General features: G+C 38.6%; 2 protein-coding genes across 4 annotated transcripts; one reads left to right on the forward strand and one right to left on the reverse strand.

Moving 5' to 3' along the window:
* Positions 1-4,812: 4,812 nt before the first annotated feature.
* Positions 4,813-28,499, reverse strand: LOC127411650 (sodium-dependent lysophosphatidylcholine symporter 1-A-like). The gene is made up of 14 exons (XM_051647363.1): positions 28,176-28,499; positions 23,523-23,648; positions 22,167-22,291; positions 12,335-12,458; positions 11,927-12,005; positions 11,475-11,647; positions 11,271-11,361; positions 10,359-10,483; positions 9,599-9,682; positions 9,180-9,263; positions 8,978-9,090; positions 7,522-7,665; positions 6,449-6,628; positions 4,813-6,223 (listed from the first exon to the last, which is right to left on the reverse strand). The coding sequence occupies exons 1-14, from the start codon at positions 28,263-28,265 to the stop codon at positions 6,166-6,168; spliced, it is 1,596 nt and encodes a 531-aa protein (XP_051503323.1). The 5' UTR covers positions 28,266-28,499; the 3' UTR covers positions 4,813-6,165.
* A 9,658-nt stretch (positions 28,500-38,157) lies between these two features.
* Positions 38,158-54,581, forward strand: LOC127412330 (protein L-Myc-1a-like). Of its 3 annotated transcripts, XM_051648592.1 has the most exons (5): positions 38,158-38,345; positions 38,825-38,890; positions 39,048-39,140; positions 51,603-52,192; positions 53,472-54,581. In XM_051648592.1, exons 4-5 carry the CDS (start codon positions 51,625-51,627, stop codon positions 54,026-54,028), a joined length of 1,125 nt encoding a protein of 374 aa, XP_051504552.1. In that variant the 5' UTR covers positions 38,158-38,345; positions 38,825-38,890; positions 39,048-39,140; positions 51,603-51,624; the 3' UTR covers positions 54,029-54,581. The 3 variants fall into 3 exon arrangements, with proteins under 3 accessions (XP_051504552.1, XP_051504553.1, XP_051504551.1); XM_051648593.1 differs by lacking the exon at positions 38,825-38,890; XM_051648591.1 differs by lacking the exons at positions 38,158-38,345; positions 38,825-38,890; positions 39,048-39,140 and adding an exon at positions 50,830-51,165.
* Positions 54,582-67,119: the final 12,538 nt, after the last annotated feature.

The following is a 67,119-nucleotide window of genomic DNA, read 5'->3' on the forward strand; positions in this document are numbered from 1 at the left end:
CACTCCAAATTACAATGTGCCAGAAGCTGTGAGGCGTGTCAAGGCATATTGTAATCGGGCTTTTTTGTGGCACTGGCGCAGTAAAGGCTTCTTTCTGGCAACTCGACCATGCAGCTAATTTTTGTTCAAGTATCATCATATTGTGCTCCTTGAAACAACCACACCGTCTTTTTCCAGAGCAGCCTGTATTTCTCCTGAAGTTACCTGTGGGTTTTTCTTTGTATCCCGAACAATTCTTCTGGCATTTGTGGCTGAAATCTTTCTTGGTCTACCTGACCTTGGCTTGGTATCAAGAGATCCCCGAATTTTCCACTTCTTAATAAGTGATTGAACAGTACTGACTGGCATTTTCAAGGCTTTGGATATCTTTTTATATCCTTTTCCATCTTTATAAAGTTCCATTACCTTGTTACGCAGGTCTTTTGACTGTTCTTTTCTGCTCCCCATGGCTCAGTATCTAGCCTGAATCAGTGCATCCACGTGAGAGCTAACAAACTCATTGACTATACACAGACACTAATTGCAATTTAAAAAGCCACAGGTGTGGGAAATTAACCTTTAATTGCCATTTAAACCTGTGTGTATCACATTGTGTGTCTGTAACATGGCCAAACATTCAAGGGTATGTAAACTTTTGATCAGGGCCATTTGGGTGATTTGTGTTATCATTATGATTTAAAAAGGAGCCAAACAACTATGTGATAATAAATGGCTTCATATGATCACTATCCTTAAATAAAAGACAGTTTTTTTGCATGATCAGTCATATTTTCAAAATCAATACCAAAATTTCACAATTTCTGCCAGGGTATGCAAACTTTTGAGCACAACTGTATCTCTGTAAAATATGGAGCAAAAGTGATTTGTGCATCTGTAGAGGCAGCGGCGGACTCTGTTCAGAGATCAGAGAATTTTGGCCAATCAGAAGAGCTAGTTATACCAATAAAGGTATGTTTTTTTCTTTCTTTTTCTGAAATCACTCACCATTATACATTTGTTTATAGTTTAAATATGTGGTCAGCTATGTTGGTAATCAGTGTTTCTTAGTTAGATTGGCCTTTCTTGTTTCACGAAAGGTAAGCTAACGCTAGAATACCTGCACTGTTAAGTTTGCTATTCAGTCGTCTCATATTAAATGATACCCTCATATTAAACAATTTATTCCTTATATCCTCTTATGCTTTACCTTCTAGAAAAATGACTGAACAGGGTGGTCTTCGCAGGTGAGTATCATATCATAAGTATGCGCCTAACGTAAGATTAACCTTATGAGAAATTACCATGGTCAGAAAACCATGGGTACCATGTTTTTTTTTTTTTTTTTTTTTTTTTTTTTTGGATAGTAATTTTTATAGGAATACCATAGTAAAGGGATGTCAGAGTTTGCACTACAGTAGGCAATTTGCCCAGTAATTATTACTCCCATAGGGAAGCAGTCCCGAAATTAGAAGCTATAAATAACATAATATTGATCCCATAGGTATCCAGGAACTGAGCGAAACTAACCAAGTAAACTAAGGGGGATGGAAGCATCTGTTTTCAAGTGATTAAGCTTCTGTTGCAGGTCAGCAGACGTGATTTATTGGGACACTGCAGGGCACATGGGAGTGAGATAACTTACTATTTTTAGACTATGTAAATATTGATTTTATATTATATATACTCACGGCAGCTTCCAATTTCGGGACTGCTTCCCTATGGGAGTAATAATTACTGGGTCCGCTAGAGGCTGCTGCCTCTACAGATGCACAAATCAGTTTTGCTCCATATTTTACAGAGATATGTGGTGCAAAAGGGAGAGCGCGCGAAACTTGTCATTTGCAAGCGAAAAAGTGTTTGAGACTCGTAGCAGCAGATTCAAGCAGTTGTAGTTATGTACTTGTGTTTAATGTCCAAGAAAAAAAATTATTTGTGAGAAAATATTCTACAAGTGTGCAACTCGCATGGGATGAATTCACATACTGATTTGCGCATGAGCAAAATTTGTCCGTGACTTCACGTTTTTTGATGCGGGTGTGTAAATAGGATTTGTGCACCTGCAATGAAGAATTTGAGAAGGTGTAACTGTTGTGTTTGTGGGAGAGAAAACAAAATCTACAAGTTTGCAACTCTTAAAACATTTTTCTCTGTGACTTCAAATTTACTGGTACATGTGTGGCTAATCTCTACAACTACAGATTCCACTGTCACAGGCGTCAGTTGATTTGCTTCAAAAATACCTTCATAGTAATTTAGTGGTTTTGGACCAGCATGTCTGGTTAACGCTCACGGAGATGCTTGACGCTGAAAAAGCCGCACTACTACTTCAGAGTTTCAGATGCGTTCTTGTCCTTCAGAAAATTCTGAAGAAATGGTGTGTGTGAGCGCCCGCTTATATAGAGCAAATGCACGCCTAAAAGAGCGGGGGCTTAAACACCACTGCCAATCATAAGACTGGCGTTATGATACAAAGGCTTCAACTAGGTCGTGGAAAAATAATTTCCCCAAAGCTTTCAGCAATGTCTCGTTGACTTCATCTCAGGAACCGAGTTTACAAGAGTAATCAGAGACTATATATCACTTTTGTTTTTGAACACATCTCTTGCGTATGTGATGTTGAACACTCATGGTATTTGTTAGTTGACAATCACAGTGACAACAGAACTGATCTACTGTATATCAGAAAATTGAACTGTTACACCCCATATGTTTAAATAATTACTAAAAGTTATAGTTGATCCACAAATGAAAATTCTCTATTTCCAGACGTGTATGACTTTATTTCTTCTGCAAATGAACACAAATGAAGATATTTAGAAGAATATCTCAGCTCTGTTGGTCCATACAATGCAAGTGAATGGTGGCCAGAACTTTGAAGCTCCAAAAATCACATAAAGGCAGCATAAAAGTAATCCATATGACTCCAGTGATTTAATCCATATCTTCAGAAGTGATATAATAGATGTGGGTGAAAAACAGATCAATATTTAAGACCTTTTTACAATATATCTCCACTTTCACTGACAGTTGGAGATATATAGTAAAAAAGCCAAGGACTTACAAATTGATCTGGCTCTCATCCACTGAGCTGAGATATTTTTTTCTAAATAATCATCATTTGTCTCCAGCAGAAGAAAGTCATACACATCTGGGATGGCATTAAGGTGAGTAAATGATGAGGAAATTCTTAGGTGAACTATCCCGTTAACTAACATTCCAACATTCTTACTATAAAATGTTTTACTTGTGTGTGTGTATATATATATATATATATATATATATATATATATATATATATATATATATATATATATATAAAATAAGAGTGCGTCCCTTGAGGGTACAGGGATCCAGCTTTGCGGGCCCCTGACCTTTCCAAATTTGAGTAGCCCTGCTTTAGAGAGTTGACAATTACCATTTTTTAACAGTGCCTCAGTAACTTTTGTGTTTGTTTCATCTTAGATTTACACTGACACCTACAATAAAGGCTTGGATGCAGCATAATTTAAAATCAATAGTTTCAGGTATGTGATCAACCAAGGACTAAAAAGAAGGAAGGAAGCCCAAACCCCAGCCGTAACAATAGCATTATCTGTGGGTGCTATCTCAATGCGCATGTTTTGCTGTTGGATTCTCCATTTTTTTTTAAATGTTTTTTGGATGCTCCATATGTTTCCGCAGTGCAGTCTTACCATTTGCTCTATAATTAATAGGTTGGTTACATATGTTGCAAATTGCCTTGCCTGGTTCACTGATTTTACTGAAACAATTCAGTGAAAGGGTGCACCCTGGACACTCTCCTGCAACCAACTCCATTTAAAACGATTTTTTACCCCTTCATCAATTGTCTTTACTTCAGGGCTGTTCACATCTATCCTAGCCATGAGTTTATGGTATGCTGGAAACAAAGAATAATAGAAATAAATGACATGTAGACTTGTAATTCAATTATCTGACAGTAAAATGACAAATACAACACAACAAATAGCCTCTAATGTTAATAATAAAACGTTAAATCAATTATAAGTCATAAGTCAACATCAGGAAGGAGGCTAAATCCTATAAGCAACTATTTTTCTGAAATAAATATTTCACATTTGGCCACACAAAATACGAACCATTGTAATTACTCAGTTAATTATTATTTTTTTTTCAGTTTAATAGTCAACTAACAATGGTTAATCAAATAGGTTGATACTTTGTGCAAAGCTGTCTTATGCTGATGTTAAATATGATTAACAAATGGCATTCCTTCACTATGCATCAGCAATAATTCGCACACGTAAAAACAACACTGTGGGCTCAGGAGAGCTCCACACGCAGCCGCTAGATGGCGCCTCTAACCCATGCAGTGCTGTCGGCATTAATCCGCATGTAATAATAGTATTTAAAAACGCAGCATTTTGCAGTTTTAGTACATTTAAGTAGACCCTTTATTCCAGTTTGACTTAGAAACGGAGTAAGTCAAGCATTTGTATTGTTGTAAGCCATTAAATCGTGGAATAGGCCATTTCGCGATTTCAGTCTATATATAGTCTATAATGTTGCTTTAATGGATATCACACAGACAAGCAAGAATTCCAAAATGTTAAGGTTTTACGGCATTTTGTAACTTACACTGTCATGTCCGTTGCAGTTTCCCACCGAATTGAAAATGACTGTTTCCGCTCGCACTGTGCGCAGTTGGTCGTTAGAGGGCGCCACAAGGCTTCAAAAACAGCTGCTGTATATTCCCTTTAAAATTTCAAAAGTCTTTTGTAATGCATTTTGAAAAGTATACAGAAAACATAAAAAGTATTCAATAATATGAAAACAGCTACCACACCACACGGATTCCTCACACTTGGTTTTTATGCATGAATTTTAAGAGGTATCAACCAGTACAATTACATTCAATAAAGCAGTTTTTGAAGGTGTCAGTATTTACAATGCACATATTTAATAAGTCCAACTACATGTTTATAATGCCTGTAAAAGTATGTATAAACACATATTGTACATGTTTTTGTAGTTGTGTAAGTTCTTTGTTTTTGTGGCTTTGAGAGAAACAATTTAGGTTTCTTGATTAACCCTTGAATTTTCCAACCTTCTTTTGCTGGACAAAAGACAATTTCTTCAGACAAAACTGTAGAGACCATTTTCAGCTGCATTTTCATCTCTTCCGTTTACAGGGATAACACATTACAGACAACTATGTACTACATAATGCCCATAGCTTCTTTTTTTATATAAAGCACTCAGCACATAGGAGAACTCACAGTATTCTCTTTAGAATTCATAATCATTATTCACAGTCTTAACAGTCAGGGAAACCGCTAAAATTGCTTCACTATGCACACAGTCACTTTTATTACTCTCTCAAACGCACACAAACATAAAAAAAACTGCACAAATAAACATTAAAGCCTTTCATCTCAATGTTGCTGTAGTCTGTTAGTTATCCTCATTGTCTTCCTTGGCACAGCTGCATACATGCAGAGAACTGATGTCCCAAGAGCTGTGACTAAATAAATTAATGTTTTATGTTCAATTTGATCTGGTTTTGGCAAATCACCATTTTCTTGCACAGTTTAAGGCACTATAATTAAATACAGAACCATAAAAAATGGACTCAAACAATAGTGTCATCTTCCTTAGTCTAATAAATTGGCCCACACCAAGCACAAGGGTTTCAAATATTTAAAGAAGTGGAAAGTTATTTATTTTTTTGTTCAATTATAAATATATTACCGCTAAATCCCATTAGTGCAAAAACATTTCTTCACAATATTAAAGAACTACATTTTCTTCAGATAACTGCAACTCCTTACATTAATTAATGTGAATCCATCATCTCAAGAAACGAGAAAATAGAGTTGCCAAAAATTATCTATTAGTATATGGTCATTCCAAATTTGAACCTTATATGCATCTCACTTTATAAGCCTCCCTTTGTTCACCAGGAAAAGCTGTAGTTGTTAGAAAGCAGCAACAAGTGCCTTGTTGTTAAGGTTGTACAAATATGCAGATGTCAGGATAGTAGTGCAGATATATAAGGGTTTATTTCTATCCTCCATTGGTCGAGTTAACCAGCTGAGCAAGGAAAGTACTCTGAAATTTCAGCTGATAGATTGCCTCTTTGCAGTGGTTAAGATGTATTTTGGCGCTCTCTGTAGGCCACAGCAAGGAACAGCCATGCCTGGTATTTTATGCTTTGCTTTCAGGTCGCAAGGCCTCCATTTCTGAGACATGACTGTCACTTTGCCTGCAGAAGGAGAAAAAAATACAACACTTATTTTCAGCAAAAATTACTAGTGTTGCTAACATGAGTAAACTGGCATTTTCTGAACATAGGCTGGCCAACTGTCCCGAATTAGCTCGGACATTCCATATTTTGGCCGATTTAAAGAAGTCCCGTAAGGGACACATATGTACCGTATTTTAGCGACAAGTGTGGGGGGGCTTTCTTACATAAGTGTGTATGTCTTACCGCAGTAGCAGCTGCAGTTGTTTGTTGTTGTACTGCCTGCGTTTTTCATCGATGGGATATGTTTTAAAGATGAGCAGCCCCAAAGCTATGAGTGATACAGGAGCAGCCGACACCAAAATCTTTAACGTCATATTCACAGAATCAGGCTGAACACAACCTCCCGTCACATAACCTGCAAAACTGAAGAGACAGAAAGCAAAGGAACATGAAGGCAAGTGTGCAAGTCTGATCGTGTCCGTCACTGGTTATTTTTGTGGGCAGTAGGTATGCTGGTTACACATACCAAAATAGTCAGAGCAATTTAAATCTTAAGTTATTACTTTATAATTCGTGTTAATAATTACTGATATACTCTCACAAGCACACAAATGGGCCTTTTACTACACACCAGGGTTCCTACACCTTCTGACCAATGAATTTCCTTTTATATGGATTGCACTCAAAAAGCTATTTCTTGCCAATAAAATATTATAGAGCGGCACATAACTACAAAAATCAATATTCAGTATCGAAATTTCCATGCCTTTTTTGGGGGGGGGGGGTTTTCCCCTTTTTCCCCTTTTTCTCCCAATTTGGAATGCCCAATTCCCAATGCGCGCTAAGTCCTCGTGGTCGCATAGTGATTCGCCTCAGTCCGGGTGGCGGAGGACGAATCCCAGTTGCCTCCGCGTCTGAGACAGTCAACCCGCGCATCTTATCACGTGGCAACCACGCTCAATTCACCATGCGCCCCACCGAGAACAAACCACATTATAGCGACCACGAGGAGGTTACCCCATGTGACTCTACCCTCCCTAGCAACCGGGCCAATTTGGTTGCTTAGGAGACCTGGCTGGAGTCACTCAGCACGCCCTGGGATTCGAACTAGCGAACTCCAGGGGTGGTAGCCAGCGTATTTTACCACTGAGCTACCCAGGCCCCCTAATTTCCATGACGTTTAGGATTTTATCAATTTGGAAATTTGTCCAGGCCTGAAAATCTAAATGTTATAATTCCCTTTTATTTCCAGGTTTTCCAAAGGTTTTTTATTTGTTTGGTAACTCAGAAAAAGGAAGAAAGAGAGAAAGAGTTACCTTAATGCCAGCGTTGATATTCCAAGTGACACTCCAGAGGCGAATTTGGTGAAGAAAACATAGAAGGAGTAGAAAATAGCCTCATGGCCGTGGTAGTCAGGATTCTGGACTTTAAAATCATCTACCACATCAGGAAGCATAGACCTGGAACAGAAGCACATCCACTTTCACATCTTAAAATGCTGAGTGTTGGAGACAGGGTCTCCATGTATTCATTCAGACTCAGCCAAAAGCAGTGGCTATTGGTGTAGGGAAGAGTGTGGTAAGGTAAGTCAGGAAGCTGTATCACCCTCTTAATCAAGAAGACTGTGTACAGTTTTCAAATTACACTTTTTTGAGGAAGAGGCCATCATTTACAGCTACCTGTGTTTGAGAAAATCATATTAGAAAAGCTATGAAATTCACTTGTTTGCGTAATCTTAACCTTGGCATGACAGAGCCTTCCCCTAACTTTGGGCAATTTGTGTTACTGGATCATCGGGCATATTAGTTTTAACTCTCTCATTTCTCCTTCCTTAGAGGAAAACTTAAAGGGATAGTTCACCCATAAATGAACTCTCATCATTTACTCACCCTAATGCCATCCCAGATGTGTATGACTTCCTTTCTTCTGCACAACACAAATGGAAATTATTATCCGTTTTTAACTTTTTCTCCCAATTTGGAATGCCCAATTCCCAATGTGCTTTTAAGTCCTCGTGGTCACGTAGTGATTCGCCTCAGTCCGGGTGGCAGAGGACGAATCTCAGTTGCCTCTGCGTGTGAGATCGTCAACCCGCGCATCTTATCACGTGGCTTGAAGAAAATCTCAGCTCTGTAGGTCCATACAATGCACGTGAATGGTGGCCAGAACTTTGAAGCTCCAAAAAGAAGTCAGCATAAAAATAATCCACTCGACTCCAGTGGTTAAATGAATGTCTTCTAAAGCGATATGATAGATGTGGGTAAGAAACAGATCAACATTTAAATCCTTTTTTACTATAAATCTCTACTTTCACATTCTAAAAGTGGAAGTAAAGATTTATAGTGAAAAATAAGTTATATTTTCATCTGTTCTCACCCAAAACCAGCTGGATTGCTTCAGAAAACATTGATTAACCACTGGAGTCTGATGGATTACTTATGCCGACTTTATCTGCTTTTTGGAACTTCAAATGCCTGATCACCATTCACTTGCATTGTATGGATCTACAGAGCTAAGATATTCTTCTAAAAATCTCCTGTGTTCTGCACATGAAAAAAAGTCGTAGACATCTGTGATAGCATGAGGGTGAGTAAATGATGAGAGAATTGTCATTTTGGGGTGAACTATCCCTTTAATTTTGTTGATTACTCTATAATTTGTAAAAAAATATATATGAAAAATGTTTTTGGAAATCTGAAAATCTGTTATGACACCTAATAGTGTTATTTATTTATTTTATTTTTTGTACGGGAGCCACGGCCAAACACTCACCAGGGCAGGAGGAAGGCTGCAGCCACACTGGCACCAGCAGCAATGGATACGATGTAGCATATGATGAGACTACTATTTACACACCCCATCATGATCATAAAGGGCACAGCCCACTAAAACACATACACACATGCACAAAGGTCATGATCACTTCCATCATACACATTTCACAGAGATGTAAACATAAGAATGAGATACCCACTGTGATGCCAATGTATACAGCAGTCTTCTTCCCAAACCGACAGAGGAACCACTGCCACATGGGGATGGTGAGACTGGCGGACAGCTGGGAAGAAAAAACATGCCTTAATTATTACTGCAAAACCTTATTACCATATTATATAACAGTGATAAAATGGTGGGCATCTTTCACACTTTTATTTAATAGATGTTGAGTTTTTGTTTAAATTCTGCACAGATTGCCAAAGTTAAAAACACTCTTTTCATGTGTCGACTCAAATCAATGCTGCTTCTAAACTAGAAACAAAGGTCTTTCATTGCTATGGAGATGGCTAACCACATCCAAACCTGAGTGCGCAATTATATGTCACAAAACCTAACAATTCACGCACACAAACACTTATTCAAGCGGTTGGTTGAAAACACTCCAGTGACCCTCACCATTATGACAAGTAAGATATTCTGAAAATCCTTTCGGAATCCCAGTGTGTACTTAATGAACACAGCAAAATTTCCCTCCAACAGCTGAGAAAGAAAAACAAACACACATATGAGAATCCATTAAGAGAACGAGGATTACTGTAAATAAAGTGCCTTCAAACCAAACCTAACTTCAGTCTTAAATTCTAAACTTGACTTGATCGCAGACCTGTTCTAATGCTGACTATTATCCTGAACCTAAACTCTTTTTCTCCCTCTCTCTCTCTTTGTCTGAACACACGTGTTCATCTCTATAACACAGAGCAGTGCTGTGGTCAGTTCCAAAACCTGCTCTCTCTCCCTCTCACTCACTCACTCACTGTCTCTCATACACTTACAGAGTGTGTTTTCATGCACATCTTACGGAATTAAGCAAAACCCAATCGGCACACCTACATTTTTGCACAGAAACACCAGAGAATGTCAAAATCTCATGTAAACGTTGTTTACTTGTTTTGTCAGGTTTTATAATAAGCTGATTTTTTTTAAATTTTTATAGTTGTTATAGTTTTGTTGTACATGTAAACACAGTATCACAGACATCAGTGACCTGAAAACCCTTCCAGTTTAAAAAACACAAAGTCTGGACCTAAATTATGTGGATTCTGAGAAGGTGATGACCATAAAACAGGATGTACAGCTCTGCTTGATTTCATAGAGCGAATGTGCCTTTTCATAGATGTTCACATGTTTTAATGCATCTCTAAAGCATCTGTCTCACCATGAAGGCCAGTGAGGTAAAGAGGAAGGCCAGCACCAGTTTAACATACGGCCCATGACCCATCACAAGTCGCAGACCGGTCAGGAATGATGCACGCCTCTGCGTTTTTTTTAAACCACCCTCAGCTGAAATGGAGAAAAATCATTAAAATTCTGCTATAATTACAAGTTACTGCTGAGGTAATGTTTGTGATGTTATAAAACAGATAGTTCTGACTCCAAACTGTGATTGTGACCTTACATTCTACATTAATGCGACAAGTTGCTTACTTGCTTGGCAACTGCAAACATTATTCTTAAAGGTGCTATAAGCCGTTCTGGAATTTCCACAAGCTAAAACGTTGGATTAGCCACGCCCCCCATTTACAAAACATTTACAAAAACGGTTGTCAAAAACAACAGCATCAAAATAGTGCCCTCAACTAACAACTATTATGGACAACATGGCATAAAAATGGCATTAAGCCTCAATAATTCGCTGCAACTACAAAATTATGAGAATGCGCAAAATGGTTGACAGACAGAAAGTGTCAGAGACTGCGGCCGGTTGACACATTTTTTGTTTGTTTATGGAGTCTAGTGCTGTCCCAGAGACAGGTGAGATATCTCACGACACTTATTTCATTACCATCTTTCAGGGAGTAGGAACATTTTTGCATACCTTTCTAAGAAAAATAAATAAATAAATCTCTTACAGCATCTTTAAGAGCTAAATTATTTGGCAGAAGAACCAATTTTATTATTTTATAGTACTTTAACTTCTCATATTGTTGTTACCATAATTTATGCTCTACTTTGAATCATTCCTAAAAACACCCTTAACTGTGGTTAAATCACTGTAACGTAAAGCCTCTTGTGGCTTATGCTTTTAGTGTGTGTGTGTGTATGTGTGAGTTAAAACAATGTAACTCACTGTCCTGCTCTCTCACTCCAAGAAACAGCACAACAGCACACATAATGTAGATTAAACTTATGATTGCAGAAGCAATCATATATGCACACCTCTGTGAGAAAGAGAGAGATGTGAGTGTGATGATCAGGTGCTGAAGGCTGATGGAATATGAAACCATCCACTACCTTAACTTGGTCTGTTCATACTGGCAACACCCCCTCTCACCTCTTTAAATATTTTATATTCATTCAATGTGATCTGAGTGGCATTTTCCTGCACAGAGTGATTGGAGCTGCTGGTCAGAGATGTACTGTTAATGCAGGGGCTGTTGGCCATGCCCACAATCTGGCCTTGGACGGCAGTGCCAATTACCATACCCAACACCTCTACAGTCATACCTGAGAGAGAGAGAGACAGTAAGGCTTTGTTTGCACAGCACATTTTGTTTTTCACATCTGAGCTTTCTGCACTCTTTTTTTGCGGCATGTCTGAATAAAGACGTACATAGAAACGGGGCAGATCTGAAGTTAAAGCATCAGTCTGTTTGAGTATGCTGGAGAGGAACAGGTCTGTCATCATATTTTACGGTTGTAATGCGTTGCTGAGTGTGTTACATAAGTGATTGTAACAGTATTCGAAATGTACTAAGGCATGGAAATGTTTGTGTTTGCTCTTACGGTATGCTGTGGCTGAATCTCGTTCTCTCTGCTCAGTGCTGATGAACATTGTCAGAGCAGAGTATGGCACATGGAAACACTTCAAACACACACATACAAACAAACAATTACACATTACTGACTTACTAGTATGGCATTAATATATGCACATATTATACTGTATATAACCAGTCAAAAAATCTTTGCATACTCTGGGCATGAATAAAATGTAAATAAATTTATAAATTACGTTGTCCACAAAACTCTCAAGCAAGCATAAGCCTTTTGATCTAAAGGTTTTTAAAATTAAATGGGAAACATGAGAGCCATTCAGCCAAGTGTGTCCAAACTTTAACTGAGAGTGTATATGCAACTACATAAATATATAGCATCACAGTATGTAAATGTTAAAAGTGTATGTGTACTAACTGTCTGAAGAGTCTGGAAGAGACAGTAGAAGAGCAGATACCAAATCATCTTGCCCTGCTCTATGGGAGGAACCACCCATATCAGGAAATAACACAACACAGCTGGCATGGTGGACATCAGAATCCTGCAGAGAGACAGCCATCATCATCAGGCATTAAACAAGGGGCCCTACTGTGCAGGATTACATTTTTGATGTCAAACCTACTGAACCACTGAGAGTTTGGTGGTGCATGAAAAGGGATTCTAATCACACCACATTTCAAAGCTCTGGGCACAGTGACCACTAGCAGTCATTCTGAAACCAAACGTTCCTGTATCATCTATTTTTGTTGCGGGGGCACCAGTGGCAGGACTGACTCACTCAAGACATCGGTGAGATAAGATATGCATACAATTTGACTAAATTTAGACATGTGAATGAATGAACACTTTTTCTACTACAATAATCCTGCAAATTAATGATCAAAGATACAACATTTTGGAAGTTGCATTTAAATCCACTTGGCTCAAAAATCTGATCATCATCATCATCACCATCTAACTGTATTAAGTAAAGCCTGTTAAAGATGCTCGACTTTAGTTTGACAAAAGGGATAATACAATATCTGGTTGTTGCATCAAAGAACTGAAGTACAAAATCCTGTATAGCAACTCTGCTGGTCTGAGGTGGGCTGCTGAATACAGTTCTGCAAGTGTTTGAGCAGAATAACTCATCCTTAAGAGGTCAATTGAGGTAATGACTGCGGCATTACCTCAACTTTGTGAGGTTCACTATCTTTCCCCAGGGCCAGACTGTGGCTCTGAACAAGGGGCTCTGCTTAAGCCAGTGAAAGTTTGGTGGTGCGTGAACAGGATTTCTAATCACGCCACCTCATTCTAAAGCTCTGAGAACTAATGCAGTAATTTACTGGAAAAACAGTGACCACTAGCTGTCATTCCCCAACCCAAAGTTCAGAGCTGGGGTATCTTATGTTTTCTTTCCTCTTCATGGTCAAAACAGGGAAAGGGGGATGATTATAGAATTTAAATTCCAATCTATTTTGGCAAAATTATTTAGCCAGGCTGAAAAACAAGAGGAGAAACTAAAATTAAAGGCTTGGTGTATTTATATTTTATGTACGAGTAATCGGAGTAAACCCTTTTAGAGGAAAGATTTAGCAGACAGCATACATTATACACTGGCTGCAAAACCCCTCTAAGATGCCAATGCTGACAACTCCAGTGTTTCAAAGAAAGAGCACAGGCTACATTTTGAATGAAATACTGCAGTACTGCTTATCACAGTATGCCATATTTCAAATAGCAGTATGCTGCATTGTTGACACATTACCTCAGCTGGTTGCATGTTTAATTCAGTGAGTCCATTTATCATGTCTGAAATTAATTCATTTATTTTGCATTTTTAATCCAAATTTGGGTAAAAAATAAAAGTTATTAGTCACAAGAAATTGCATACTGTATATCTGAACTATTACTTGCTCGATTTCATGGTGCATATGTGATTGTATGAATGGAGATGTTAAGGTATGTGTGTTGTATAGGTATTTTTTGTTGATGGAACTGATAATGTATTGTCAGATTTAATTGAATCTGTTGGCTTAAATATATGAAAAATATAACAGTTAAATCACAGACAACTGATTGGCAGATGCTAAATGGAGAGCAAACTAACTTCTAACAGTCTGGTATGGCAGCTGCTCTGTCCATCATCATGGTGGCTCTACAGGAAGCTGTAAAAAACACCCTGTCTATTACTGTGGTTGCCCTCCATGGGGAAGTCCAATTCAGGTCATGTCCTTTCATGCACTGCCTATGTACTCCACTTGCTTCTCATTAACATAACTGTTGTCTTCATGCCATCAAGCTTTTAAACTGTGCACAGCCTACAGACAGCTGGTGATTACTGGAGGGGGGAAAACAGCTGTAAACTTTAGTACTGCAATACATGCTTGTCATGATATTGCATCGATACATTGACAGGAAGCATAGATTTTCAGTTTTTGAGCAAATTGAATGGATTCACTCTAGATATTTTAGCATGACAGGGGAGAAGATGCTTAGTATGAAATGTATTCAATATATTTAGGTTAAATATATTTGAAATATATTGTTATTTTGCTCACTGCAGTCACATAACATTACACAAATATATCAGAACTGAATCACAATTCATGATGCATCGAAAAATATAAAAAGACACGCAATGTTTCATACAGTATCATGGGCCTTTTGAAATTCTTATAGTTCCCATCCATGTGGCTGCCAAATATTGTAATATTTTTTATATTTATTCTAATTCTTTATGTATTTGTTGTACTTTATTTCTGATTTTTTTAAATATTTATTTTCCCCATCCACATTTTTATAGTGTGGTCAAGTTAGCGCCACATGGTCTGTTTGTCAGGACACTAAGTCAATTCAATCCCTTTTTGATTGCGATCAGCAACTGCTGTTTCAAACTTCCTCTCCCAGATCTCATATATGCTACTTAGAATCTGACTGGTTCATTCCAGTGGTGTGGTCGGCTCAGCCAATCAGAAAGCAAGAGTTTTTTTTTTTTCCCACCAGAGTCATCTGTCTTTTCCCAGATGCTAATCATAAACGCACCTCAAGCCAATGTAACTCTAGTCTAGATAATCATAAATTTCACTCCTCTATCAATATCACTTTATGCCTGCATTCATATTCCATAAACTAAATATTAGTGTGATGACACTCTTTGCTCTTAAAAAGTTGATTTAATCAATTAATTTCTTTTAAAAAATTATATTACATTCCATTACAGCTACAAGTACAATTTTCTCAGCACTGTCAAGCTTGATGGGGTTTCATTATAACGTTAAAGTACAAAATTATAATCAAGTGAATTGCATCAACACACATGACATATCTTTAATGAAGAAGAGAACCAGCTGGCTCCCATTAATGGAGTGTGAGGGTGTGTGTGGCTAGAAGTTACAATGCACTTGCTGTGTAGAAACTAAAGGCTGTTTTTTTTTTTTTTTTTAAATGGAGAGTGGAGGTAAATAACTCTCCAAACCTTTTTAATCAAAGCATTTTCTGGTTTATCATCCACTTTCATGACCCAAATGCAAATGCAAAAACCACAGCAGATGGACTCAGCTCCGTCACAACGGTTACGGTTTATTTTTGTGCCTCAAATATGCCGTCTCCTTTAGATCACCGCTTCCTGAGGGACACGTGACGCCATGCGAGAAGCAGACGTGTGAGCGACTGGCTCTGTGCATTTTGCTAGTTTTTTATTATTTTCATGTTATAATCCGGTGAGATTCGATACACCCAGTTACATATTTGCTCTTTGAGGTAAACATGGCAAAGAAGTCAAAATCCTCAGACTCTGGAGACATAAAAAGACACTTACGTGTTCAAGCTGAGGACTCTGACGGGACTGCGAGCCGGGGACTCGATTTGGACGGCACGTCGGGAGATGAAATCCAGCGTCAACTGTCCAACATCTCAGTGATGCTGACGAAGGTTGTTGCTGACTTGGAGGATCTCGCTGTAATACGGCGATCAATTACGGCGATGGAAACAAAATTCTCTGAATTGGTCACAAGAGTCGCAGATGTTGAGAAACGAATCGATTACCTGGAGTCGTCGGAAAGGGAATTATCCGCTAATCCGCCTGCGTCCAAAACAGACTTGGAACACATTTTGGAAAAACTTGAATATTTCGAAAATATAAGCCGAAGGAATAACATACGAATTGTTGGAATTCCTGAGCATGAAGAAGGCAGAGATATGGTGAAATTCCTGGACGAGCTCTTCCCAAGTCTGCTCGACATAACAAGCCATAAACTGGAAATCGAGCGAGCTCACAGAGTCCCGGCTCGCAGATCTACTGAGGGAGACAGGCCCCGATCAATTCTGACCAAATTTCTGAGATCATCCGATAAAGATCTCGTGTTGCGCCAGGCGATGAGCAAAGGAAAGCTTTCTTGGAAGAGTGACAATATTTTCTTGTTCCCAGACTTCGCGAGTTTGACAAGAGAGAAACGCGATCGGTTCAAGGAATGTAAGAAACTCTTACATCAACGGAAGATCGCTTTTGCAGTGATGTTTCCGGCCAAACTGAGAATAGACACCAGGGATGGCGCCAAAGTATTTACATGTCCCAAACAGGCACTCTCCTTTATAAATACATTGGAGTGAGTAAGCCATTTGATGTCTCTCATATTAGTGGACTGACTTGCTGTTCAGTGACTCGATTGTCTGAGGAAGCTGGGCACCATTTTTTTTTTTTTTTTTGCGTTGGCTCCGCCTAGCAGCTGGAGTTTGTTTTGTGGCATGACCCCTTCAAGAAACATTTTTGCATTGACGGAAGATCGCTTTTACACTGAAGTTCCCAGCCAGATTGAGAATGAACACAATGGATAACCACAAAATATATGCATGCTCACATAATGGACGTCTTTTATAAAGTTGACGGGCTGAGTAAGTCATGATGTACTTTTTTATGCAGGCTCCGAGTGAGTTTGGCTCTTGATCATCCGAGGAACTGGGATGCCTGTGTTGTTTCTTTTCGTGCTGGTTCCGCCTAGCGGCTGGAGTTTGTTCTTGTGGAGTATTTTTAAGGGACATTAGAATGATTACATCATCTGCTGCACTCATAACAGCCGGCTCACTGAACAACTGTTTGTCTGTCTGAGGAAACTGAACGACTTTATATCAGCTGGAGTTTGTTTTGTGGAGGAACACACCTTCAAGACTGTGAATTAATCTACACGTCTTTGTGTTTATTCTGCCTGTTGGCTGGGGTCTGTTTTACAAAGTATTTTCTGTTATGTAATTTTGCCTCACAAAATTTGTGCAGAAGCACCAGACTTGAGCAGTCCGATGGCAAAGTTTCACGGGGGTTCTCGCAGGTGTACATGGACCTTTTGAGTTTAAAGGGATCGATGCTGGTTGGCGCTGTCGTGCGCAGTGTTAATGTGCACGTTTGTATTTTTTTCTGTTTGTTTTTTTTGGGGGTTTATTGTTGCTCTAATGGGGAATGTGGTCTTTATAATCTTGTTTTTGACACACAATTTATTTTTTCTATTATATCAATATGTCAGTTATTAATATGAGTGGATTATCTCTCTCCACATGGAATGTGAATGGGTTGGGGCACCCCATAAAAAGAAGGAAGGTTACTTCTTTTCTTAAGCGTAAAGAATATGTTATAATGTTTCTTCAAGAAACACATCTTTCCCCACAGGAAGCTGAAAAATTTGGGAAGATATGGAGTGGACATGTTTTCTTTAGTGCTGGCTCAAGTAAGAGCAGGAGAGTCATTACACTGATAAGTAAGCATCTACAATTCAAATGTCTCAAACAGATTAAAGATAAATTAGGAAGAATCATTATTGTTTTAGGGGCAAAGGTTGATTTTGGCTAATATTTACGCACCTAACACTGATAATCAGGGCTTTTTTATAGATGTTGAAGGGATGTTGCAAGCTGCTGGCACACCTCATGATATAATATTGGGAGGAGATTTTAATCTATTGATGGATTTAGTCCTTGATCGTGAAGCAAAAGTGTGTAAGCCCCCTAGAGCAAGATAGTTGCTTCACAGGATGTGTACAAATCTTGGTCTTGCAGATATTTGGAGACTTTTGAACCCATCTGGTAGGGACTATAATTGTTTTTCATCAGTCCATAAGATTTATTCTAGAATATATATATTTTTTATATCTAAGTCCCTCATTTCATCTGTTGTTGACTGCTCAATTGGAAATATCTTGGTCTCAGATCATGCCCTGGTGAGTTTAGAGGTGTTGCCACATACAGTGAAAAAGAAATCATATAGTCGGTGCTTTAATATATCCCTTTTGCAAAATCCTGATTTCCAACAAATGTTAAAGACTGAAATCAATGTTTATATGGAGACCAACTGGTCCTCGGTATCCTCTGTGGGCGTGGCTTGGGAGGCATTTAAGGCGGTTCTTAGGGGTTGGATAATACAGTATGCCTCATTCACCAAAAAATCCAAAGCACGAGAACTCGTGGAGTTGGAAGGGAATATTAAAAGTGCAGAGGCAGAGCTGAAGTGGCAAATGTCATCTGATGGCCTCAGAGAATTGACCCGTTTGAAATACAGATATAATACTATTTTGTCGCGGAAAGTGGAGTTTTGGTTATTCAGGGCAAGACAGTCATACTTTGAGTAGGGTGCCAAAGCAGGGAAGCTTTTGGCTAGATATATAAAGCAGAGAGAGTCTTTTTCTACCATTCCCTCAGTGAAAACTGCTGGTGGTGAAATATTTACCTCGGCCATTGATATTAATAATGCTTTTAAAGAATTCTATCTTGATCTTTATAGTTCCACGTCTACTGATGAAGATATTAGAAACTTTGTGGAACCATTATATCTCCCTAAACTGACGACTGAGCAAAAAAATTCTCTTGATTCTGAGATAAACATAGAGGAACTTGATGAGGTAATTATGGCCCTGCCTACAGGCAAGGCTCCGGGGCCAGATGGCTTTGCTGCTGAATTTTTTAGATCTTATGCTGCAGAACTGGCTCCACTTTTGTTAGAAGTTTATACGGAATCATTAAAGAATGGAAAGCTTCCCCCAACCATGACACAAGTCTGATTCTTAAAAAGGACAAAGATCCAAGCGAGTGTAAGAGTTACCGTCCAATTTCCCTGATCCAGCTAGATGTAAAAGTTTGGCAAAAATTCTGGCTAACCGATTAAGTTATGACATCTCTTATACATATAGATCAGGTGGGGTTTATTAGGGGCCGCAGCTCTTCTGACAACATTAGGCGTTTCATTAATATCAAGTGGTCAGTGGCGAATGATCAGAATCCGGTCGCTGCCATCTCACTTGATGCCGAAAAGGTGTTTGATATGGTAGAATGGGATTATCTTTTTAAGATCTGGGAAATATATGGGTTCGTAAATACTTTTATTCGATGGATTAAGTTACTTTATAGACACCCGGTAGCGGTGGTACAAACAAATGGATTATCTTCAGATTATTTTACTCTGGATAGGGGCACCCGTCAGGGTTGCCCTCTGTCCCCATTATTGTTCTGTCTTGCCCTGGAAACTTTAGCAGCCGTGATAAGAAAGGAGGATGATTTTCCAGGGGTGATGGCGGGAGGTGAGCGCAGAAGCTTCTGCTTTACGTAGATTATATTTGGTTATTCGTTTCCGACCGCACAAGATCTATGCCTTGCCTCCACAGAATTATCAATTCCTTTTCAAAATTTTCGGGATATAGAGTTTATTGGTCTAAATCCAAAGCTTTAGCTCTGACTGCGTACTGCCCAGTAACGGCTTTTCAACCGGGTGCCTTTCAATGGCCCAAACAGGGCATCAAATATTTGGGTATTTTATTCCCAGCAAATGTATGTGATTTAGTTAGAGTTATTTTGATCCTTTAATAAAAATGTTTGAGCGATGTGGGTAGGTGGGCTTCATTACATTTATCGATGATCGGGAAGGTTAATGTTATTAAAATGAATTGTATTCTACCTACTACAATCTCTCCCTGTAGATGTCCCCCTCTCTTATTTCAAGCAATTTGATAGCATAGCGAAGCCCTTCATTTGGAATGGAAAACGTCCCAGGTTACATTTTAACAAGTTACATAGGCCGATTGACAAAGGTGGGCTAGGCCTACCTAAGATTTTGTTTTATTATTACGCATTCGGTCTCAGACATTTAGCTCATTGGTCGCTTCCACCTGAGAGAGCCCCTCCCTGGTTTTGTATTGAAAAGGAAGTTCTTGACCCTATCTCACCACTGCAAAGCCCTTCTATCAAACTAATTGGAGAAGTTAAGTCACACCCCGTTATCTCGCATTTACACTCGATATGGACAAAGGTGTCCAGAGTGTTTAATTCGGATATTTATTTAAACATAACCTTGAGCATATGGCTGAACCTTAAACTATGTATTAATAAGTCCCTTTTCTGTTGGTCAGATTGGATTGTGAGGGGGGTTAATACACTTGGTGCCCTATATGAGAGTGGAGTATTGAGATCTTTTGAAAATTTGATTCAACATTTTGGGATTCCCAGATCTCAATTTTATAGGTATTTACAGCTGCGCCACCTGCTCTGCACTGTTTTTGGGAATAGCACGCACCCCCCTAGAGCGGCAGATACTCTGGGAGTTGTGATTGCTGCTTTTGGGAAGGGTCATGAGGCATCAGTGTATTACTCCCTGCTAATTCAGAGTCTGGGGGACGGAGCTTTAAATTCTCTCAAAAGATTATGGGAGGAAGATTTCAATTTGTTATTGGAGGAGGGAGTGTGGGCTAGGATTCTAAAAAACGTCAAGTCTGCATCTAGAGATGCAAGGATTCGCCTTATGCAATTTAAGATTTTACAAAGATTTTATTGGACTCCCTCTAGATTGTATAGGCTTGGTCTTAAGGACACACCCATCTGCTGGCGATGCCATTCTGAAGATGGAGACACCACCCATGTTTTTGGGGGTGTCGTAAGATCCAAGAATTTTGGCTGAAGGTGCAAAGTTTTGTGTGTGAGGTGTTGGGCACTCAGGTCTCGTTCTGCCCCAGACTCTGTATTTTGGGAGATGGGGAGGTCATTGATTTGGAGGATAAGTACATGAAGGACTGGGTTTTGACCAGTGTGATGATTGGTAGGCAGGTTATTTTGAGGAGTTGGAAGTCGGATGGAGCACCCTCGTTTCCGGAGTGGTGCGCGAAGATGGGGAGGGTGGCTGCCTTCGAGGAGGGGTCAAGCATAAGGATGGGAGTTAGGGATTCTTACAATAAGAAATGGGGCAATTACTTAGCATTTTGGGGGGAATCTCGAGGAGGGGCAGTGGAGCGAGTAATTTAGAGTTTAGTTTTTTTTTTTATTATACTTTAAATAATCAAGTTATTGTATTTTATACAATGTATAAATTATTATTTATGTATGTACATACACATAAAAATATGTAATTATAAAGTATTGTATTAGTTTTGTGTTTTTTTTTGTGTGTGTGTGTCTATATTCTATTGACCACAGGGGTGTTCGTGGGGGGGGTCAGGGTGGGGTGGGAGTTTGGTAGGGGGAGGGGATATAGTGGAGGTTTAATGTTTAAAGTGATTGATTCAATATATATATATATATATATACTGTTGTTGTTTTTTTTTGTGTTAATTTATGAATCAATAAAAATGTTAATAACCAAAAAAAAAAAAAAAATTTAAAAAAAAGATCACCGCTTCCTTTTACATTTTTTTATCCCCTTTTCTCCCAATTTGGAATGCCCAACTCCCACTACTTAGGAGGTCCTCGTGGTGGCACGGTTACTTACCTCAATCCGGGTGGCAGAGGACAAGTCTCAGTTGCCTCCACTTCTGAGACAGTCAATCCACGCATCTTATCACGTGGCTCGCTGTGCATGACACCGCGGTGACTCACAGCACAGGAGGCTCATGCTACTCTCCCAGATCAATGCACAACTTACCACGCGCCCCATTGAGAGCGAGAACCCCTAATTGCAACCACGAGGAGGTTACCCCATGTGACTCTACGCTCCCTAGCAACCAGGCCAATTTGTTTGCTAAGGAGACCTGGCTGGAGTCACTCAGCACGCTTTGGATTCGAACTTGCGACTCCAGGGGTGGTAGTCAGTGACAATACTCGCTGAGCTACACAGGCCCACCCCCCTTGCCTCTTTCTAAAAAAAAACTACCCCTTCCCAGAATTTCAGCTCAGAAGATATGGAATTTTGTCCCATTTCCTTGTCATTTCTGCATGAATTCAGAAGTGAGTATAATGCATATTACATATTCAGCAAACATTACAGTAGCATTGCATTTGTTTATGGATGTTTTTGAGAGGAACATACCAAGGCAGCATGCGTCCGTGGCGTGTCCATGGGGTTCTGCTTATTAAAAACCCAACTGTGGGATCAGTCACTGCATCCCAGGCCCGACCCACAAACAGGATTACAGAAGCATTGAGAGGATCCAACTAGAAGGATAGATTCAGTCATTAGTTACTGTAGTATTCACACACAGTTAGGGTTAGGCATGAACAGGCATGGCTCTCTAAAGCAGTGGATCTCAAATGGCAGGTCACAACCCAAAATTGGGCCGCAGGTCTCTTCTTATATGGGTTGCGGAAAGAAGGAAAAAAACTATGCTAAATAATAAAATGCAACTGACCATATAACCTTGCCTTTAAGATAGAAAAAATTAATAATTTTAAAAGGAAGGAGAAAATGCTTCCCCTATCTACAGTAGCTTCCCCTAATAACAATTCATCTGTTACTTGGTAGAAACTAGCTAAATTAGTCAGATGCCAACATGGACAGGTTGTGCAACATCCCCTCATCCTCGGAAAACAGAAAATACGATCTAGACTAAATTAAATATGACTAAATTTTATCCAATGAAAAATCTGGATCTTAAAGCAAAACCAGTTGAGGATCACTTAAATTATTCAATCACTAAGGGGCTATTTACACCAACATGCATCCATCTGTGCTGTTTTTTTATGTAAACATGCACTTTTTGACCGTTGTGCCGTGTCTCTGTGTTTTTTCAGCATCTTGCTCGTGAGTGCAATCCTTCATGTCAGATTAAAGAACGTCAATTTTTTAAAACGCATCTCGAAACACCTGTGTTTTGTTCTATTTGTTGTGATGCGTCTAGCTTTTTTAGCACAAGAAATCATTCGGTCTGAACAGCCCCTAACCCCACAGCAAGGACAGCAGAATATTTGTCATAAGCAAAGGCATGATTCTCCACTGTGTTGTTTTTGTGACTTTCCTAGCTCAGATAATGATTCAACCCACATCTCATGCCAATCTTGTCATTTGCTCAACTGACTTGGATGAGATTTGATTGGCTATAGCTATGGAAACTGTTACAATAATAAGGCAGCAGGAGTCCTGAGTGACTGGAGCTGAGCAATATTAAAGTCACACTATGGAGTAAACAATAAAACAGAGAAGCTGCATGCCTGCTTTCTGCCCTCTCTGATGCCTAATAACTTCCCTCCCACTGTCTCTTTCATATTTGCCTTTGACCTGGGACTCTGGGTCATTGTTTGCGTGCTTTGATTATAGCAAAGAGAGGTCATTTTCTCACCATTCTATCTAGCATTATGGAGTGATTTGATACAGTAACAAAAACATACTGAGACAGTTTATTGTTATAATAAAGATCTGGTGGTATAATTATTCTGTATTCATGCTCACCTGTGCCACATCTAGCAGGAAGATCTGCAGAAAGAAGCCCAGGGCGCTGCCCGTGATCTGATACGGAGCCCCTCCGATTGCAAAACACACCTTACTGCACAAAGTCAGAGCTCTCTTCCTCTCTTGCTGTGGGGAGAGCATAAGGGATGGAAAAAAAGAGAGATTATGAAGAGATGACAATAAAAGTGATTGTAAAATATAAACCAAGAGCCATGAGAGACCACTAAACTTTTCACCGCAACAGAACGAGATCCTGCCTGTAAGATCTGATTTAGTTTGGATTGTGTTTGTGTTTTTGTGATGTCCCATCTGAAACTCTTTTGTTTCCAGAGAAACGCTTCTGATCCCAGAACTCAGCATCAAAGAGCATTCAGAACTGCTGGAGGGCTCTTAAGAGTTTCTGTCCAACAGTAATAAGATCTTTGCTCACTCTGTTCTGGCTGTGCAGAGACAAAGTGGCCTGAATGAACTCTTCTAGCTGTATTTTAAGTTCTACTCCATATGTGATGTCACCAGTAATGTTTGACTGCATCCACAAAAAACTTAGAGATTGACCGATATTGTCTTTTACAACCAATATCGATAATTTTTTTAAGTGTCCAGTAATTGATATGCAGAACCAATGTCTAATTCTTTTATTTCGGCTTTTAGACACAATAACTAAATCATCATTAGCCTACAACAACAAGAAATATAAGCATATTAGTATTATTTATGACATTATATTTATTCAAATTTGTTTTGCTATCTAAATAGTTGTATTTTCATTTTGGGATATTTTTATCTGTTCAGTTTAAAATGTTATTATTATTATTACTATTATTATTATTATTATTATAAAATATTTTATTTTATAGTCGCCTCCGCTTCCGAGACCATCAATCCACGCATCTTATCACGTGACCCGTTGTGCATGACACTGCAGAGACTCCGCACATGGAGGCCCATGCTACTCTTTCCACGCACAGAGCGAGAACCACTAATTGCGACCACGAGAAGGTTACCCCATGTGACTCTACCCTCCCTAGCAACCGGGCCAATTTGGTTGCTTGGGAGACCTGGCTGGAGTCACTCAGCACACCCTGGATTTGAACTCGCAACTTCAGGGGTAGTAGTCAGCAACAATACTAGGGATGCACCGATACCACTTTTTCTCTTCCGATCCAATTCCGATATCGGAAATCTCAGTATCGGCCGATACCGATCCCAAGCCGATACCAGTGTTGTTTTTTTGCAATCAGTTTAGAATATCTATACATTATTGTGTGGAACTAATTAGGAGTACCCTTTAATACGTAAAGAAACACAAACCTCTAACTACACATTATTTAAATATAAATGTATAGCTTATTGAGAAACACTTTATTATTAATTAGTATACTGGAAAATTAGTAGTAAAATTAACAGTAATTCCAGTCTTCAAGTCTTCAGTAGAAAAGAAACCAGTGTTTTGTTTTTGCCTTTTTTTTTTTTTTTTTTGCCAAAAAATTTTCAGCTTACATCTGGACTTCAAAGGATTCAGATCTCTTATTTGTTCAATTTGGTTGTAAGACATCAGTCCACTTTTCATTCACACAGTTATTTTTTTGGAACCCATTCAACTTAAATATTTGTATAAATTGTAAACCAATACTAACGATGACAATAATAATAATAATAAATTGCTATTAATATTATTATTATTATTGACTTAATTTTAATTTTAAATACAACAGTAATATATTTAAATCATGCACTTTTTAAACCCTCACGCTTTTATTTTGACATTCTAAACCTCTCCAGGAAGTCCTGTATGTGTCTGTTTGTAGGCAAAATTCTGGTAAAATGCACCTCTGGTGCCGTTCTAAATGCATATTATAAGTGAACCGAACTATTGAGCATCTACATCTGAGATGCTGTTCTTGAGTAGTGCTCAAATATTGCGCACCGCTGTGAAGGCTAAAAATAGCCACGAGTGCATCACCAGCCTGTGCGTGAGTTTGTGTCAACAGAGCAGCACCATCCAATAACGCGCTGACGCTGCGCATACTATATATTTACTTAATAAACACAGCCTATTGTGATTCACAGAGCTATCGCACGTCTTCAAGTGGCTATGAATAAAATGCACGAGTCATATGAACTGCTTTAATGGTGTTTTTATGTTTTTTTGTGTCATTTTTGGAGCTTGACAGTAACGAACATAATTAACACACAGTATTGGATCTGGATCGGGCTCGTCGGACCAATACCCGATCTGTCTAAAAGCTTCAGTATCGGAGCATCCCTAGTCACTACTCGCTGAGCTACCCAGGAAGTTTCGCGTACAGATGACAACGTTGTCAAAACGATCCCCATTCACACGGATCTGTGAAAAACGACTAAAAACACTGTATTATGCATGCCAGGCCAGTAGTTGGCGATATCACTTTGTAAAGAAACACTACGTGCCTGCGCACATAAGCATTCTTCCACAGAGCGGTGAATACAAACAATGAAGATGGCGATCGCTGGTCGTAGTAGTGATGCAGTAAATCTACACTTTGCTGGAGAAGCGTCAATAAACTCAAAATCTTGAGCAGCACAAACACAGTCCTGTAGTCCGCCATTGTAATTCTGAATGTCTCGCGTGTTGTTTTGAAGTACTCGCACGCATGCCTATAGATTGAACACGTATAGCGTGCACATGACATCATCGTTTTCACAAATTCGCGTTATTGTATGTTTACACAGAGATGATAACAGCATCGTTTTCAAAAACTTGCACTTTGAAACCCGTTTTCAAAAGTTTGCATTTTCAGGCCCCAAAACGGCATTGTCATGTAAACGAACAGCCAAAAAGCATAAAAAGTTTTCCGTTTTTAGTTGAAAACGTTGTCGTGTAAACGGCCCCTTAGACTCTTATCTTTTGAATGAATATATCTGATCTGACCAATTCTAAAATTCAGCTTTGAAATCTGACAAATTAGGACTTGTGATGAGGAGGGTGGCGGGGCCGGCAGTGACTATGCCTAAAAGTCAGCCCCCAATCAGGCTAATCAGCCGAGGAGAGGGAAAGGGCAAAGCGGAGCGACAGTGAGAGAGGAGAGAGGAATAACTTGGTTCGCCGGCGCCTGGCCCTCAGCCGTGCAAGAGGGTGCTCAACGCACATTTTTGGAGTGATGGAGAGTTGAATTTGAGATGCGAGTTAAATTTTATTACTAGGCACTTAAGTATTAAAAACTAAGAGTTTAAGTATTTTATATGTTTTAAGATACGTTCATTCATTCCGTTTTAATATTCAATAAAACATCTTAATACTTGCTTGGAGAGTTTTTTGGACACTTAAATTCAGAGGACGAAGAAGGCGCGGGCGGACATTGTGCGCGTGTGAAACCAGCAAAAACTGAATTGCCAAGCAGACTCTTTTTAATGCTGAGACAGAGGTCACTGCAAAACAAGCAGCTTCCTATTGGTAAAAGTGCGAATTCGCCTGTCAAAGTTCACAAACTTGATCTGCGAAATTCGCAACTGGAAATTCTTCGCCACCAGAAGTCCATTGCGCAGATTCCCATTGAGATGACTGTATTTTGCCTGCAGGATTTCGCTGTGCAAATGTAAATGTGAACACACCTTTAGAGCAAAGAAGACCCACCTGCATTCCAAATGTTATAACTTTTGATTCCTTTGTAGTATTAACACAAAATTGTTGCCAGATACACTTGACATGTTGGGGAACACCACAAAAGGTATTTTTTTTTTTTTTTTTTTACTTATTGTATTTGCATCCTAAGACATATGTCAAAAAAAGAAAAACAACAAAATAATTCTACTTTGGACAACTATTTGGTAAGTTTTCTCAGAATTCAAGCTCTGGTTTTTTAAGGGTTTTCTATCAAATTAATCCATGTAATTAACCGCACTAAGTTATGGGCATTTTTTTTTCTGTTTGCCCTTTAGAAGGTAAATCTTTCAAAAATGCCTTCAGGGAAGGGGTACTGGGTGTGAAAACATAACTTTTAATTCACAAGGCTAAATGTCTCATTTCATTGTTTTTGCGAGCTTTAAACATGATTTGTACCCTCTGTAGTGGCATGTGTAATTTCACTGTACAGGTGTTTCACTAATAATGCACCTGTTGTGTCATAGTACGTCATGGACAGCATGCGTTTCTGGCAACGTTCTCAGCAGTTAGCCAGCGACACCAAACAAACATCAGCAAATTATGCGTGTATACAAATAACATGTCCTTCAAGTTGAAGTCTAAATATAAATTCCCCTCCGCGTGAGTGAACGTAACCCCTTTAAAGCCGGCTTTTTTCACGGTGCTTGGAGACACGTCTCAGTAAAGCCAAAATGCTTTGCGAACAAATATGTTATCCACAAATAGCCATTCCTTTAGGTAAACCTATATTTCTATATTTAGAAATGTATGTCATAAATGATGTCAAACGCCGCCGGAAGAGCAGCTCTTCAGCGTGAAATAACGGTCGCGCGCGCGAATGCCACGTGCTCTTATAAAAAGCATTGTATTCAAGACAAATGTTACGCTTTATACATCTGCACAACCACGTTATCAATTAACTTACAGTCTTCTTTAATAGGTGATCAGCGTTTACCTGGAAACAAATATCACGATGCAAAATGAAAATATTAATAAGTAGTTATTTTATTTTTTTGTACAGGTTGACTTACCTTGGCAATTTTGAGTTCATCTTGATTCACGGGTTTGGCTGAAGATATCAAGCCGGATGAAAATTGCTCGGCTCCCTCTCCTCTTGCCATTCCACGAATCAGAGTTATTATTGTTTTGCAGTAGCGAAGTGCACTAGCTTTGCTTGCTCTGATAAAGTAAGAGAGTTTGACAGAATGCCGCTTTCACCTTCGACTAGTTTCAGTGAAACGAGATGCTGATTAGTCTCCACTTCTCTTGCAGTTTCTTTTGAATGCTGAAGTGTCCACTCCCCACGCGTGTCTTCTCTTCCCCCGTCACACATCGCAAGAGAGAAGAGCCACATTGCACAAGCAGCCAAACGCAGTTATGAGTTGAAAAAAAAATAAAAAAATAAAAATAAAAAAAAAAAAATAAAAAGAGTGATTTTTTCCCCCCAGTGAAGACAAAGAAAAAAAAAACTTTTATTGCGTTGCAGTTTGGAACCACGATGTACTTTTGTTAATAAAACAGAAATAAAAAAATAAATAAAATAAAATTACAATTACAACCCCAATTCCGAAAAAGTTGGGACAGCATGAAAATGCTAATAAAAACAAAAGGGAGTGATTTGTAAATGATAATCCCCCTTTGCTATATTAAAAGCACTACAACTAAACATTATATGATGTTTTTCCTTGTGAATTTCATTAGTTCATATATATATATATATATATATATATATATATATATATATATATATACACAGTAATTTCAAATCAGATGATTGCAACACACTCAACTTGGGACAGGGGCGATTTAAGACTAATAAAAATGTGACTAATTAAAATAGCAAGGCAATGTGAAACAGGAGATTTTAAACTGGTGAGGTAATCATGTCATAGTATATAAGGAGCCTCCAAAAACAGCCTAGTTCTTCAAGAGCAAGAATCATTCAAGACATGTCAATTTGCCGACAGATGCTTAAGCAAATAATCCAGCACTTTGAGAACAATGTTCCCCAAAGACAAATTGGAAGGATTTGGGGGATTTCACCCTCTACAGCACACAATATAGTTAAAAGATTCAAGGAATCTGGTCAAATCTCGGTGCGTAATGGGCAACACAAAAATCACTTCTGAATGCTCGTGATCTCTGATCCCTCAGACATCACTGTCTTAAAAAACATCATTCATCTGTAATGGATATCATGAACATGGGCTTGTGATAACCTTAGTAAACCTTTGTTAGTCAACACCACTCGCCACTGCATCCACAGATGCAAGCTGAGGCTTTACTATGCAAAGCAGAAGCCATACATCAACACTGTCCAGAAGCGCTGCCGACTTCTCTGGGCTCGGTCTCATCTCAGATGGAAAGTAGAACAGTGTCCGAAAAGTGTTGTGTTCTCCGGTCCAAAGAGGAAAAGGACCATCCAAGCTGTTATCAGCGTCAGGTCCAAAAGCCAGTGTCTGTATGGGCCAGGGGTGTGTCAATGCCCATGGCATGGGTAACTCGCACATCTGTGAGGGCACCATTAATGCAGACAGATATGTACACATTTTTGGAGCAGCATATACTGCCATCCAGCGTCACCTTTCCAGGGACGTCCTGACATTTTCAGCAGGACAACTTCAAACCACATACTGGCCGAATAAGCAGAGAGTGTGGGTGCTAGATTGGCCTGACTGCAGTCCTGACCATCTCCAATTGAGAATGTGTGGTGCATTATGAAGCGCACAATTGGAAACAAAGACCCTGTACATTTGTGCAGCTGAAGACCTGCTTTATGGATGAATGGAGGAAAATTCCACTTTTTAAACTTAACAAACTTGTGTCTTCAGTGCCTAAATGCTTAATAAGTGTTATTAGAAAAATTGCGATGTTTCACAGTGGTAAACACTCGACTGTTCCAACTTTTTTGGAGCTGCAATCATCAAATTTTAAATTACTGTACATTAAAAAAAAGAATATATGAAATTCACAAGGTAAAACATAATATAATGTTTAGTTGTAGTGTTTTCAATATAGCAAAGGGTGAATATAATTTACAAATCACTCCTTTCTGTTTTTAATAGCATTTTTCATATTGTCCCAACTTTTTCAGAACTGGGGTTGTATTGCTACTTGATATAAAGTGTCTGCTACTTAGAACTCTAACATCAAAGAGAAACATATAGGAATTGTATTAAATTATTAAAAAATACACACATAAAATAATTAGTACCCTCACTCTGACACCTAAATTACCTCTAAAACAGTGGTTCACAACCTTTTTGACTCCAAAGCTTAACAGAAACTAGGAATTTCAATAGCTTACATCAACATAAATATTCATGATTAATTTTTTTATTTCAAAATTAATTTTGTGGTTTCAAGAACAGCATTCTTCAATAAAATTGTTAAAGGAGTTGAAAAAATAAATATTATAGATTTTCCCATTAAAGGGATAGTTCACTTAAAAATGAAAATTCTCTCATTATTTACTCACCCTCATGCCATCCCAGATGTGGTGAAGAAACTTTCTTTCTTCAGCAGAACTCAAATGAAGAATATGTCCGCTCTGTAGGTCCTTACAATGCAAGTGAATGGTGATCAGACCTTTGTAGCTCCAAATATCACATAAATGAAACATAAAAGTAATCCATATGCAGGGTTGGGGAGTAATGGAATACATGTAATGGGATTACGTATTTAAAATACAAAATATAAGTAACTATTCCACTACAGTTACAATTTAAATCACTGGTAAATTAGAATACAGTTACATTCAAAAGGTATTTTGATTACTGAAGAGATTACTTTGCATTTTATTGTCATTTGTTTCATTTAATATCCTTTCAGATGAAAAACATTTAAACATATAAATGATGCAATCCAAAGTGCATTTGAACAGCGGTGAAACACTTTCTTATGAAGTGTTACATTCATATGAGCAGACAGAGATGTATGTTTGAAGTAAGTTTGGAGCAGAAGAAATAGAAATAAACCAGTTTGTTTTATCTTGTTTTAGAAACAACACTGCATAAGATATTTAGGTTTTTCAGAGAATGTATTTTTAACATGTGTATTTTGTCTTACTGTACTGGCAGAGTTTTTATAGTCAAAACAAGTGAAAAAATCTACCAGTGTGGAAGAAGTATTTAGAATACGTTACTGACCTTGAGTAATCTAACAAAATATGTTACAAATTACATTTTACAGCATGTATTCTGTAATCTGTAGTGGAATACATTGCAAAAATAACCCTCCCAGCCCTGTCCATATGACTCCAATGGTTAAATCTATATCTTCAGAGGCGATATGATAGACGTGGATGAGAAACAGATCAAAATTTAAGTCCTTTTTTACTATAAATCTCCACTTTCACTTTCAGATGTGAAAGTGAAACTAAACAGGCACCACATATGGCTTTTAGATGTAAAAGTGGAGATTTATAGTAAAAAGAACTTACTGCTTATATAATATATAATATATCACTTATATCGCTTCTGAAGATATGGATTTAACCACTGGTACATTATAAAGAGAACATTATTTCCATTTTTATAGAGACAAACGACATTAATGTGAAAGGTAAATAAATAGAGCAATGTACAAAACTGAGAACACTGAGACTGGAAAAAAATTCAACAGGACAATAACCGAAACAACAAAAGCCATGCTGAAGTGCTTTAATTTAAAAAGGGTAATATTCTGGCATGGTCAAGTCAAATTCCAGATCTCGATTCAACTGAGCCTCTGTGGAATGAATGTGGAATGTTTTCAAATCCAACTGTATGGAGCTTGAGTAAAAAGGCTTGAGTTGCCTGTAGGGAGAATGGATTCATTTGATTTTGATTTAGTAAAAGGATTAAATTAGTGCAATTATGTGTGTGTTCAAGAAGGGGTTTCTAAAAGTGCACAGAACAGAATAGTCACTGTATCATTGTTCTTACCTTGCATAATGTGAAACAAAGACTCTTAAAGCACAGCCAATTCAAGGGTGTAACACATACTGTAGCTCTCCACAGCTGTACAGCACATTGCTTTCTGTGAGTGACCCAAAATGTGTTTGTACGTTTTGTCACAGGCTGTCTGAAGCCTACATAACACGGACATTTTCTGTGCATTTATCTTCGCTCACACAGTGTCTGTCGAATAACCAGGAACTGAAATTGAGAATCTATTTTAATAGGTAATAATTCAGAGTGGTCTGAAACTGTACACACACATTCTGAAATGAGTGTGTGTTGTCTATGAACCCAACACTGGACATCTGTCGCATGTAACTCACACGTTATCTCATATAGGCCAATTTACAGTGCCCCAACAAACACCAAAAAAAAAAAAAAAAAGAAAAAAAAAAAAAAGAAAAACGAATATTCTACATGTGCATGTATACATCCATTCAACCACACACATTACAGTAAAATTGATTTTTCAATGTTTGAAATATTTGTATTGCACTGTTTCTTCTGTGTTTGTGTATGTTATATGTCTTAATAGAATTGATTACAACTCTAAAACTGATTCCTTGACTGCAGAACTGTTTACGTGATGTGTTACTGTCATGTTCAAGGAGAATTACATGGCCAGCATTCAAACCATTAAACTCTCAACTGTCAACAAACACCACAAAGGAATTCGTAATATATACTATCTGTGTTCCGTTCCTACTTTTACTTCCGTTTGAATTTCAGATTGTGTGGCGCCATCTGCTGGACATCTGCAATAGAGCTGTTCAGGTTGTAGGCCAAAAACCAAAGAAAATTTGAATTTTCAAAGTTCAAAACATGGGTTCCCTCGGAATTATACTATGTGTTTTTAAAATTACTTATATTTAACGTAAGGTCTGTGGTAAACATATCTTTAACCCTTGTGTGTCCTTCTGGACATTTTTGTCTTTTTAGTTTTTTCCTTTTTAGTGTTAATGCCAACGGCATACATTTTGCCAAAGGTGTGCATTTTGGGGGAATTTTGATATTTCAACCTCAGTTCCTATAATACATCTATAATACACTGTGTACACAAAATAGTTACACTCAGGACCTTCAGGACAAAAATGTCCCCATTGAAACCCCTTAAACTGCAATATTTGATCCCAGCTCCATTAAAGAATAAAATCATGAATTCTATGATATTTTGCTTTCATTCCGGAGCCCTGGCTTCAAAATGGCACCATTTTTCTCATATTTAGCCTATGGAGCACATACATTCTTTTTTCTATTTTCTGTTTGCTGTATTATAGAGCACTACAGGCCAAATGAATAAATAATGCAGCTAAAAGTGTGTGGGTGTGTTGAATGGATGTCAGAGTGTGTTTTGTATGTGTGTATTGAGAAATTTGTGTGTGTGAGTGCGTAAAAAAACAACAGTGGCATTATGTAATCAAACTGGCATTTAAAGGGTTAAAATCCTGAAAATTAATGAATATTTGGTAGGACTGATGTAGGTTAAAAAAGTCAGTGAAAGTGGAAAATAATATTAATATATAATATTATTATGGCAGTTTTTTGACGCAGATATTTTTGTCCTCTAAAGACCTCTGAGTAACTTTTTTTTTTTTATTGACACAATGGTTAAGATACTTGGACGTTTTGCTCTGCAACATAAATTACAAGCAGTCATACCCCAAACGTGAACTTTGAAGCCTTTTTTTTTTTTTTTTTTAAGTATGTTGCTAAGTTATTAGTTAGATAAAGCTGGATTCCATTTAAAGTCGGACGTGGGAAATTCCGACTTGATATCTCCAATCTTCATTGACCGATGCTCAGAATATGGCATCAGAGACTATTTACTAGAGAGGTGTCGTTCAAATGAGTCCGCCGTGAAAATGGTCTGCATAACAAAGAAACAAATAAAACAAAAAAACGGGTCCGCATCTGACGTCATACCGATTCCTAGCGATTCCATTGGCTCATAGAACTTTTAATGAGTACTATATTCACTGCCTGAGTAGAAATCCTACAAAATCCTTTTATGATGTATGTCAATATAACTTTGTAAATATGACATTTAATGACTTTTAGATCATATGTTACACATTATAGTATATTACCACAGCTATAGATTGTAAAATTAACATTTCTTGTTCTGTTTGTTTTTCAGTTAGCTTACATTAGGCAATATGTAAGCTAACTAAAAGCCTAACCCTAACCGAATACGGCAGTAAGGGTTTAGAGAAAAATCAGCAGCTGGCAGCAGGAAGTGCCAGCCAAAATAAGCGGAAATGGGAGGGTCTGTCATTGGCAGCAGCTAATCACTCGCATGCTTGAGGGGAAGAAGTTTTATCCTCCTTAATAATAAAAGCACCAATGTTATAAAAACACTAGAAAAAGGTAAAACTGAACGCATTTTAAAATAAAACCAAGCTTCTGGAATGTCGTGTTTGTTTTACATCAGTTATTTCCTTTTATAAAATCACTGGGGAAATGCAGCTTATGGAAAGTGTTGACAACATTTCTAAATGTCTTTTGAATGAATCGTTATTTTTTGCCCATCAACTTGTTGACAGTTCTTATACTTGTGTGACGCTCCTGTTCTACCTGCCCCATACAGAACTCGAACCGGCGTTGCTGCGGCATGGGAGGCGGGAGTGCTATCAAGGAGGCTAAAGGCTACAGCCTCTAACGTCAGTCGCTAGTGCACCTCTTGAGGTCAGGAGAGTGAGTTTTATACACATTGCACAGCTATCTATCAGCTGGCCGCTGTTACACTCACCCCACTAAACCTCACTCCCATCCGGGTCACAGCACCATTGTTACGCTCCTGTTCTACCCGCTCCGTATGGGACTTCAACCAGCCTCTCCGGCATGGGAGGTGGGTGCGTTAACAAGGAGGCTAAAGGCTACAGCCTCTAGTGTCAGTCGCTAGTGCACCTCTTGAGGTCAGGAGAGTGAGGTTTATACACATTGCACAGCTATCTATCAGCTGGCCACCATTACATTTGCATTTAACTTATAAATTAATTGTTTCATTGCATATGGGTAGTTTATTAAGCAGATCTTGGTTCCCCTGGTGTTCACTAGTTCAAATCCCAGGGCGTGCTGAGTGACTCCAGCCAGGTCTCTTAAGCAACCAAATTGGCCTGGTTGCTAGGGAGGTGTAACCTCCTCGTGGTCGCTAAAATGTGGTTCGTTCTCAGTGGGGCACATGGTGAGTTGGGCGTGGATGCCGCGGTGGATGGCGTGAAGCCTCCACACGCGCTATGTCTCCGTGGCAACGTGCTCAAGCCACGTGAGAAGATGCGTGGGTTGGCGGTCTCAGACGAGGAGGCAGCTGGGATTCGTCCTCCGCCACCCGGATTGAGGCGAATCACTACGCGACCACGGGGACTTAAAAGCGCATTGGGAATTGGGCATTCCAAATTGGGTGAAAAAGGGGAATAATCTCAACTTGGTTGAGTTAAATGTCATGCACCCCATTTACAGCCTAATTTTGGTAAATAATGTGATTACCAAAGTTGTTTAAGTTGCTGTCAGAGGCGGACCTATGGGGCAGGCAAGCCAGGCAATTGCCTGGGGCCCCAAGCTGGGGTTTAAATTTCTAGGGGGGCACACATTCACTTTACCATAACTGTAGCTACTGTAACGTGACTAAAATTACTGGTGGTGTTTAGGGATGTCGTCATTATACAGTTTCACAATTAACCATGATTAAAAATGGCATGGTTAATTTAAGACAATAATTTTTTTTATTTACATGTGGCAAAAATTCTATATACTGTATGTAATATATAAATTAATAAAGGAGTTTTTCGCAAGCACTTGTGCCTGGCTGATTATTGGCTGTTGTTATGGTTACGGATGAAGGCTGTGTGTCGCGGACTGAACGTGCACTATCAGTTCACGTGAAACTGCGCCTTAAACACACAAACTCCAAAATATAAGAAAGGAATTCGATCTACCAGTCTCATAACCATAAAAAGGTACTTAAATTATCTGTTTGGGAGCATTTGAATAACTGACTGAAGACGATCGGATGTAGTACAGTCACAGAAGTCATATAAAGGTACACATCCTACAAATGGGACAGGATATTCCACAATTCCTCCAACAACAAACTAGTGAGTTTATTATTTTTCACTTTGGTGCTTTTAAAGGGATAAACTGAAAGATGCAGTGTTTTGTAATATTTAAGTGTCCTACATGTTGCATGCCTCTATTCACCTAAAATTAACTTTTGCAGCAACTCCAAGCTCTCTCGTTACATTGAAGCACAATATTCTGCGTCCGGGATGCAGATAAGCGGTGTTGCCCTATGTTGGAGTGTCTCTTTTCATTATAATGTTTTCCCGGGGTAAAAAGCACATTTTATTTTATTTTCTCCCAAAACACTAAATAGCAAAAACTAACACCCGAATTTCCTTAACAGCTGAAGATTATGCTCCTATACACAGATGAGCTCTTCCTGATATCTTTTAGTCTTGATAATTAATGATGCGTTTAAATCTTTCCGAACTCCAAGCAATCACTTGTTGATATAAAAGAATATATCAAATCAGTCACACAGTGCATCTACATGTACAGACTGATCAATTAATAAAAGAATGGAGGGACACATTCCAGCTAACAGATCAACTCACCATGTGTGAAGAGCAACTCCATCCTCCACTTCTTCATTGAGTGCAAATATACAGTATGTCCTTCAGTCTTTCACTTCTGATCCTTCAATAATTTGGATTTTATTGATATTTGGCTAAATTTCACTTTCTTCATCTGTCGCGTTAACCACAACCAGGCTTGATGATATAGGCCTATGTGACGTGATACTGAAAGCTTGGCTTGAAAGTTCACCTCAGATAATTATGCGTTTAAATCTGCATAATGCAATTATGTGTTTAAATCTTTCACACCGATCTATAATAGATCACTGGAACAGTGTGAAATCCCATGCTGCTTTAAACACTTAATCATTATTCCTGTCCCAAAGAAACCAAAATTCACAGGACTTAATGACTACAGACCTGTCGCCCTGACGTCTGTGGTCATTAAATCATTTGAGAGACTGGTGTTGGCCCACCTGAAGAACATCACTGGACCCTTTCTAGATCCCCTTCAATTTGCTTATTGAGCAAACAGGTCTGTGGATGTTGCAGTCAACATGGGATTGCATCATATCCTGCAACATCTGGACAGACCAGGGACATATGCAAGGATCCTTTTTGTGGACTTCAGTTCGGCTTTCAACACCATCATCCCAGCTATTCTCCGGACTAAATTACACCAACTCTCTGTTCCCATGTCTATCTGTCAGTGGAATACCAGCCTTCTGACAGACAGGCAGCAGCTTGTGAGACAGGGGAAATTCACTTCCAGCACCTGTACAATCAGCACTGGTGCCTCCCAGGGATGTGTGCTCTCCCCACTACTCTTCTCCCTCTACACCAATGACTGTATAATTTTTAAAATATTTTTTTAAGACTCAGCCATCCTTGCTACCTGTGATGGGCTGCCAATATAATACAAAACTTTTCTACTGTTATCACAGGACTGCCTGCTGTTAGACTACTGTGAATGTTGTCAGGCAGCGAGAAACTGTTCAAGTTCAAATTAAGTTTATTTATTCCAATAATGTACAGCAGTGCACGTATATGACTTACTGGACACATTTTATTTTGTGATTTGATTAACTTGACCTGTACTGTAGGGTGCTGAGGGGTGAGCAGAAGGAAGAACTAAACTGTTCAAATTTGCTGCATGTCTAATGTCTGCAGAGGGAGTGCCAGCGCCACGCCCCCTGCCGCTCTGCGCATGCCTGTATCGCAGGCGCCAGGATCCGCCTTTGGTCAAAGCAAATATTTAATTTTCTATTTATTTATTTATTTTAGTTATTTTCTGATTTATTCATTGTACACAGTAATATATGCACATATTGTATATTAAACAGAATAAACAGATGTGAAAGTCAACCCTGTTGGCAATACTTAGCAGACTAGAATTACATTTTCGAAAACCCCCTAGAGGGGCCCCCATCCATTTAGCTACAAATTCAAGTGGGAGCAGAATTTAAAATGATGCAACAGTCACAAAATGTTCATGAGATCAGGCTGCATGTTTTGAATGTTTAAAATTCTGTGTCACCCCCCTAGAGGGGCCCCCATCCCTTTAGCTACTAGTTCAAGTAAGAGCGGGATGCAGGAATCATGAAGAGGACGTCCGATGAACCAATCTGGGAGTCAGAAGAGGAAAAAAGAAGGAGGAGGAGGAGAAGAAGCATGACGGTGCTGACTGGTACAGAATCTGTAATGTTTACTGAATTATCCCTTCTTATGAAAAGATTGCCAACAGCCGCGCGATTCGCGATCGGTATTGTTTACATTCACTTCACGTTATTCTACATACAATTCTTATGTAATCGCAACAAACTATATACATCATTAGATGCGTAATCTCCAGATTTGATATTTCACCACTGTTTTATTATATACATTTTACAGTAAGAGTAATTCCTTAAATTATATAAGGACATGCAAAATCAAAACGAGAGTTACGGACATAAACATGTAATGAAGACACACGTCTGTCGAGTTTAGATAAGCAACTTCTACTATGGATTAGATTATTTATCCTCTATAAAAAGAGTGGTTGTGAGATGGCATTGCCAGCTTTTGAACCTTTACTGTATGTTACAAAAATTAATGCTTGTTAATTAATTGTGAAAGATAGTTGCTTAAATGCTCCATGCTTTCTTTTCTCTCTCTCTCTAATAGCATTTCTGAAGTCTTTACAACACCCCAGACAAGCACATATTGAATCTGAATTCAGTGTATCACAATGTGGGATTATTGATATCGATATGGCCTTCTCTCAAAAATAATTTTACCCAATTCTGTTACAATGAGAATATTCATGCTGAATGAGAAAATTCAAGCTAAATTTATTTGATATCTGAATGAATATAATTATTTACTAATATCTGAATTTATTTGGCAGTTACATGGACTTCCAGTGTAGCCTCCTGCTCTGCTCATGTTGAAGAGGATCTTCACACATCCAGCTGTCCCATCAGCAGTACCACAACAGCAGGTATATTCCATCACACCAACACCTCATAAAGAGAAAGAGGCCACACCACTCCCTGGCGGCATCACCACCACAACAGAAGGCAGTCAGATCTCTTTAATAATATCAGATGACCCGTAATATGGCTAAGTGTCAAGTGATGCTGTGTGCAGTGAAATAGTGAAAAAGGAGTCCTGAGTGCATTTTGAATGGGTTTTTTTTTTTATTACAATTTGCACTTTAAAATTTTTTATGTTGACAGATATTATATGCGGATGCTACTCATTTGTGTAGCTTTCAATGCAATTCAATTGACAGTAATACTAGACCAACAACAGAATAAAAATGATCATTAATTTAACAGACTGCCCTACAAAGCCTTATTATTCAACTTATTCAGCTCTGCCCCTTTTCCGAATGCACTCGGAATTTTTTCATCTAACTTCCTGTTTGTATTGAAGCTACTGAGAAGAGTCGATCAAAAAGGATTACGTGTGGGAGCACAAAAAGTATTTTTCCCCAAGAGTTGATGGTGTGTCTATAGCACCCCTTTACTACGTGAAAATGCAAGTGAGGTTTTTTCTGTCTCTCTAAATGTTTGTTTTTTCCGACACCCGCAGTGGTAAATTGGACCCGGCAGATCACACTCAGACAGCTATGACACACTGCAATTTTTCATAATACAAGTGTTTAATTGTTATTCGTGTAATTCTGCTTAATTTTTAGGTTTAAAATGGTTAATAATTTGTGTTAAAATGTGTAGGTGATATGAAATTCCAACAGCGACAGCTCGGATTATTACACATGCAAGTACAACATTAAAGAAAATTACAACTGTAATTTTTAAAGGCTTAAATGTGATTAAAATTGTCGTAAACTTGGGTAGCTCAGCGAGTATTGACGCTGACTACCACCCCTGGAGTCACGAGTTCAAATCCAGGGTGTGCTGAGTGACTCCAGCCAGGTCTCCTAAGCAACCAAATTGGCCCAGTTGCTGGGGAGGGTCGCAATTAGTGGTTCTTGCTCTCAATGGGGCGCGTGGTAAGTTGTGCGTGGATCGCGGAGAGTAGCATGAGTCTCCCGTGCTGTGAGTCTCCGCGGTGTCATGCACAACGAGCCACGTGATAAGATGTGCGGATTGCCGGTCACAGAACGGAGACAACTGAGACTCGTCTTCCGCCACCCGGATTGAGGTGAGTAACCGCGCCACCATGAGGACCTACTAAGTAGTGGGAATTGGGCATTCCAAATTGGGAGAACATTAAAAAAAATAAAAACAATTTAAAAATTTTTAAACAGAACACTTTCACGTGTGTGTGTGTGTGTGTGTGTGTATAAATATAGTTGCACCACTCCTCCTGTCCCGGTTTAATGCTCAAAACATTCGAGAAGGGTATAGCTGCAGGCATTGCTCCAAAAAGGGGTGTGAGCTCCAAATCGCCAGTAAAGATACAGTATAGGGAGCCCCAACCTAACCCTTTCCCCAGCCTTAACCGTGAGTGGAAGCGACGCCCCCTTTTGCAGTAAATCTGCCCCATTTTGGAGTAACCCCGCCATCTTTTGGAGATTCTGCCCCATTTGGAGGTCTCCGGCCTGCAGTTATACCTACTTGAAAAATTTAAGTAGGTATTGACCTGTTTCAGAGACGTCACTTTTTCCCCACTGCCGCCATATTTATGACCATCAACGGGAGGAAACAATGGAGGTGAATGGAAAAACACCCGTAAAACTATATCAAGAAAAACCTAAAAAAACACTTTTGATCCATGAAAAGTCCCAGGAAAGGTGTATTTAGGTCAGAGGACTGCACAAATATTGCCAAATTAAACTTTCGCGGACATTTAAATATATTTTATCCACGATTCATCTCCGTATGCCAGCAAGTCTGTTGTGTGACCTGTGAGTACACACACATATCGATACATCACCGTAAAAATTTCTCTCATTCAGAAACTACAAATGTTTGTGTTGTTTTCTGCTCTGATTTGGTCAAAATATTACAAAATGTCTGTGATAATCCCTTTTGTATGAATGTAAGTGCTGCTTTTACCTCATGAATAATACACAGAAAGCAACCGAGGCATATTAGTGAAAAAGACTAATATGTTTACATTGTAATCTGGTGGTGTGAATAAAGTCTGTGCTTCATGATCTTATGATGTGTTGTTTATTGACTAACATTAGTATATACACATTAAATATATGCTATATATTCACATTATAGTGTGTTTTCATTCATTACAACATGTTACAATTATCACATACCTTGATACAGGTGTTATGAATAGCATCGTCCTATGCACATTTCCAGTCTAATAAATTCGTAAAGACCCACAAGTGTTTTTATCCCTGCTCTTCCCCTTCATCGCTGCTTAACTTTAGTTAAAATAAGCCGTGTCTCTTAAAAGATAAAACTTTATTGAAAGAAAAATTACATTTTGGCTCTGGTAATTAAACAGCAGTATCACCTTTTCAAGATATAAACAGAAACAAAAATTGTGGGATCCTGACTTTTGTCAGACTGTCCATTAAGATTCCTTCAAAACCCAAATATCTTTCCGCTGCTCTGATTATTATCTTAATCCTCTCCATCCTGCTTTCTGTTTGAGCAGAGCAATTTATTTCTTCTGCCATAAATGCAATGAAGACACTTTATCAACAGTCAATATACTTTTATTCGTTTCATCTCCATTCCTACTTATGTTCTCTAGTTTTCTCTTTTCTCCGTATTTTGATGATCCACCTGTTTGACTGCTTTCGCGTATGTAAGCCCATTCATTATCTTGACACTTTGCACTTTTGCTGCTTCTTTCCTTACCTGATGTCCACCATAACCAGCACTATGGTTCCCACCACAATTACAGCATTTTGCTTCTACACCTTGTCCACATTTCCCAAACTCGTGTTCTCCTCCACATCTGGCACATCTTTCCTTTCCCTTGCACACAGCAGCCACATGTCCAAACTTCTGACATTTAAAGCACCTAGTAGGTGGAGGAATATAAGTTCTAACCATATAGCTGATGAATCCCAAAAACACTCTTTCAGGCATTGTTTCCTCTTCAAAATGTACCTCCATCGAAATGCTGTCTTTTTTTTCTCCGTTTTTTAAAAATGTCAACCTTCTTACCTCAATCACTTTTGCTCCCGTCAGATTTTTTTTAATTGTTTCTTCCGACATTTCAGTCGGAACTCCTGTAATCGCTCCTTTCGTCCATTTCTTTTCATCTAATATTGAACTTGAAACTTTTTGTCCTGTCAACGATTTTAGTCCTTCTGCCGTTTTTTTGTTGTTTACTATCTTTACAAAATAGTAAAAGAATTCCATTTCTCAGCATTTTCACACTTTCAATTTTACCTATTGATTCCTTCAATGCCTTTGTTATTTGTATTGGGTTCATTGTACTCGTGTTTTCTGATAGAAATTTGATCAATACCTTATACTCGTCTTTTTTCTTTTTCTCCTGTTGTTTTTCTCTGTCGTAGTCCGACCCTGAGTATTTCCTTTTTCCTTTTCCTCAGTCTAACCCAATCCAAGAGCTATTACTACTGCTACCTATTTTCCTATATCCACTATTGAGTTGATCCACTTCATCTTCCATCTCTTGATCTTCTCCCGATTCTAATTCACTACCCATCATCTATACTCCAGTCACAACTCAGTGTTGCCAACCCCAGGATCGGATTGTCTCCCCACTCTTTTACTCGCCTCGCCAACACTGCCAAGCATGCTGTTCCAAACAGGAAGTTCCTATCTCTTCCAGTCGACGCACACTGTCCGGTCAGACCGGCACAGGACTAGAGACAAAGGAAGCTGATATAGCAAGAGATAATTGGGGAAGCAGGTGCCGCAGATGATTGTCTGATTGGAATAACTAGTGTTGCCAAGGCAACTGGAGCTGGCAAACTCAACGTGGCACATGTAAGACACAAGAGGGCGTAAGAGGCAAGGTAAACAGGAAACACATTCAGACATAGTCAGGGGAGGCACAGTCATGCCAGACTTTGACAAGTTTCTCTGGCGCATAAGGTGAATACACCAACACTGAAGTATTTACACTGGATTATAAAACTGGATTCATTTTCCCTGAATCTGAGCCTAGTTGAGCCAACACCATCTTTTAACAAGACAGATATAGACCCGTTATTTGGTAATAACTTAAAATGTACAAAATACTACTACTTTTGCCTTTTGGGGGCAGTAAAATTAAGCATAAGTATACAGTGAACTACACCTAAATCAAAAACAAAAGCATTGTTCTCAATCATAAAAATTGTTTTCTTGACATTTGCCTTTCATTACCATTGCATGTCTTTCTCGGGCCATAACATATATTAATATTTGGAAGAAATTTTTGTAATTATTATGTTGTTTATATCATACAAAATAGGAATAGCCTGCTATACCTGCTGTCTAAATGAAGGATGACAGCATTATGTTGTCCTTAAACATTTATTTAACATACGATTAAAGAAATTTGTTATAATTGTTTTATAAAAACAAACTCAACCGCTAACACTGATAAATCATCTGTTCGCTGTTGCCATTCATTATGCAGGAAGTTTAGTGATTGGCTGCTGTCACTGTTTGGACGCTAATGATTGAATGGTGGCTGAGCGGGAGGAGGTTCCGCCTACTGTTTCGACAAGATATTGGCAGGCACTTCCTGCTGTCAGCTGCCATTTTTTCATTGAACCCCCTCTCAGAGACCCTCAGAGACTGGACCCTTTTCACACTTCCACATTTGCGAAGCAGAAGTCGTCATAGTTTGGTAAATTATGGCGCCGATCAGAAGGAACAGTAATAACCAGTGCCACTACAGTGTATTTCTATTTGCACAAATTCTAAAAAAAACAAACAAATAACAACAACAACAACAAAAAAAAAAAACATTTGGATGTATCTTTTCATGAATTTCCAAAAGTTGCTGAACATTGTACGAGCTCGGTGTATTCAGGCAATTAAATTCGAAGGAGATAACTTTGTTATTAAATGATGAAGCACTTTAGTCTGTGGACAGTATTTTCAACATGAGGACTTACAACATGCGCTCACATGTGGAATCGTGAAACGCTTTGAAATCTGAGCTGTACCGTCATGGTTTCAATGGAATGATTACACATCACAACCAACATGAGAATGTGTGTTTGACAGTGTTGGAGGAGGACATGGGTAACCCCCCATCAGGTATTAGTTTCACCAAGAACTACTCACTGTTTTTGTGTATAAACCTGTATACTTTGTTCTGGCAATAATACAAAAATAATAAAAAAGAAAGAAAGAAAGAAAGAAAGAACTTCATTTTTATTTAAATAAATGGGAGAAATTGGAACATCCAATGGTCAACGGCTGTAGAAAAGATGTCCCGCCTTACAGGTGAAAGAGCCAATCACTTTTTAGATACAAACATTGCCTGTCAATCAACTCGGTGCATGCACATTCACTATACAAGCTTGGAAAATTGCGTTTTTTAGTGTAATCTGATGTAAGGAAGCACAATTTATCATACCAGTGTTGTCAGATTTTACTGCTGATTAGAAATATGTTATTTGATCGTAATCTTGACCAACTGTTTTTGAGATTTTGGTGTTCCTCCATTCAAGTAGATAGGAGCTGCACTTTCATGACTGGAAATAGCTTCCCAAGAGCCTTCCAAAGATGGCCGCCAGTGGACTGATTTACTAGGAACACTTTGATGACATATAAGCTCACAAAACTGCTATTTTCCGCTAGCTTAGCAGTTGTTCAATTGTCACCAGAGATGTCTCCTAGCAACCAAACTGATAAATGATGCTGCAATATTAGCATTTGATGTAAAGGTGTATGATTATCAAAACACAGTATAATTTACCATATTTTGAACAACTGTCTCTGCAAACCTTTGCCAAACAGGTTTTTTTTTTTATGATGTAATGTATGAACCTTGACTCATGGATATTATTTTATAAAAGTGAATGTTTATCATCAACTTTGTACATTGTTCCACCATGTTTGCGTGACGTCATGCAACTGCATCTCGGCAAAATCGGAATTGAAGATTTCCGCATGAGTTTCCAAGTTGGAAGTTTGACCTCAAGGGGCATTCCAATACACTTTACCTAACAGGAAATTGGAAATTCAGACTTTCTGAGTTGAATGGAACTACGGTTTTTCGTTTTGTCAGGCATGTTCACTGATGCTGGTGGTATTTGTAGTCCTTATATATCAACTTATTTGCAACAGACATTTTTTAAGACACAGCAACTTCAAAAATGTACGTATGAGGTATTTTTGTTGTAGAACAAAAGGTCTAAGTATCTTCAAGTAATGTTTAACACAGACCTTATTTTACTCATAAATTGAAAAAAACAAAACAAACAAACAAAAAAAAACAATTATAAAATGTACCCATATGAAATTCCAGAGGGAACCCATGGCGAAATATTATTATTATTTTATTTTTTTTACCCATGGTGAATTAGCTTTCCGTGTTCAAATTGATGTCGTCATGGCTGAACAGCTCTATTACAAGTGAGATATAAACAAGTGGAACTTTTGTCTGTCTTGAAATGCTCTAAATCCAAACTAAAACCAGTTATTGATGAGAAATATAATGTTACAGCTCCACCTCTCTCATGTTTAGAGAGATCTATCTCACCATCTAACTTTGTACAAAAAAAAATAAAAAATCAGTGCAAGCATATTTTCCTCTCAAAAGAGGAATCAAAGGTCAGAGCATGTCATTTACATGATTATTTTGCAATCTCTAGATCACTTGTCATGTAAAATGCCTTTGTCTGTATGCTCTGCTAATTCTCATGTAATGATACCATTTGTGCCTGACAACTTCACTATTTTTTATTCTATCATTTCATTTGAAAACGTTACTGCTAAACATTAAAATCGTGTTTTCACAACATCAGACCCAGTGTTCCATTGAGGTAACCACCATAGACACTGGGCGATACTCAAATTAGTGGTCAACCAAATTGCCTTTAATCCTAAATATGTGGTCACAGCCTTGTAAAGAATTAATAGTTATTTACCAACCCTAACTGTCAAGTTCTACATAATTTCAGCCTATTCACATTATGTATGTAATACATGTTGGTAGTTGTAAAGGGGGTACAAGGGAAAGGAGGAGGCGAGAACCGGCTTAACAATATAAATAATATTTAATTAAATAAAAAGACACACAAACACATACAGGGCAGCTGCCCATAATTCTCTCTCTCTCGAGCTGCCGTCTTCGGTTGCCTTATCCCTCGCTCGCCTCATCAGGCTGATTGGGGTCTGGGCGTCCATCATTCCGCCTGGCCCTGCCCTCCTCCACGCTACAGTAGTATCTTGCAGTCTCTGTGTGCCTAGTCTTGTGTAGTCAGACCGTAAGGTTATTAGTGCACGGACTGTGGGTGGTCTGTGGGCATGCCATTTGCAGCTGAGACTTCTGTGTGCCTTGTAATAAATGACACATTATAACTGAAAAAATAAAAAATTAATAACCCAAGATATTCTTCTTTTTACATCTGAACAACAACTGTTATAATCTAAATTATTTAGGGTTGAAGATCAGTGCAGACATGGCTTGAACCATTTTTAACTAGCAAATATTATTGCACCACGCCAAATTATTCACATTATCCACATTATATATTAAATATTTTTGTACTTCATGCCAAAAAAACATTATGTAATTGCTATGATTTTCCTCATAACAGAGTTGAACTATCAAGCTTAATGAGGCATTCTTCCTAAGAATGAGTCATACAACAAAGAAGTGCCACTGCAAATAACAAAGATGAGAACTTGCAACATGCACACAGCTCAAACTTATCTTTCAGAATCTTCACAAAACAAATCTCTCTGCTTAGTGTTGTCTCTGAACCCCAGTCTCTGTACAAGACTGCCGGGGGTCAAAGAGGTTACAGGCAAGTGAGGGGATTGAGAGCATGAACAAGGGTTCTTCCAAACCTCAGACTGTTCTTAAACACATCTCGTCAGATGAGAGAGGGACTGTGTCCTGAGGGCAGCTGTTGTTTTTTTGCTTTTCCTCCATCCATAACTTGTTTATTTTATTTATTTATTTATTTTACTTGTTAATTTGTTTACTTTATCTCTGATTCTGAAACAAACCAGACTTTTTGTTTCTGTGCATGTTTGTTCTCTCATTAGCATTGTGCATATAGACAGTAAATTGCTGTTTGTGTACAGCTACTTATTTTCATTTCACACATTAACATAATGAAGATGTTTGCCATTCTTTCTAGTCCTATTTAGAGTGTGTGTAGATAAATGTGAATAATAATAACTGACGAAAGGTATAAAGTCTCCATCCTTTCTCCATATGCGCATATGAGACTGTGGCTCTGTAGAACAACACCAGCATCCACCACACTGAACGACTGCTAGCCTGCAGCACTAACCATCTTTTAACCCTTTGTTAGGGGCTAATCTGTTGCCTTAACAAAGACAGTGGAAGTGTTAGCCTCTGCTGAGGAGGGGGATGGTGGGGTAAAGAAGAGAGGAATTGGTAGAAGAGGAGAGAAAAAAGAATTGAAGAAGAGGATTGGGGGATTTGGATACTATCGGAATGTCTTTGGGTGACTGCTTTTGTGTTGGTTGGTTGGTTGTGGAGATGCTCAGAGCTGGTTGAGTTTAGAGTTTAAATACCCACAGACGGGAAAAGAAATAATCAATGTTCATTTATAGATATAAAAATATAGATATAATAATACGTTTTAAATAATTCCAAATTTTAAAAGAACATGAAAATGAAAGAAAATCACATTTGAAATATTGTGTAATATAAAACATTTACATCCACATTTTTGTTTTAAATAAGCAGTATTTTATCTTACTTTAATCTAAATATAAATGTTAGTGGATTATGCAAGTGTCTGAATACAAAGAAGGGGGAAAAATTTTCCCCTGCAGGGTAAAAATGGGGGATGGATGAAACAGAGGAAAAAAACAATCTTTTGTTTCTTTCTTGCAAGCTAGTGATTGGCTAGGAAGTGTAATGTCTCCTTTATGCGGTAGGAGGCGCCCAAACGCAATTTGAATTGAGCATGGATGAGCGCTTTCATGGTTTAGCAGTGACTATGCAGCGGCAGTCCTTTGTGTGTAAGTACTGCCCATTATAATCTTTTTAATTACTTGACTGAATATTTTGACCGCCCAAACTCAGACAACAGATGTCAGTACAGTTAAAACAGCATAGCTTGTGTGTCCCATGCTTTGACGTTTAATCAATGAACATTTGCTGAATGTACTTAAAGGAATAATTCACCAAAAACTCAGCCTCATGCCATCCCAGATGTGTATGACTTTCTTTATTCTGCAGAACACAAACAGGGATTTGTAGAAGAATATCTCAGCTCTGTAGGTCCTTTCAATGCACGTGAATAGTGACCAGTTTTTGAAGCTCCAAAAAATCACATAAAGGCAGCATTAAAGTAATCCTTTAGTCCTCAGTGGTTAAATCCATATCTTCAAAGCGATATGATAGGTGTGGGTAAGAAACAATATGTAAATAAAATATTTTAAGTGATAGTTCACCCAAAAATAAAAATTCTATCAACATTTACTCACCCTCATGCCATCCCAGATGTGTATGACTTTCTTTCTTCTGCTGAACACAAACATCTTCAGATTTCTGGCCACCATTCACTTGCATTGAAAGGACCAACAGCTGAAATATACTTCAAAAATCTTCGTTTGTGTTCAGCAGAAGAAAGAAAGTCATAGACATCTGGGATGGCATGAGGGTAGGTAAATGATGAGAGAATTTTCATTTTGGGGTGAACTATCCCTTTAACAGATCACAGTTTCATAAGAACTATAGACCTACCGGTGGGGACAGTAATTTATACACTGTTCCAGAGCTGTGACTCCAATTTCTCCACCTTTCCTTTATGTGTGTAGGGGGATTTTAAGTTAATGTAATACATCCAGTTTCCATCTTAGCTGTAGACTACATGCAGACACGCACACACATAGAAATAGAACTAAAGAGAAACATTGTTCCATAACTTTCGTTAGTCATTTTTCTGTGTAATGCTTTTACTGGAAACTTTGTCTTGGTCTTTCCTACATTATCCCGACCCATTAATGTCTTTTGAGAAGAAAACACATATTTCTCTTATTGCACTGACATGTTTTACTGTAACTCATGAACTCTGTTATTTAAACCCTCACCTCTGCTACTCAACTGTACAGATATTGTATATGCCTGTAAATAAAGTGGACATTTTAATGTAATATGAGATGATGGACCTAAACTCTGTATGCTTTTTTCTGCTTTAATCCGGTTGTCCACTATGGTCAGTGCTGGACCTGCTTCAGTCATTTGCACAGATGTGTGATGCCCTGTAAGGTCAAGCAACAGATCCCACTCCCACTCGATTAACATTCACACTGTGCCTTCAGCTTCGAGTGGGATGGGGGTTGAATGGATGGACTGTGATGTCTGTACTAGACCGCAAACCTCCCATGTGTGTGCAGAATCCAACATGGAAAAAAATAACTTGCATAACATGGTTCCCTCAAGAACAAAGTTTATGCTTGCACTGCAAGCAGAGCAAAACTGGCAGAGATGGATTTCCTGATCAAATTAATGTATTACAAAGAAATCCATGACATGTTTTTCAACAAACTTAAAGGAATACAAGTTAAAATCAATCAACAGCATTTGTGGTGTGATGCTGATTACCACAAAAATGTATTTAAAAAGGCAGTTGCATTAAGGCACTTACAAAGGAAGTGAATGGGGCCAGTCCATAAACTCTAAAATACTTTTTTCAAAAGTGTTACCCCATGACGTAACAATTATACATGTTAAAATGATTGTAGTGTGAAAAAATTGCTTACTAACCTTATCTGTGTAAAGTTATATCAAATACCAGGTTACAGGGGTTCATTGCCATGACAGCAAAGTTGTAATATTGGAAATAACTTGCACAGATAAGGTAAATAATCGATTTTATCACACTAATATCATGTTAACAAGTCTTATGTTTACATCTTGTATCTATACTTTTGAAACTATGCCTATTTTCATGTTTATGGGCTGGCCCCATTCACTTACATCGAAGTGCTTTTCTGTAAGTGCAAAAGTAGCTCTTTTAAAATAAGAGAGGTACGAGTCTAAGTGATTTATTTATTTATTTGTTTTAATTATTTATGTTGAAAGCAACATTATGCCAAACATGCTGATGATTGAGCATAACTTGTATTGAAACCGGAACATTCCTTCGAAGTGAACTCAAAATTGGACTCCTTCAGCTATGAGAACAAAGAGAACTCTGTGTAGTAGCTTTCCTTGTTGTTTTATTTTTGTTAATTTTCATTCTTTATAACTTATCGTTTTAAAATGACTATTTATAGAAATGTAATTTAGTAATAAATTGTTTTATCTGCTATTCTTCATTGTCTGCAACAAAGCTGCAACTGCAAATTTAGTGTGTGTTTTTAATCATGCTAATTAAAATCATTACAAACGATAGGTGCTTTGATAAAACTGTATCTGCGCTTGCGTCTTGCGTGTTGTTTTCCTCACCAGACACAACGTATATTGATTAGTTGAATTACATGCATCCGAAGATAATTAAAATGTCGCGTCAGCTCAATCATGATCTATTTTCTGCAAATTTGCTTTCACGTTCACAAAGCGACAGTTCACACGCTCTCCCCGCCCTGAACCTCCGGTGGGTGGGTCCTAGTTGCACTCGCGAACACAAAGACGCAAATCTGGCGCGAAATTACTCTTACCGGCAGCGGGCTGGGGGAGGGTGCGGCTGCACTGCACCACGAGAATCGATCATTGCTGTTGTTGTAACAGGACACCCACTTTATTTCCGCAAGGACAGAACAAACAAACAAACACTTTTTCTCATAGTTCAGGTTAAACGGCCGTAACACAAAGACGGTTGTAGTGGCGCGCGCATTTGTTCACTGAGCGCGTGTGTACCCGAGTTTTTGCTGGTCCCAAGACCGGATTCTGCGCTTCTTTGTTCTAAGTTGCGCGACTCTCCCTGGACTTAACTGGTCTGTGATCCCATGCAGCAATCGGTAAGTGCAGTTTCTTAGGAAGGCTGTTGAGGATGATTTAAATGCACTTTGGCGTTAACCCGTGGATTTGTTTAGGGTTGTTGTACATTTCCTGGATCATTTAAGCGAACATGGTGGTTCAAAGTGTCTGTAATATTCATGAGAATAATAAAACGCCATTCTCAAGCAGAACAACCCTTTTTAAGGGACCAACAGTGAGTGCTTGCATTGTTTCCTCTATGCTCTCAGCAAACAGAACGTTCCAGGGACGTTCTCTATATATTTTATTTTTTGTAACAAACTAACGTTCCATAACGTTCTGAGGACCAAAAATGTTTAGTTGGGTTGTTACTTTGTGTTTGTTTTGAGGCTGAGTGACTACTATGTGAATCTCTGCAGTTGTCTCCACGTGCGCAGTCCTCATTTGGTCTAATTACATGTTCCCGTTGTCTTCACAGAAACTGTAGAAGTTCTGCAGTAATGCCTGGAGTCAACTCTCCCACGCTGTACAGCTGGGAGATGGAGCACTACTTTTACGACGAGATGGAAACCGAGGAAGACTTCTTTAAGTCCTCTGCTCCCAGCGAGAACATATGGAAGAAATTCGAGCTGCTTCCCACCCCACCCATGTCGCCCTCAAGGACGTTGGATGGCGACTGGTTACTGTCGTTACCGGCGCCGCCGAAGGTATTAACATGTGACGAGGAGTACGAGGGGTTGCACAAGTTCGACCCTCTGGACATTTTTGGAAATCTCGGATCTATCGTTATCAAAGACTGCATGTGGAGTGGGTTTTCCACGAGTCACCGGCTGGACAAAGTGGCTCACGGCGAGCGAGCACCGGTGATGGCTCAGTTTCAGACCACTACCTCATTTCACGCAGCCTTGACCGCACAGAAGTGTATCCGTGCCGCACCGGGCACGCCCGTCACCGGCTCCCAGGCGGCACAGTGCGTAAACCCCGCAGCGGTCCTCGAGCTCCCTGTCCCGCTTAGCAAGAAAGGGGCTGCAGGGTCTTCCGGTTCTGAGTGTCGCTCGGATTCATCCGGTAAGAGACTGGGTTAGATGTGACTACTTTCCAGCACTGATGCTGAGAGTTGAAGTGCACTAATAATATTGCTGAGCTAGTGATTTGGGCAAATTGTCTGCTGTATGGGGTGTGCATTAATTGGGCACTGTAACTGCATGTTCTATGTACTGCTATGCTTAGTTAAATTTCCTGTTAAACACTGGCAGCTGTGTGTGTATAGTAGGTAATCATATAATTTAATCTATTCATTTAAAACAATGTTAATACCCCAACCTGCTGGAACTATAAAAATCTGTGCACTTTCAAAAGTATAGTTAATCACCGTAGTAACCACAGAAAGCCACATGATGACTTAATTCATCAATCTGTGACCTTAACAGGAGCAATGCCAAAACACACACACACTATATATATATATATATATATGTGTGTGTGTGTGTGTGTGTGTGTGTCTATTTCCGTAAAAATAATACAATTGTTTGGTCTTCTGGGAATGTTTTTTTTTAACCATAAATTACTCTAAAATGTATATGCATTCTCTTAAACACAATAATAAACATTTTTACTGTTAACTAAGGTCAAATCATACTTTTTACATCTAAAAATATTATTCTTCAATATTTAGTGTAAAATTACATGTTAAATGTATTAGCATTTTTTTAAACGGTATATGGTAAGGTAACTACCAGTAAACCAATTAAGTTTTTACTATATAATTTTTACATTTGTTTTCCTATTAAAATTACAGACTTTATTTTTCACTGTAAAAACATGTATTCTCAAACATGATATACATTTTTACCTTTTTAAGGTAAAATACTTGAATCTAAAAACAATTTACTGTAAATGTACATGTTGTTAATTTGTCTATGTTAAGGTTAACCAGGTAACCGATTAATAATTTTTCCCCACTGTAAAATGTGATTTTTATGGTGAACTGTAATACAAAATCTGTGCAAATATGCTCTGTTTACCCTTGAGGAACTACATTTTCCTATTTCATGTCACATTGTAGGGGACTTGGAAAGGAACTTCCTTACTAAGAACAGCATAAAATTCAACACTGACAGACCAAATTCACCTTGTTTAAATATGTAAACAGCTGTCACACATTAGTTAATTGTTACACAGTGATTGCAAGTTTGATTGTCAAGTTTCTGTCCTCTTGCTGTCTATCAACTCAGACCAGTACTACTATGTTTTCACTTATTGATAAAGTGTGCTGTCTTAGAAAGGATTGTTTCTCAGATTGAAATGTTGTGTGCTCTGCTTAATGTACAATGTTTTGTCATCCCAGATGATGAGGATAAAGATGAAATTGACGTGGTGACCGTGGACAACCGACCGAAGCGTGGTCGCCCTCCAAGCCGTCGTACCCCAGTGACGATCACTGTGAGTGCAGATCCATTTGGACCGTGTCCCAAACGCTTCCACGTGTCTCTACATCGGCAGCAGCACAATTACGCTGCCCCCTCCCCCGACACAGAACCTGAGGATGACTTTGATGAAGTGGAGTCTGTGAGGAAACAGCCATGTCTGGAGCCTTCATCCTCTCCTTTGTCTCCGCTCTCTTCACCTGCCACCTCCGACTCTGAAGACTTCAGCGAACAGCGCCGGAACTTCTTGGAGAGGAAGAGGAGGGATGACCTTCGCTCAAGGTTCCAAGCACTCCGACAGGAGATTCCAGGTCTGTCCGGATCAGCAAAGACTTCAAAGGTGGCGATTCTGACAAGGGCAACAGATTATTTGCTGCAGCTGCATGAGTGCCAGCGTCGTCAGGCTCAGGAGAGAAGGAAACTGAAAGCAAAACAACAACAGCTTCTCCGCAGGATCAGCGTATTACAGAACTCCTGAAAAACATTCACTAACTCAAGCATCTTAAATGTTTCTAAAGCTCATTATGTATGAGAACTCAAAGAATATCATTCTGTGACTAAAACTGACTCGAGTCACTCACTGCAGGGAGACCTATGAAGCCCACACTGAAGTTTGCCATTTATAGAGGAGATCTGTATTATGTGTGTGTGCGCCAAGGTGTTTGCTTTTGGCTGGGCTTTAGACTTGAGACACAAAGAACTTTTGTGCAAGACATGTAAACCTCAGTGAATGGCAAAGTGGAAGCTATTATTGGTTAAAACATCTTCCTCCATAGGAAGAAGGGTGGGTGGTGGGTGTATGTGAGCACATGGGGGTGTGTAGGGTATTATGTGAGGGGTGCATGGTTTTCCAACACATTTTGTATTGGGTTTTCCTGATGAGCCTATAGTAGGAAATCTGAAGTGTCTTGTTCATAACCTGATCTGTAAAAAATCTGCTGTAAATACTGTATTCAGAGGACATTCTCCGCCTCTACTTATGAACTGCACAGATAATCTATTTTGTTAAAGAATAAAGCATCTAAAAATGACAGGGCTGTTTCCCCCATCATTTCTTTATCTCTGAGCAGGTTGACCGCAAAAGCAGCAACAAAATGCTTGTCTGGGTTGATTACTTTGCAGATCCCGCTCCCATGCCTGCTGTCAGAACTGAAAGAGGAAGTAATGTGCATATTTACTGAAAAGATGGGTAGTTCAAAAATACCTTTTACCCCACATTATCCTGAACAACAGGTTAGTCACTTAGAGTATAATATATGGTTGCAGAGATTAACAAATGAGGAATGGTGAAATTAATAGCAAAAGTTTCATAATACATGCTCTACATTTGTTATGGATTTTAGTCATGCTCTAGTTCTACAGAAGTGCGTTAAGGGATGCAGAAAGCAAAAAGAGGAAGTGATGCAAGCAGCTGCAGCCTTTTCCTGCATATCTGAATTTGAACACTTGTTTAGATCAGTGGTCCTCAACCTTTTTGATTCTGAGGCTCCCCACTGTCCAAGGCAATTTTCAAAGGCCCAGAATCTAGGAGTGTCAATTTAAAATGATTTATTTTGTGATTTTTAGACATTTAGGAAACTGAGTTTGTTTTAGGCCTACAACATTATTTTAAGTTTCAACATTTAAATGAAGTTAAAATAAAGCGTATTAAATAAGTAGTCATCTTGAGACCCCATTAGAAGTTTGTTGAGGGCCTTCTAGTAGGCCCCGGTCGCTTGGTTAAGAACCACTGGTCTAGATCAACTTGAATTTCCAATAATTTTTTTCTTTGTTAATCCTGTAAAACTGAAATCATGATGTCAAAATATTAGGGCTGTAAAAAGATTGCTTTTTATTTTTTCAGTTTCTTTTGAAAGGAAAACCAACTTGTGTAGTTAAATTTGGCAGGTGTTTTTTAAAAAAATGTATCCCCTTTTATGCCCAATTCCCACTACTTAAGTAGGTCCTCGTGGTGGTGCGGTTACTCACCTCAATCAGGGTGGTGGAGGACAAGTCTCAGTTGCCTCTGCTTCTGAGACGGTCAATCCACTCATCTTATCACATGGCTCGTGCCCCATTGAGAGCGAGAACCACTAATCATGACCACAAGGAGGTTACCCCATGTGACTCTACCCTCCCTAGCAACCGGGCCAATTTGGTTGCTTAGGAGACCTGGCTGGAGTCACTCAGCACACCCTGGATTCGAACTCACGACTCCAGAGGTGGTAGACAATGTCTATTCTTGCTGAGCTGCCCAGGCCCCCAGATGGGGGGTTTAAAGTGTTAATTTTTATGTACACTTGTAGCACAATATTTTGTAACCTGAAACAGGTAGATTACTGCAAGTGCTTACTCCTCTCACTTGCACTGCACTTTGCTCAGAGATATTTTATATTACTTGTAGAGCACTTGCACAAACAATACAGCAACAAGACAGAGATAGCAGAAATACACAAGACAAAAAATTATATATATATAAATACATATGTACAAATACAAATCTGTTATGTACAGTGCAAGGGAATGTAATGCAGAAGAGGTAGGATATGTTAAATAAATATAATTGACTAAGCTGTGTATTGCATGGAATAATTGCACAATGGGGCAGTTGTTCATGAGATGGATCGCTTGAGGGAAAGAACTCTGTTCTTGTGACTGACGGTTCTGGTGCTCAGAGCTCTGTAGTGCCTCTACTGGGCCTTTTTCACAATGGAGTCAATGTGGGTCTCTCACTTCAGGTCCTGTGAGATGGTAGAGCCCAGGAACCTGAATGTCTCCACTGCTTGCCACAGTGCTGCTTAGAATGGTGAGCGGGGTCAATGTTGGGGTGTTCCTCCTAAAGTCCACTATCATCTCCACTGTTTGCCCCAAAAATGTTCCGGGTTCAAGACAAGTTAAGCCAAATCAACAGCATTTGTGGTGTAATGTTGCTACCAAATTAATTTCTACTCGCCCCTCGCTTATTAAAGCATTTACAGTAAAGCACTTACTATGAAAATAAATGGGGCCAGTCCATAAATGCTAAAACACACAACCTTTCAAAAGTATAACCACAAGACATTAATATTATAACATGATTTTAGTGTGATAAAATTGCTTGCTTTTTTTTTTTTCTCCCCTTTTCGGAATGCCCAATTCCCAATGTGCTCTAAGTCCTCATGGTGGTGTAGGAAGAATCTCAGTTGCCTCCGCGTCTGAGACCGTCAATCCGCACATCTTATCACGTGGCTTGTTGAGAGCGTTACCGCGGAGACATAGCGTGCGTGGAGGCTTCACGCTATTCCCCGCAGCATCCATACACAACTCACCACGTGCCCCACCGAGAGCGAGAACCACATTATAGTGACCACAAGGAAGTTACCCCATGTGACTACCCTCCCTAGCAACTGGGCCAATTTGGTTGCTTAGGAGACCTAGCTGGAGTCACTCAGCACGCCCTGGATTCGAACTTGCAACTCCAAGGATGGTAGTCAGCGTTTTTACTAGCTGAGCTACCCAGGCCCCCCGATAAAATTGCTTACTAGCCTTATCTATGAAAATGTATAGCCAATAACAGGATTAATATTCTTTATATCCAATATAATGAAGTTGCAGAGGTACTTGAACCCTACTGGTGGGCCTGTGGAAGGTTGTAAGACAAAAAGGTTGCAAAACAGATTAATCTTATCGATATTTACATAGTAGCATTGCATAAAGAGAAGAAAAGTAAGATCCACTAACTACACTCTTTAAAAATTAACCATTCATGTTTCTGGATAATATAAACTTTTGCTGTTTAAAAGTTGTAACTATGGAAATGTTTGTTATGGTGCAGCTATTGTATGGGTCCGGTGTGTCTGTTTAATATTCATCAGTGCTAGGGAGGTCATATCACTCCTTTGTCCCTTAATTCAATGTGCATTACATAAGATTCCACACATAAATCTCTCTCTCTCTCTCTCAGACATACACCCTATCGGCATCATCTCTGCCATCCACTGACCCAGATTCCATTCTCATAGAATCACAGGAAGTCAGACAGCTCTAAACAACTGCTGACCCACTGATCCTAATGAAGCTAATCTACGCCACACACACACTACTTATTTCACTCCCACTTCACAGTCCCTGTCTGTTTCTCTTCTCTCTCTCTCTCTCTCTTTTATTTCTCTGTTTCTCTAACTATCAAAAGAATTAGGTAACTACTGTAATTTGTGTTACATAGACAACAGACAGTGTTTTCAATCTCTCTCTCACCTCACTGCAGTCAGCAGACATTGTAGTCTGTTTGCAGTTGTTTCCTCTAGGTGTGGCACAGAAGCAAGTTTATTGCATGTTACCTGCTATGAAACTCAAAATCAGACAGATATAGAAAGTATTAAACATCAGCATCACTCTGAAAATTTGGTTCAACATTTTGGGGTTCCCATATCTCAGTTCTTTAGGTATCTACAGCTGCACCATCTGCTCTGTACTATTTTTGGGAGTGGCATACACCCCCCTAAAGCGGCAGATACTCTGGGAGTGGTGACTACTGCTTTTGGAAAAGGTCATGAGGCATCTGTGTATTACTCCCTGCTAATTCTGAATCTGGGGGATGGAGCTTTAACTTCTATCAAGAGATTATGGGAGAAAGATTTAAACTTGGTTTTGGAGGAGGGAGTGTGGGCTAGGATTCTAAAAAACGTCAAGTCTGTATCTAGAGATGCAAGGGTGCGCCTTATGCAATTCAAGATTTTACATAGATTCTATTGGACCCCCACTAGATTGTATAGGCTTGGTCTTAAAGACACACCCACCTGCTGGCGATGCCATTCAGAAGATGGAGACACAACCCATGTTTTTTGGTGGTGTGTTAAGATCCAAGAATTTTGGTTGAAGGTTCAGAGTTTTATGTGTGACGTATTGGGCACTCAAATTTCATTTTGCCCCAGACTCTGTATTTTAGGCAATGGTGCGGTCATCAATATAGGGGATAAACACATAAATAATTGGGTCCTGACCAGTGTTATGATAAGACAGATTATTTTAAGGGGATGGAAGTCAGCTGTAGTGCCCTCATTTCGGGAGTGGTGCACGGAGATGGGGAGGGTGGAAGCTTTCGAGGAGGTGTCATGTAGAAGGCTGGGGATCTGGGATTCGTTTGATGGGAAATGGGGCAGTTATTTGCTGTTTTTGGAGGACTCTCGGGGAGGGGCTGTGGAGAGAGAAGTATAGTTTTAAAATAAAAAAAATCAAATCCCTTTATTGTCACTCAACCATATACACAAGTGCAACAGTGGGTGAAAGTCTTGGGTGCGGTTCCAAGCAACATAGCAGTATGACAATTACAATAAATATCTGATTTACACTTAACACAGTTTACACATCTTGTTACACAACACAATATATAATATACACATAATAATCTATAATATACAGTATACACAAATTAAGAAGACTGTATACAAAAAAAATAATAATATGCAATATACAGTATACACAAAAAAAATTAAGAAGACTGAATACAATAAAAATACACTGTACCCCCCCACACACCAGTTGCCACTGTATTATTAAGTGAAGTATAAAATATAGGTCCAGTCTGAGGCTAATAAAGTGTGGTGCTGATATATGTATCTTGAGCGATCAAGAGTTCAGAAGTCTGATTGCTTGGGGGAAGAAGCTGTCATGAAGTCGGCTGGTGTGGGTCCTGATGCTGCGATACCGCCTGCCTGATGGTAGCAGTGAGAGCTGCCCATGGCTCGGGTGACTGGAGTCTCTGATGATCCTCTGAGCTTTTTTCATACACCTGGAGGGAGTGATGATGTGTCTGGCAGTTTGCACCACCCTTTGCAGGGCTTTGCGGTTGAGGGTGGTGCTGTTGCCATACCAGGTGGTGATGCAGCCAGTCAGGATGCTCTCTACAGTGCTGGTGTAGAACCGTGTGAGGATGTGGTGGTTCATTCCAAACTTCCTCAGCTGTCTCAGGAAGAAGAGACCCTGGTGAGCCTTCTTCACAATGGCCTCAATGTGGATGAACCATGTGAGTTCCTCAGTGATGTGGACACAGAGGAACTTGAAGCTGCTGACTCTCTCCACCGGTGCTCCATTGATGGTGATGGGGCTGTGTTCTCTGTCTTTTCTCCTGAAGTCCACCACAAGCTCCTTGATCTTACTGATGTTGAGGGAGAGATTGTTCTCCTGACACCAGCATGTCAGAGTGTGCACCTCCTCTCTGTAGTCTGTTTCATCATTGTCAGTGATCAGACCTACCACCGTCGTATCATCAGCAAACTTAATGATGGCATTGAAGCTATGTGTTGCCACACAGTCGTGCATGCAGTGAATGTGTATGATTATATATATATTGTGGCCGGGTGAGCAAGAGACAGACACAGTGGGTGTGGCATCAAGCCTCGGAGAGGCATTTATTGGAAATATTAATAAAAATAACAAGTCCATAAAGGGGAAAATAAAATGTCCAAGGGGATTAGTGTTCATAACAAAGGGGGAATCTGGCATCCTCGCGGTGAAACGCTCTCCTGCCCAACTCCCGTCGTGAGCCTGGCTGAAGGGTGGCCCTAAGAGGCAAGGCAACGATGACAAGCCGGAGGGGCGGATCATTATATATATATATATATACAGGTGCATCTCAATAAATTAGAATGTCGTGGAAAAGTTCATTTATTTCAGTAATTCAACTCAAATTGTGAAACTCGTGTATTAAATAAATTCAATGCACACAGACTGAAGTAGTTTAAGTCTTTGGTTCTTTTAATTGTGATGATTTTGGCTCACATTTAACAAAAACCCACCAATTCACTATCTCAAAAAATTAGAATACATCATAAGACCAATAAAAAAACATTTTTAGTGAATTGTTGGCCTGCTGGAAAGTATGTTAATTTACTGTATATGTACTCAATACTTGGTAGGGGCTCCTTTTGCTTTAATTACTGCCTCAATTCGGCGTGGTATGGAGGTGATCAGTTTGTGGCACTGCTGAGGTGGTATGGAAGCCCAGGTTTCTTTGACAGTGGCCTTCAGCTCATCTGCATTTTTTGGTCTCTTGTTTCTCATTTTCCTCTTGACAATACCCCATAGATTCTCTATGGGGTTCAGGTCTGGTGAGTTTACTGGCCAGTCAAGCACACCAACACCATGGTCATTTAACCAACTTTTGGTGCTTTTGGCAGTGTGGGCAGGTGCCAAATCCTGCTGGAAAATGAAATCGGCATCTTTAAAAAGCTGGTCAGCAGAAGGAAGCATGAAGTGCTCCAAAAGTTCTTGGTAAACGTGTGCAGTGACTGTGGTTTTCAAAAAACACAATGGACCAACACCAGCAGATGACATTGCACCCCAAATCATCACAGACTGTGGAAACTTAACACTGGACTTCAAGCAACTTGGGCTATGAGCTTCTCCACCCTTCCTCCAGACTCTAGGACCTTGGTTTCCAAATGAAATACAAAACTTGCTCTCATCTGAAAAGAGGACTTTGGACCACTGGGCAACAGTCCAGTTCTTCTTCTCCTTAGCCCAGGTAAGACGCCTCTGACGTTGTCTGTGGTTCAGGAGTGGCTTAACAAGAGGAATACGACAACTGTAGCCAAATTCCTTGACATGTCTGTGTGTGGTGGCTCTTGATGCCTTGACCCCAGCCTCAGTCCATTCCTTGTGAAGTTCACCCAAATTCTTGAATCGATTTGCTTGACAATCATAAGGCTGCGGTTCTCTCGGTTGGTTGTGCATCTTTTTCTTCCACACTTTTTCCTTCCACTCAACTTTCTGTTAACATGCTTGGATACAGCACTCTGTGAACAGCCAGCTTCTTTGGCAATGAATGTTTGTGGCTTACCCTCCTTGTGAAGGGTGTCAGTGATTGTCTTCTGGACAACTGTCAGATCAGCAGTCTTCCCCATGATTGTGTAGCCTAGTGAACCAAACTGAGAGACCATTTTGAAGGCTCAGGAAACCTTTGCAGGTGTTTTGAGTTGATTAGCTGATTGGCATGTCACCATATTCTAATTTTTTGAGATAGTGAATTGGTGGGTTTTTGTTAAATGTGAGCCAAAATCATCACAATTAAAAGAACCAAAGACTTAAACTACTTCAGTCTGTGTGCATTGAATTTATTTAATACACGAGTTTCACAATTTGAGTTGAATTACTGAAATAAATGAACTTTTCCATGACATTCTAATTTATTGAGATGCACCTGTATATATATACAGGGTTGGGAATGTTACTTTTGAAATGTATTCCACTACAGATTACAGAATACATGCATGTAAAATGTAATTTGTAATGTATTCCTTTAGATTACTCAAGGTCAGTAACGTATTCTAAATACTTTGGATTACTTCTGCAGCACTGGTAGATTTTTTCACTTGTTTTGACTATAAAAACTCTGCCAGTACAGTAAGACAAAATACACGTTAAAACTAAATTCTCTAAAAAACCTAAATATCTTATGCAGTGTTGTTTCTAAAACAAGATAAATCAAATGTATCTTGTTTTAAGGGTTTTTAGATATTTTTTACAGGAAAACAATACAAAAATTATTATCAAGAATAAGATTTTTGCCCTAATATCAAAGGTCTTACTAGAAAAAAAGAAATTATGATCCAAAGTGAATTTTCTTGATAAAAAAATATGATCGTGCCTGGTATCATGTAAATGTAAAATGGCTAGAAATAGCATTTTAGCTTAGCATAGAGCTGACAGTTTACACAAGTTTTATTTTTATTTCTTCTGCTCCAAACTTACTTCAAATGTAATTCTCTGTCTGCTCATATGAATGTAACACTTCATAAGAAAGTGTTTCACCGCTGTTCAAATGCACTTTGGATCGCATAATTTATATGTATAAATGTTTTCCATCTGAAAGGACTAAATATTAAATGAAACAAATGACAATAAAATGCAAAGTAATCTCTTCAGTAATCAAAATACTTTTTGAATGTAACTTTATATTACGATTTAAATTGTAAATGTAGTTTGTATTTTAAATACATAATCCTGTTACATGTATTCCGTTACTCCCCAACACTATATATATATATATAAAATGTTTTATTTTGTGTTTATTTGTGTACTTATATGTGACCACAGGGATGTTCGTTGAGGGTTTGGGTGGGGTTGGTGATTGGGGAAGGGGAGGGGTAATAGTGGGGGTTAAATGTTGATTCAGTGTATATATGTTTTGTTTTTCTTTGTTATATGTATAAATCAATCAAAAATGTTAATCAGAAAACATCAGCATCACTAAAACGTATGCTGATTTAACTAAATCAGTGAAAGATTTTATTGGGTGTGCATGCTTGCTAGAAGCTCACTCTCTTGGCTCGATCCCTAAAATCTGTAGTAATCTTAATCTCATTGGTTTAAACACCGCAAGCCATCTGGGTGCAGACAGATAGACTCACATGGGCCTCCATATTGCCACACAAACTAACAAACACACTCTCAGACACTCTTAAACACATGCCAGAAAAGATCTAGACAGTGTTAGCCACACTTAAAACCCTTAAAGGGGGACTCCTTTAAAAGTTTGGAAAACATGCAGATTCCTGAACAGACTTTCTGTGCGCTAGAGGAGGAGAGATGGTGAATAGATGACATACATCTATTCTGTGATCCTGACTACGGTAAGAGTCAGAGAGAGATGTACTGTCAGGGCATTGGCATTGGACCAGATGGGACCAGACAGGGAAAGAAGCAAATTCAGAATTAAATCATGATTACCTTGTAATTGCTGTCATAATTGACAGGAATTACATGCAACTACTTAATGATGTCTTACTGCACACACAAAATTAGCAAGCATTAGACTCTGTCCTTAGTGCCATAATGCAGATTTGTAGTTTGGATGCCTGGTTTGCATGTCTGTGTGTTTGCAGAACGTTGGTAAGAAACAGCTGTTGCATTGTGTAGATGCTTTCGGATGAATGGAGGCTCAACTGAACCTAGACCCAGTTGCATTATTTGAAACCGCCCCTCTGTGCTGTGATTGGTTGAGGGGGCTGTAGCTCAGACATTGGAGGGGTGTTAGATTGGTGGGGGGTCTTTGTCTGTTTGGGGTTTTGTCTTTAATGAGATTTTAGACTCAGTCATCAGACCAAAGCTTCAATTATCAGTTCGAATTCATGACTTAGAGGGGAACCACACTGAAAACTAAACATCCTAGATGCTATCAATACTCAAAAAAATATTTTTACTTTTTTGCATTTCAATTTCATAACAAAGTTCCGTCAAATTAAATTATCTTTAACAAAATACAATTTAAATAATATATTTTAAGTTTTAATAATTTAATTTTGTTAAAACAATTCAATTTGATGGAATTTTGTTATGAAATTGAAATGCATAAATCTTAAAAAATAGGCTAAAATATTTTTGTTGAGTCTATCTATCTATCTATCTATCTATCTATCTATCTGGATAGTGTACTAAACCGTGCATGCCTAGACTAATTGTTTTAAATCCCTAAAAAATATTTATATAATTTAAAATGCTAATAACTGAAATTGTAAAGGATCTGGAAATTTTGCAAATTGTAGTCTGTTTATTGTTTGATTATCCTTGTTTTATTTATTGAATTTACAACTGTGTTTTATGGGTACTTAAATTATCCTCCAGTTCAAGGCAAATGTAGACTATTGTTTATGTGTAGAAAGAAAGAAAGATCTATGGCCTATAAAATAGTGTTCTGTAATTTTTGCGTTTTGTGCATATATGCAGTCTTGTGTGATGTAAGATGAATGTAGGTCAGTAGAGTGGGGGTGGGTGTGTTCAACACAACAGCACTGGCTGACCTCTGCACAAACGTGCCACTGTTATGTAACTCTCGTCTCCTCCCTGCCCCGCCCTCTCTGTCTCTCTCTCTCCGACTCCCTCTTTCTTTCTCAGATGCAGAATCTGACTAACGCGTTTTGATAAAATGGCTTTAAAGCATCGATTAACATTGTATTTACATATAAAGCCCATACAAACGTAAACACACAATAAACGTTTGTCTTTACCACCCCAACCCATCTGCGCGCTCTCTTACTAGAAAGGGAAAAGGCATCTTTGTTTGTGCGCAAATGCAGTGAAATATCAGTTGTGCTGCGATACTGCTCTCTGTAGTTAGAATTGCGCACTGCCGTATTCGACCGCTAATATTAGGGCAATTATGGTACAGTATGAGTTTATTTCTTGAGTGCCATTTTCTTACAGTGCATTGATTTTTTTTAATGCATAATACAATTTTTTTTTTTTTTTTTTACACACATAACGAAAACAAATAATTGTATTGATTATTATTATAAATCACGACAGTGTAAATTTACACGCCTATTACATGCACCAATAATTAACAGTAATTCAGTGAACCTGTTAAATAACAGTTTAAAGCACTGAATTATGCACAGATTTTTATTTGAACAATAGAAGTCGGCACAGACTTACGCTCGTGGTGCAATGCTGTTCTCTAGTGGTAGAACATCTTACCTACGTATAATTGACCATTAATTAATTAATTAATTAATATTTATTAATTAATTAATATTAATAATTTTTTCATTGGGGCCCTCTTCATAAAGTGTACACTGTGATTTTCATGCACTATACAGTCTAAGATTATTTTATGCACACATATAGTTAACGAAGACTAAATAAATGAAACGTATATAATTCGTACGCCTAGTACATGCAAAAATGAACAGTAATACAATCGGAATCAGAATCAGAATGAGCTTTATTGCCAAGTATGCTTACACATACAAGAAATTTGTCTTGGTGACAGAAGCTTCCAGTGCACAAACAATACAACAGCAAGACAGAGATAATAATAAAAAATTAGAATAAAAATAAAAAATAGAAATACACAATAAAACAAAGATAATAATAATAATAATAATAATAATAATAATAATAATAATAATAATAATATATATATATATATATATGTATAAATACAAATCTGTTATATACAGATGCAAGGGAATGTATGGCAGAAGAGGTAGGATATGTTGGATGAATATAAATATAAATATAAATAGACTAAGATATATTGCATATAATTATTGCTCAGTGGGGCAGTTTTAACTGTTCATGCGATGGATAGCCTGAGGGAAAAAAACTGTTCTTGTGCCTGACAGTTCTGGTGCTCAGAGCTCTGTAGCACCTGCCAGAGGACAACAGTTCAAAAAGGAAGTGATCTGGGTGAGTGGGGTCCAGAGTGATTTTTCCAGCCCTTTTTCTCATTCTGGAAGTGTACAGTTCTTGAAGGGAGGGCAGAGGGCAACCAATAATCCTCTCAGCAGTCTGAACTGTCCTTTGTAGTCTTCTGATGTCTGATTTTGTAGCTGAACCAAACCAGACAGTTATAGAACTGCAGAGGACAGACTCAGTGACCGCTGAGTAGAACTGTATCAGCAGCGCCTGTGGCAAGTTGAACTTCCTCAACTGGTGAAGGAAGTACAACCTCTGCTGGGCCTTTTTCACAGTGGAGTCAATGTGGGTCTCCCACTTCAGGTCCTGTGAGATGGTAGTGCCCAGGAACCTGAATGACTCCACTGCTGCCACAGTGCTGTTCAGAATGGTGAGGGGGGTCAGTGTTGGGGTGTTCCTCCTAAAGTCCACTATCATCTCCACTGTTTTGAGCGTGTTCAGCTCCAGGTTGTTTTGACTGCACCAGTGAGCCAGCTGTTCAACCTCCCTTCTGTATGCAGACTCATCGTCATCCTGGATGAGGCTGATGACAGAAGTGTCATCTGCAAACTTCAGGAGCTTGATGGTTACAAACAGTTTCAAACACTAAATTCTGTGCAGCTTTAACAAATAAACATTTTTCAATTTCTGCGTTGAACTCAATGATGAGCTCCTCATAGTTTTTGTATTCTTTTCTTTTTTGAGCTATTTTATAGCTTTATGCCTACAGATCACTTCTTGTATTGGTTTTCATTCTCAATTACTATATAATCTAATGCCACTGCTGTTTATTAAGAAAGATTAGCGTCATCTCTCTATTTCTCGCAAATGTGTCCTTTATTATGAAGAACAAAACCTGCAAAAATAATAAATAAACAAATACATAAATAAAGAATTTAATAAATACACATATTCATGCATAAATACATATATAAATTACCTTTGCGAGGAGATATACAAATAAATAAATGCAACCATCAATGCATAAATAATACAATATAAAAAATAAATACATAGTTTGGGAAATGCAAAAATGTTAAAGGATATGCAATATTGAAAGTTGATTTTTAATTCTATATTTCTTTAATCATTCTTTTATTTCTGTATGTAGGCGTGAATCACAGTCAAAATGTCAAATGTACTTGCTAACTGCCCTAAATCGTCTGTCTAATTTTGATTTGATTGGTGCATTTATTTATTTATTCATTTATTTATTCGTTTATGTATTTATTTAATTATTTGTACATGTCCTCGCACTTTTAATTATTTAAATATTTATTTATGCTCTAATATGTGGATTTATTTATTTATGTATGTGTGGCTTTATTTATGTATTATTTTTGCAGGTTTCGTCCTCCATACTTTATTAAGGTGAAACGCTCTGGGGGAAAAAGCAACACAAAATGCTTATATTTATTATTTAAAATTCAAAAT

Source organism: Myxocyprinus asiaticus, chromosome 21 (genome assembly GCF_019703515.2).
Source record: "Myxocyprinus asiaticus isolate MX2 ecotype Aquarium Trade chromosome 21, UBuf_Myxa_2, whole genome shotgun sequence".
NCBI lineage: Eukaryota > Metazoa > Chordata > Actinopteri > Cypriniformes > Catostomidae > Myxocyprinus > Myxocyprinus asiaticus.

What these genes read in the sequence shown, in the direction of transcription:
- LOC127411650 (XM_051647363.1), bottom strand. Translation starts at nt 28,265, where the DNA reads ATGGCAAGAGGAGAGGGAGCCGAGCAATTTTCATCCGGCTTGATATCT. An exon ending in ATGAACTCAAAATTGCCAAG is followed by an intron (nt 23,649 to 28,175) that starts GTAAGTCAACCT and finishes CTCTCCCCACAG; the next exon opens with CAAGAGAGGAAGAGAGCTCT. An exon ending in ATATCTTACTTGTCATAATG is followed by an intron (nt 9,264 to 9,598) that starts GTGAGGGTCACT and finishes TTTTCTTCCCAG; the next exon opens with CTGTCCGCCAGTCTCACCAT.
- LOC127412330 (XM_051648592.1), top strand. Translation starts at nt 51,625, where the DNA reads ATGCCTGGAGTCAACTCTCCCACGCTGTACAGCTGGGAGATGGAGCAC. An exon ending in GTGTCGCTCGGATTCATCCG is followed by an intron (nt 52,193 to 53,471) that starts GTAAGAGACTGG and finishes TTGTCATCCCAG; the next exon opens with ATGATGAGGATAAAGATGAA.